This window comes from Antrostomus carolinensis, unplaced genomic scaffold (genome assembly GCF_000700745.2).
Source record: "Antrostomus carolinensis isolate BGI_N321 unplaced genomic scaffold, ASM70074v2 scaffold10219, whole genome shotgun sequence".
Classification (NCBI taxonomy): Eukaryota; Metazoa; Chordata; class Aves; order Caprimulgiformes; family Caprimulgidae; genus Antrostomus; species Antrostomus carolinensis.
In genome coordinates this window covers 9,419-81,507 of record NW_010339233.1, presented here as the reverse complement: position 1 = coordinate 81,507, position 72,089 = coordinate 9,419, and the positions used below count along the sequence as shown (strand labels likewise).

Here is a 72,089-nt window from a genome sequence, read left to right as displayed (position 1 = left end):
ACCCAGAAAGTTAAAACCCTGCTAATGAGAGCTCAGGCTCAAACAGCTGGCTTGTAATCAGGACTGACTGTATTCCACATTTTTTTGCATATATATTCAGATTTTTTTTCTTCTTTTAAACAATCATCTATACATTGCAGCTGGAACATGGTGATTTTTTCAGGTATAGTTCGTAGCTCATATTTAGTGAATAGCATAGTGAAGGGCAGGTTGACAAAGGAGTATTGGATTGGAGATTTTGACTTTATCTTCCATTAGACATAATTCAGAATTTTTGAAGTAATACTTGAATGGAGTAAAATATGAACAAAGTCAAAACAATGTACTTCACCTAGAATGGTCATATATTTCAGTTCATGCTAGAATCACCAGCATACGAAATAACAGGTTTAATCTATCCCTGATAGAACTCAAGTGAATGTGGTAAATATACTTCATGGATGATTTCCTCCTTTTATAATTTCTAGTTGGACAATTATGAAATATTTTTTATATTTATAATTTATATGTAAATCCTTTGCAAACCTGATGTCTCTGAAATCTGGACTATCTGTAGATTTTGTACAAATTGACAAAATGTAATTCATTACAGGCATGCAAATGTGAGTTCACATTCTCATGAGCTATGCAAGAATGTATAAAAAGTGTGAATCTACAGTTGAACAGTAATTTTTTATCTTCTCTAACTTACTTTAATAGCTAAACTCTTAACAGAGTTTATGAACATCCACTACAGGATGACCTGAGCCTGATTTAACAATCTTACTGTCTTTGTTTAAAAAAGATCAAATGGATCTAATTTCTGTTTTCCATAGTCTAAGTTATGGATGGAAAAATTAAACAAAAATTCCATGAGATCATAACCGCTAAGTTATAAGATTATGGTTTTGTTTTCAGGGCTTGTACTGCCAAGTAGAAATTTGAGTCTTGCTGAAGGTGTACCCCATCCTGCATGAGTAAAGAAAGGGAAGATCTACAGGCTGACAGAAATTAAACAAAAAGCCTGCTATAGAACAGTAGAAAATTTTCATTATGATCCCCTAACAAAAGTTTGCCAGGAAGTTGTGATTCAATAAACCCACAAAAACCTACTGCATTTCAAAATAATAGAAACTGGGGAGGTTTTATCTCAAAGGTTTGATTACATAAATATAACAATATAGCAAGAAATATAATCAAGAAAAGGGAAAAGAAGATATGGATCAATATCAAACCCCAGTGAATGTTGAGTGGTAGAGAGGCAAAACTTTAGGACTTTAGGAATCTAAATCCTAGAAGACTTGGTACTTTCGGTATATTTGACAGCCCTTTCCCCATGCTAGAAATTAGCTGCCTTGCCAAAAAAAAAAACCCCAAAACCAAGCAAAAGACCTAATATTTTATAGATTGTTTTCCATTTTACAAACTTAGATCTGATGACACAATATGAACAATATATGAGTAATTGTTGATGTTTAATCATATGTCCATAGATAATGTGATACAGATGATACATGATGATATTTAAATATAAATTGGTTATTACCAAATATAGCACCTTACACATAAAAGCAAATAAAATATAAAAAATGCTTGCCTAAAAATTAATAAGAACTTTCACTTTCTGTGTGCCACTTTCATGTTAGTTTTGACAGAGTGGAAAAAGTTTTCTCCCAGCAACTGATGAGATTAGGCTTTGCACCCATTGTGGCTGTAGTCCTTCCATCAAATGCATCGTTAGCTTTAGCATGAGCTCATGAACAGAATTTCACAACTGGACTAGAATAAATTGTACCTTTTTAGCACTTAGAGTGATGCTTTGAACCTGAAGGATGCACAGGGATCACAGTCCCACAAGGAAGTTTTATAAGCATCATAAGATTTATAGAAGTAATTCCTAACATGTACGTCTAATAAATGTAAGATACAAGTAGTGTTCATATCTTACTAGTTACCATGCTTCCTCTTTCAAAATGTTTAGATCTTTATTTAGATTGTAGCATTGTTAAATTGCTTTTATTTTTAATTTTTTATTTTACTTGTACAATTTATCTGATTGCAGGGAATGAGTTGGCTTACATTAGAACGGATTGTATTAAATATGTGTGACTGAACCTTAAAAATTTACTTTCTTTAAAGATTTTGTTTGTTTATTTGGTTGGGTTTTAGTCAAATTAAAGAGCTGAGTAAGTTTTCTGTTAACCTTTGTCAAAGTTCTTTTAGATTTTTGTGCCCTGAGTTTGAATTGAGGTGTGGAGCCAGTACACTGAGATGTGCTTGGAACAGTATTGCTCAGAGGTAACTGCTGGTGTAGCGGCAGCTCTATGTTGCAACATAGAAGGCAGAGATTTTACTATTAGTGGGTTCTGATACTGAACTGTTAGTAAATCTCATAATTTTACCACAGCTGACACAATGATTGTAGTTTTACTTAAGTGTTACCCCTTGGTCCTACTGAATACTGAAGAAAAATCTCAGTAGAAATATTGAAACAGTAAATTTCTAGACTTCATCATTTCAGTAAAAAAGGAAAAAAATCTCAGCAAGTGTGACTTAAGTGCATTATACACATTCTGAAATCAAATCAGATTTCTTGGATGCAGGCAAAATTTGCAGTGGAAGATATATACTTATTGTTTACTTTTTCTATCTATACATTTAGCCAACGTCATTGCCTTGTGGAAAACTGGATTCAGAATTTTAACTTTAAACAATAAATGTATTTTGATGTTTGTTAGTTTTAGAAGAATATGTTTCCTTCCAATTTTTCTTATCCTTAGAACAAAAAAACCCCAAACCAACAACAATTCAATTTCTAGTCCTAGCAAGCAAAAATGCTTAATACTAAACACCTTTGAACCATAGAGTTTTTCCACACATGCATTCCAATCTAAGGGATTTTTATATAAAAATTATATGTTTTAAATAGATTTTTTTTTTCTGAAATTAAAATCACAATTAGCTGTATTAATTAAACTGATGCAATCAGCTAGTTTCTTGGAAACTAAAAAGTGGCTGTCAGTTGCTATGAGAAAGATTGCACCTGTGTAGGGTTTAATTTGTTGTTGTTATGGTCCCTGGGAAATAAATCTTCAAGTGGAAGGCAGAGACCAAAGTCCCATCTCTTTTTCCATGCATCTTTAAATACATCAGTAGTGTCTGGACATCAGTTTGGTCTCTAAAATTGAAATTGAGTTCAGTAGAGTATGGTAAGGTGAGACTTTCCAAATGGCAATAAAAGCAGCTGTTGGATCTCCAGCATAAAGGTAACAAAGTGACGCCTCTAAATGTGTTAAGGCTGATTGAAGAACAGACCAGAAAGTCACTTAACAGAAAGTTCCCTTCAGGTAAGAAGAGAGTGAATTATTTAAAGATAAATATTGAAATTTTTCTTCCTTCCTGAGGAACACTTGCAAAGTGAATCAGATTTACATTAGTGAGTACTATGTATGCTGTGATCTTTGTCACCAGCCTGATTAAAAGATCCTTCTAAACCCACTATGACTCTTTTCTTATTGAATCATAGAATGGTTTGGGTTGGAAGGGACCTTTAAAGGTCATCTAGTCCAACCTCCTTGCAGTGAGCAGGGACATCTTCAACTAGATCAGGTTGCTCAGAGCCCCATCCAGCCTGATCTTAAATGTTTCTAGGGGTGAGACACCTACAATCTCTCTGGGCAACCTGTTTGCGTTTTACCACTCTCATATTAAAAAATGACTTTCTTACATCTAGTTTAAATCTACCCTCTTTTATTTTAAAACCTCTACTCCTTGTCTTATCACAGCAGACCCTGTTAAAAAATCTGTTCCCATCATTCTTATAGGCCCTCTTTAAGTATTGAAGGGCTGCAATAAGGTCTCCCTGTAGCCTTCTCCAGGCTGAACAACCCCAACTCTCTCAGCCTGTCCTCACAGGAGAGGCGTTCCAGCCATCCGATGATTTTTGTAGCCCTCCTCTGTAATTGCTCCAACAGGTATATGTCTTTTCTGAACTCAGGAGCTGGATGCAGTACTCCAGGTAGGGTGTCACCAGAGCTCTTCTTCCTCATGCAGTTTCCATAAAAAATATGTATGGAAGGTGCTGCTTTGATGTGCAGTGCCTTGATGCACTGCAGAGCACAACTGCTTGGCAGATTCTACTCAGTGCCACTTGGTGCATCAATTCAGGGCACAGCTGAAGTAGTCCAGTGCCATGACTATGAGTCATCTCATCCAGTTGAAACAGTATATATATTAACTTTCAACACTTTGTAGGAAATAATGATTTTTGTCCTTAACTTTGATATTCACTGTGTTATAATGTCTTTTGTATGAACTGAACTGAGAACAAGATTTCAGCTAGTTTGTAGCTAGAGCAAATACACAACACATTGATGATACACTTCATTTTTACTGAAAAAGCATTAATATTTTATTTAAGTGATAAAGGATCATTTAATCTGTATAAATATACATATAATATTAAAAAAATATATTCTTTTGTATGCTTTAGTACTTAGTATAAGGCTGCACAATCCTGAAGAATGCTCTCCATAGGCGTGACTCATAGGGGTGATGCATGTTAGCAAGATAATTTACACTTTTTACTTAATCCTGCTGTCGATGAACAGACATGGTTGATCAGCTAGACACCAATATAGGTTGTTAATATAGTTGTTGTTAATCAGATTATTTGTGCTATTAACAGTTGATGCTGTTATAATTCCTATTTCTAACTCAAATTCCCTCTGAAAGAAATACACCTATTTTAAAATAGCTATTATTTTTAAAATATTGAAATATTTAAATTTATCATGATCTATTTTAAAATTTCTTATCAGTACTTTACTTTAAAAAACCCTGTTCTTTGTCCCTACCATTATGTTGATTCTATCTACTAACTGCTTAACTAAGTCATTTATTACTTTCCTGCAGCTATAAAGAAATTAAGACATTTTGGACTTAGTAAGTAAATAGTTGAAGTGCATACTTTATGGAGTTATAAAATATAAGTTCTTAATATTTTAACCATTAAATCTCCTTGGAATTTTAGTATTAAGGATTTCTTTGTTCTTAAGTTACTTCCCCTAGCCTCTTTTGGAGGCTTTCCTTCATGGCTCTCTCAGCAGTACTGAGGCTACACAGCAAATATATAGCTGATGCTTATTTATAAAGGATTTGACCTATCCTTTCTGCTTGTCCCCTGCAACTTCTCCCTTACAACCTCAACATTTCACTTAGTCAAACCCTGTAAAATTCTGCTTGTTTGTGGGAAGTACTTTTAGTGAGAGAATACAGTATCATTTTCTTTGGTTTTTGGTCATTGTCCTCACAATTACTGTGGTACAGTTGGTTGCACAGATGTGTTTTGAGCTGAAAATTTTTCATGACAGTTGTGTAAGGGTGCCTTAATTGCAACAGGCTTTCTCGGTCATCCCTTGGCTGTGACCTATGACATCTTTACTCCCCTACTTCTAAACCATTTCCTAATAGAACCCAGCAGATCTCATCTATGACCAATTCTATGTTGCAGCTGGAGATTTCATCAGATGTGTAGTGTGTTCTGGGGCTCATTCATTAATCCAAAATTTGCCACAGGCAAATCCCTACATGCACGTTTGAAGTTCAATTGTGCTGAAAACTGGCCCAGTAAAATAGTCAGTTACCTCTACCCATATACCAATGGGTGACTGTACTGCAAAAGGGATATCGTTAGATAATACATAGCAACATATTTATACAGAAGTACACATATGTAATGTTTATGGACTCAAAATCTTAAGTTCAAGCTGCTCAGCTTTCTTGATTTTACATTTGTATAACTTTAACTTCAAAGGAGCTATCCTGTTAAGAGCTTAAAATCACACCTAATCTCATGTGTTGTCATATCCTGCCTTTCTCCCATTATTTTAAGTGATTTTGTACTAATCTTCTGGTCTGGAGAAGCATCAAATCCATCTTGACATGCAAAGTGATAGAGTGAATAGCTGAAGGGCAGAGGAGTGTTCTTATTCTTTTGGCAAGACCTTTACTAGTCAGTTGGGGATGGCTATGAATATAAGGTGGTATTTTTTGACCATGCTCTGACTGCCATAAGCATCACTTGGGGTCATAGCAACTGACCTAATTCCAAACCAGAGTTTCCCATAAGGATGTTGTTGAGGTAGGGCAAAGCCATATCTGGGAAAGTCAGCAGCAGTGTATGAGTACAAGGTTGTGAGTTGTTCTCACAGGCCCCATAACTGTAGCTTGGCCATTCCAGAGACCTGGTGGACACCCAGAGATCAAAACATTAGGTGTCACTCTGAAATAATTTACTTTTATAGATTCAGGATAAATGACTGGGGGAACAGGAGGGCAGAAATTTCAGGGCAGAGCAGCTATATTTCTCAATAATAATCTCATTGATCTTTTCTAGTACGGCCAGAGATTATTCAGTAGATTATTTTTTCTTGTCAAGACTTCCTCCAACATTTTGACATATAACAAAAAGTTATGTTGAAAAACATTTTTTGTAGAATTATGCCAGCAGCAAAATTTTTCTACCCAGAAATAAAAAAATAATGTAGTACATTTCTGAAAGTGACTAGAAAAAATCTTCTGGATCTTTGTGGTTGGTGATCATCTTGATTTATCTGAGAATTTAATGCAAATGCTTGTCATTTGTGGTTCACTCTTTAAGCTGCAAGAAAACCACCCCACTTGTAGATTTCATGGTGTCTGAGGTCATAAACTGTATAATCCTTGGGTCATGAGGTTAGCAATTTATATCTAAGATCCTAACATACATTCATACCTGAAGGTGTGAAATTCTTACAGAGTTTAAGTTCAAAAAAGTTTATTAATGGTCTCTAGAGAGTCCCATTGTTTCACAGGCTTTATTATCTCCTGTTGCTGTAGTCTAGTGCTTCACGAGAAGACTGACACAGCCTGTACCTACACACTACTGAGACATCAGCACCTTGCAGGATTAAGACCTATCCAAAAAGCTGCTTGTGAGTGGGACTTTTTTCCTGAGCTCAATTTACACGCTCTTTTTGTCTACTCTAGTTTGATAAAACGGATTATGATAAGAATACTTTAAACTATCTCAAAATATATATATTACTTCTTAGGTAATATAAGGCACAATGCAGAAATACAGAATTTAATAATGAAAGCACTTTTCTGAGTTTTTATATATATTTTAATATAAAGGTATTAATGGAAAGAATAATATATTTTTATCCTTAAACTGAATTAAAATAAAAGTTTCTAAACAATTCTGATAAAAAGAGACTGTCCAAAAATCTTTAAACAGTTAAAAAATGCCAATGTTCACAGCAAATCCACTCACAGATTTTATTTAAACATATCTCTGTCCCTAGTTAGGCTCATGAAACTGTGAAGTCCAAACCTGATTCAATCTATTTGCTTGATTTCTCTACTGGAAGAGAAGGGAGCTGAATTAAGTGTGACCAGAAAGTTGTGACCATGCTATTTACTTAGTCCTTTTGAGAATTCTCTGACAAATATGCTTGCTATGTACTTCCAATTTTGTGCATGTTCATTTGTTGATCTAAGAGTCAAGGAGAATATTGATACCTTTGCAAACGTGCTAGAAGAGTCATAGAAGAGACTGTGGAGGGTGGCATAGAGACCATTGGGTTTGCTCTTTATTGTTTCCTTTTAAGTGTCCTTCTTTTATTCAGAATGATTATGTATAAGCAATCTGCTCTTCTCTGCTGCAGTAAAACAGTATATTTTGCTGCGTGATAAACTCTTTCAGCTGAATATCTTGCATTAATGCTTATTTTATTGTGCTGAAGTAATGAGGCTGGCATTAACTGATGTAATACATGAGTAAATATAAACATGTATCAATTGGTCAGTTACTTATACAAAAGCTATTGAGACTGTACACAGTGCAAAATAAAAAAAAAGCTTTTTTAAGTCTCTGTGATTCTGGTTGAACAAAACACTTGAACACACAAATAATCACATCTCCATATGTAACAGGTCCCAGACTGACAAGACCCTTGAGATAAAGCTGCTCACCTGACTTTCCTTGAAATGTAGGAATGTTGGAATATAGTGAAGGCTTCCAATCTCTAAAGCGTTGCCTTACCACAACAGTAGATACATTTATAAACCAGAACAAGAAAAGTCTCTAAATATAGATACCCCAAAAAGTTAAAATGTGTCAAGCTGGAAAAAGATGTGAAAAACCATGTATTGCCTTCCCACTGTGCCATTCCAGGGTTGGATGCAATTCCAAGAAATTTATAGTGATATCTTGATTTTAATAATTCCCATACAACGCTTTTTTTTTTTTTTTTTCTGTGCTCCTGGGAGAGTCTCCGTCCTTCCATTGGCTTTGGCTATGCTCACTCGTCATTCCATTGCCAGGCTAGCCCACTACTTTTAAAGAAAATGTACTGTGTACTCTCACTATAAATGATAAAAAAAACCCAGCCAGAAATCCAGCCACATGTCAATGAAAATGCTTGCATGTCTGCAGAATCAAGATCAAGTAAATGTGTGAAGTGTGTTGTTAAAGCTGTTCCTGAAATACAGTCTATACTGGGAGTCATAGTTTTAGTTTAAAACTCTTCCCCTGGCATTCTTATGGAACAATTATGAGGAAATGAAACAGCAATCAATAACTATAAATTTTAGTAGCTGAAGGAAGTACCACGTTCAGTGCCTGCTTTAATAAATATATATGAAGAATAGATATAGATAGTTTATACATTTTTTTAGTTTCCTGTAAGGCTCTTGATAGATGTGAACTGGAATTTAGCAGTTCTTCACATGGCCTCATACTCCTGTGCCTGGAATACTTGAAGAGCTTAATCAAAATTCAGACTGATCCACCAAGATGACCTTTAAAATGTAAATAGACATAAATGCAGAATAATTTCTGAACTTTTATGAGGTCTGTGATAGGCACAGTTTACTCTGTCTTAAATATTGTAATGTATGAGATCAAATTACAATGGAGAGAACTATTCTGGAAAGTAAAGATAGGTGTTGAGCCCATTGCCCTTACATCCAATCATAACCCTGTAAAGTTTGTCACTCCTGGACTGTTAACTGTTTCACTGGATTATTAGGACCTTTGCAGCATCAGAGTTCACCCCACAACTGGTAATAAATTTATTTTGCTAACAGTAGTTTAGATCTGCTGCTATGCAAAAGCCATTGTCACATTAATTTGAATTTTAAAATAAGCTTTATCTGATATGTGAAAGTTGCTTGTATAGTTTTGAAATAAATTAATGCAAGTTTGGAACTTAGAGATGTTAATTTTTTTTTCTTGCACCTGTGAAGCATCTTCCTGAATTTAAATTTATAGTCTCTGAACTGTGACCTATGTAAGATGAAGGAAAGCTTTAGACATGGTTGGTGCAGTTGTAGATTAACGTGTCACGCAATCTGTGTGACTACAGTTTAGTCATGCCCATTAGTTTTGCTTCAAAATTTCATCTTTTAATACAGGAAATATGGTTTAACTTTAGATTTTGTTTGTATCTAGTAGCACTTAATCCTCTAGATTAAATTTTTGTGGTGTTTTTTTTTCCTTTCCCTTTTTATATGGTTTGCTACATAAGTCGTGTTGTAAAAGGCAAAACTTCTGTTACACCTACCAGTTTCTCCTCTGGGTAGGCAGCATTGTAAATTATTAAATACAACTACAGACAGTGTCATGATAACTTTTAATGTGATGGTGAAGTGAGAGCATTGATCTTATGTAATTTGAGTCAGAAAAATCTGAACAGGTAAACTATTTGTAACTTCTTACAGCTGAATAGGAACATAAGTAATATTAGTAACAGAAAAAAGGCCATCTGGTCCAGCTTGTCTGAGTTTGTTTGATTGGTTGATTATAATCTCAACCACCTGCTTTTCCACTGAGCTCTACTTCACCAGTCCTATCCTATTCCAGAAACAAATGTATCTATCTCTTGTACACCTTTATAAATCTTTCCTTATAACTTTGATTATTTGGACCTTGGTCTTATGGCACAGGGGATCCCAAAGTCTCAGAAGAGATTGGAACTGGTAGGCTCTGGATGCTCAACAAATGCACAGAAAAGAATGCTCCTGATCTAAGGACTTGTAATCTAGTTTCACAGAAAACATGGATGATTAGAAGAGTGATGTGATAGAATTAGGTGAACATCTATGTGGTGATATGATTGCCTTGACCAATTACAAAATGCAGATGTTTATTTTACTTTTAGATTTAACAAGAGAACTTTACTATTTGTAATCTGTGCTGACATCCTGCTAAGATATTTATTATTCTTTTCTCAATTTTTATCAAGGCAGTACTATCTTTCTTGTAATTTTGGGGTGTAATAAGGAGAGTATTTAGTGCTCTTAAACTACAGTTCTTTTCACTAGTAGCAGAGGAAAGTAAGCAACAGGTTTGTGAAGTAAGATTTTAATTCTATAAACTAAGGAACAGAGAAACTTAGTGCTCTGCCCATGTCTCTCACTTCCGATTTACTTTATCAGACATGCTGCTTCTCTATGGTAGTGGTTAAATAATTGGGAATGTTATTGAAATGAGAGTAAAATTATTTAAACCATCACTTAAACAATGGTTTGATCTGCTTCTGCAAAATAATGTCAACCTTCATATCCTTCTTCATATCCTTCAGGTTCTTTACAAACACATGTGAATTTACTGTCCTGATGTGTTTCAGCAACTAAATCTAAATGAGGCTCACTTGTACTAATATTTATTTTTATTTATTTATTTATTTTTCCTTTTACCCTTCTTCCCCCTCCCTGGAAGTAAAATAAAGAAGATTCCTGTGCTATAGCCAATGTCCTAGATTTTGTGATACTGGCACCAGGTGCTGTAAATTATGCTGCTTTCCTTATCTGGGTCTTGATTCCCTAGTGTAAGCTCCTAGCAATTCCTCCAGGATTTCAGCAAAGGATATTCATAGCCTGGACTGGCAGAGTTGTGCTGTGCTTCCCTCTGGCCATTGTTCTGGCCAGTGTCTTTCGACTGAGCAGCTGAAAAAAAAAAAAGACCTCATCCATTGCTGGGGCCTTCTACCAAAGAATATAAGTTAGCACTGGGATGAATACAGGGTAGTCACTTAACTTACAAGCTTTGAGAGCTCCCATGCTGGGTACAGAGATAATGGGTACTGGCGTGTGTATAAAATATCCTATGAAATTGTACGTAAATGCTTACTGTTTGGTATGTCCTAACACACTGTAAAACTTTGTACTTACAAGTATGTTTTCCATAAAAAAATCAGCACTTTGCAGATAAAGAGAAAGATTCTCTGCTTCCCTCTCCTCCCCTGCTAACTGTGGGAGGAGATTGGCAGTGGAGTAACAGGATTTTTTTGGTAGACTAGAGTTAAGTTTGGCACAATCTGCTTAAAGAGGCCAAAAGCACGCTCTCATTTTGGGTCAGTTCTTTTGTCTAGCAATGGATTTTAACCGGAGATCTCAAAGTAACAAAAAACTTCTTTTTTTAATATTGAAAATAAAGTACCCTACCCTTGCCAGATAATAATGGCACTTTATAAAATAGAGCAGCCTATTTTTCTTAGGGAGATCTGTTTCCTATATACAATTTTAGTGGTTGAGGTAAGTCTGCAGTCTAGTATCTTACACTTCATAGCTTTAATGCTTATTTTTGTGTGTTTGGAAAGTAAAAAGTACAACAGATGCGTCCTGCACTGAGCTTTCAATCTTAGCTTATTTATAGCTTAGAGCAAACAGATAAAGGATAAAAAATAATTAATTTACAGTGGGATATATTAAAATGTCATAATTAATCAGTTAAGAATAATTATTTTCCTTACTTAGTGTTTTCTATCTCTGAAATCCTTTCCTTTCTGTTAGCTCTGCTACTAATTATCCAGCCACTAGCTGTAGGCCTTTAAAGTCAGAAAATGCAGCATCAGTCAGGAGACATGTGGCTACAAAAACCAGTGAGCATGTAGGAGGATTGCCTTTACAGGTCAAGTGCTATAGCTGTTCTTTGACAAATCAGTGTGAATTAGCATCATAGGAGCCTGCGGTATTCCTGCTCCCCCGCACCTCCGGTTTCATCTGTTAGCTGATGCAGTCGCCAACCCTCATTTTGTACCCCCAGACCTGTAGACTGTTTCGGTGTTTGCTGGCCATCCTGCAGCAGCTTCAACCCCACAAACATCACTGCCAAAACTTATGGCAAACATTGAAATATTCTCTGCACCTGAAACTACTGTGTGTGGCTTCACTAGTCTTCAGCTAGTAACTAATTATTAATATTTTGCGGAAAGAGGAAAGGGAATATAAAGTAACTTCTCTGACTGATGGTCAAACTCCAAGTAGCAATGAACTCCATCAGTGCAATGAACACTTGAGGAACAATGAACACTTGATGCTCCATCAGTAGCAATGAACACTTGAGGAAAAGACTTTCTTAAAGGCTGTTTCATGCCTTTTTGCTACTTGTGTTCAATCATACTCCCAGTACATGTATCCCCATGGATGGCTCCAATGTAAAGACCTAATTGTGTAGACCTAATTTAGGCACATGTATTTGTTCCCTGCTGAAGGGACGGGACAGGGAGTGATGGTACAAAAACCCTGAAGATAGCATTCTGGTGCTAGAGGCATCTACTAGATAGTCCTAGCTGACACACTTAGGGGTGGACGCTGCCACACAGATTCCAATTTGTGGGGTACAGGGGCAAGCTTATATGCCCCCTTCCTTTTTTGCCTTTAAATTGAGGCTGCATGCTTTGACAGTTGCCTGTTTTCTGGTCTCTTTATTTAATCTATCTGTCTACGTGGCTTCCATGTCCTTCTTGTTAAAATGATAAATGGAAAAAGGGCTATTAAAGTTTCACCATGCTTAATAGTGTCCAGAGCCAATCTGTTCTATGATAGGTGCAGTGATAGGTAGTTACTTGATGGACACAGGGGATCTATGGTTAGGTATGTGCTTTTAGAAATGAGAGTATAATAGAAGTACTGACAACACTGGTCCAAATGCAATCTGTGGAAATGCAGCTTTCTTTTTGTGTGCATCACGTGCTCTGAATAAGCAGTTTGACTACCAAATACAATGGATCTATCACTGTTAAATAAACACACAGTATCTGTTACTATATTGGTTGTTTTTATTTCTCAGAGAAATAACTAGACACTTGTAAAACAAATGTGTAAATAAATATTGGTGGCCAATCTCACTAAATACTTGACCTTGACTTCCAAGGGTTAACTATCTTTTGTATTAAATTGTTTAAAATACAATGAACTTCTTTCAAGATCTATCAAAGTTAATAGATATTTTTCAACTGATTTCAGTAAGTTTTGAATCAGATCCATAGGGAGTACAAAACTCATGCATTGCCTAAAGTGTCCGTCTGGCTTTTTCTATGGTTTGCAAATGTATGAAGGAGTGGGACGAAAGTTGGATGTAAATGTTTTCTAAAATATTTTTGAAGTTTATTTAAGGGGGGTGGTTTGCCTTGATGTCCCCCAGGATTTCCTGATATCTCAGAAAATTTCAATAGATTCCTTTGCAAATGTAGTCTACATTTCCACACATCTATCATTCAGGAACTTGGCTTAATAAATCATCTAAAACACCCTGCGAGAGAAAACTGTGTAAAGCTAATTCCTCTTTTACATCAGAATAACTGCATTGATTTATCAGTGTTAATTCTTACTGTATCTGGCTTGGAAAAATGAAGAACCAAATAGATGAATGCAGGAATTCAACTTACAGGGTAAAAGTTATGTGAAGGGGCTATGAATATTTCCTTTGAAAAAGTATTTTTGTGCCTTTGAGTTGGAGGATTTCTAATTCATTCCAGTCGATCCTTTTTTTTGTTTGTTTGTTTGGGGGTTTTTTTGTGCGTGTGTGTATTTTCCCAACATTCTTTGAATGCATTGTTTTGAGGGGCAAAAAGTAAGATTAATGTGACTGAGTTAGGATCAGTTATTGTTTTCTTCCTAATATCCTGCAGCTTTATGTTGCTTTAACGTATGCACATTCAGAGTTTTGAACATTGTGGGAAAAGGTTTCGCTGGCATCCATTCTTGCCATTAAAGTGCTTCCCATCTGAATATTGCCTGCCAAAGTATGTGGTATCCTGCAGAGCAAGAGGATGAGGACATAGATTGCAATGAAGCTGAACAGTTTGCACTTCCTAATGGTGACACCAGACATCAATCTTTTGTAGAGACAGCTCAGAATACAGGAGAATAAGAACTCTCACCCCCACTCCCCCACCAAAAAAAAACAAAAGGAGAATTATCTTCTTTTTTTTTCAGTTTCATTCCAGCAGTTTCCTTCTAAGATCCTCCAAGATGAATATGTTCTCAAATTGCATAAGCTCATTTCAGTGGCTGAGTCACTTTTGGGGGAAGTAAAAAAAGAAATAATAATAATAATAAAAAAAAAAAAAAGTTCTCTGAAGTAACTTTTTTTAAAAAAATAATTTGTTTAATTTAGTCTCAATTCTTTTTATCATCAAGTGAAGGAGTAGTGTGCTAATTTGGTCACAGTTAATGTGTTTCACACATTTATACCACAGTTTGACATCAGTATTTGGTAACACCAAGTTATATTATACAGGTTGGCAAATGCTCAGAACTAAAGATTGTCAGTGCTGTAATCAGCCATATTTTGAGAAGCTTGAGTCAAGGTTGCAGCTTGTTCAAAGATGACACAGATCTATAGAAGTCAGTTTGCACCAGCTGCTGAGTATCTCTTTTACACAGAAATGTGTTGCAGATTTTATTTTAATATATAAATCTAATTTCACCAACAGGGTGATTTATAGTTGTGCAATTAATGAGCCATATGCTCCTCTTTGTGGTAAAAAAGGTGCAGAAAGAGCTAAGTGCTGCAAAAAGTTGCTGCATCAGTGAGCGAGAGAAATTAACATATATTGTGTCACTCAGTCAAGAGGTTGTGAGGATGTAAGGTGGATAAACCTTGCTATAACCAGTAGCAACCCTCACTGAAGAAAGGACAGTTGAAAACTTGAGCCCATTATTGGTAGGAAATGCTTGGCAGGGCTTGAGACTGGGTTCACAAACAGGATTTTATGCTATGATATAGTTATCCTTGAAACTGCCATGGCACCAATTTATTTTTTGGTATGAATCAGGGCTGTTTTCAGACTCTTACACCTAAAGAATCTGTTATGAAAGTCAGAACTGGAAAACAGGGTACCCGAATCAAGCCTTATACACCCACGAGAGACAAGTGATGGTGTAACAGCTGCTGTTCCTCATGACCCAGAGACTCAGCTCTTCGCTATAGAGATCATCCAGAGCCCAGGCAAACAAAACTTAACCACCAGCATTGCTGCTCCAAGAAACTGGAGGAGTTGAACAATTGGCTTCAAGAAGGTGTGAGAAACAGTTTGGTTGGGCAAGTTGGTACAGGAGAATTTGTGTGAGACCTGCTGTGTACTGAAAGACTTGCCAAATATTTAACTATTTTCAGAGGTTACATATATACATGTTACTGAAACTTCATTCCTTCTGTATATTTCTTCATCTTTTGAATTTTTTCTATTTATCTTTGTAGAAGAGTCCAAATCCAACATTTGCATGCTGAAATTCCTTTGAATCATTTATCTTAATGTCTTTCCCCATGAAGGAATACACATTTATTTTCTATTAAAACTATGGCTGAAGTCACAGATTGAATGACTGTGAATTAATTTCTGAATGCTTACCTAATAAACTATATTCCTTTGTGGTTTTCCATGGCATGTGTGGAAATAGACTGTTGAATTCCCAGCAACTGTATGAAAAACTCACAGGCTGTGGGTTAGGACTGTCCTAATGTAATTAACTGAGACTCTTACTCTTGTTTACATTAATATAACTACGTTGCATGAAGTTTGATCCCTGCAGCCTAGCTTCCGAGGGAACTACTGCTACTAGAAGAGACTGAGTCTAGGGGAACACTATGGCTCTTTCTAGCTTTTTCATTGATGTCCTGAGTTTATAAGCATGCCAGGAAATAACATAGGGCACATGTGGGTTGAGAGGACCATTATTTTTGACCTGACCAAGCTTTGCTTACCTAACCACATGATATCTTAAATATTTTACAGATTCAGAAGTGTATTTGGGTATAATTTACAGTCCCCTGGATTCTTGCTAAGAAGGGATATGATCTGGCCCATTGTTTTTTCTGGGTAGCATATGTAATACTTTGGCTTGTCTTGATTCTTCCCACGTTTCCCTAGACCATTCTGCATCTTAAGTTTTGCAGATCTTATTGTGGATTTTTCGTGTGGGAGCAGTTTTGTGTTTTCAACTGGTATGGCAGCAGATCAAGCAGAGGTTTTGGCCTGTGCACAGATTCTGGAGGCAGGTTTTGTAGAAGGTTGCTCCGATTTTTGGCTTGTAAACCATGAGAGCAAATACAGTGTATTACTCGATTATAAGTAAGCCCACTCACTAAATATTTTGCTGACCGCATACAGTAACTTAAGAAGAGGGCTGAAAACCAGAGATAATACTGAATAAAGCACAGAAAAAGCACATCTCATATCATGGAAGGGATCAGAGACTGAATGCCTAGTGAAATTTCCTAATTAAGCTGCTGGATTGCAACTATGTAGGTTACAGAGTGTCTCATGGTAGCATTATTTTCTGTTTGAGACTGGCTGTGTGTTATGCTGCATGGTTGCCTATTCCAGAATTACCTGGATACCGCAATATGTTTCATTGCAAAATGACCAAAGAAGACTAGATGGTGCTGAGGCTGAAGAGGTGCTTCTGAGTTGTTCCACTTCTCCTCCTGACAAACAAACTTCTTCCTTTTATTCTAAGCAGCAGTGGAACTCCTACTTTCTAAATGCTGAGAACTGGTCTGTGTCAGATACATGCACAGATGGGTGTTTCTCAATAAAAATGTACGGAAGAAGATATTAAAGAAAATTGTTTAAATCTGTATAGTGAATCAAGTCCAATTTACCACCTGAACTCAGATCTTCTTACAGCTAGTCTTTTGATTTACATACATGATCATCCTGAGAATACAAACTGCTAACACTCACTGTAGCCAAGGCCACAATGTAAAAAAAAAAAAAAAAAAAAAGTGTCTTATTAAAATTTTAAAAAGTGTACATTTCCCTGTATACATGCTTCTTTGTGTGTGGTATATAATGCAGTCTTCCAGATAAATTCCTTGGATCTAATCCTGTTCTCATTAAACCCATAAAGCACTTACACTCACGTAACTGAGGAAAGAATTTGTTCCTATAAGAATTATATTTCTAATAAGAAGGAAGCAGAGGCTTTTGGCAAATAACCTGTCTTGCAACTTCTATTAAACAACACTAAAACAAAAATACATAGTGCAAAGTTGGATCAGAAGATGATAAAAGTGGGACTACACCACAACAGGCTGAACAGGAGAGTAATGTACGGATCATATCTATTTCTATCGTGGAGATGATGACTAATCTGTGTAGGTAGGTTTCTGTTTTCACGTGAAGTAGAATGGCTTCTAGAGTGACTTCCCAATTTTAATAAAGGCATCCACTCTGGGTGCCAAAATACAATTTTTAATGCACTTTTATTAAAAAAAAAAATCCAGTAATCATGCCTCCCAGTAATAAAACTTAAGTGGTGCTCTGTCTCAGTTGTTGTTCATCCAATGCAAGTGTAGAACTCCAGCAGGGAGTGAGATTTTTTGAAAAAGCCCTGCATGAGAAGAGATTTATTCAACCATTTCAGAAGCATCAACAAAACATATCAATTAGAACAAGGCAGGAAAGTAGTAAGTAATCAAAACAGTTAATTTTGTGAATAAGAAAAGCTGATAGTTTAGTGGAGAAATTTAAATACTATGGATTCTTCTCTTGTTTTCTCCTTGTAGGGAGGGTTGAAATACATAGAAAAGGAATGACTGGAAGATTTGCCTTCCAGGCCATTTTTCTTTCCTCAGTCATCCTGGGGTTTCCACTAGTTCTGACTGGAAAGATGATCCTTTTTCTATTGCTTCTAGGCAGATGCAGCACAGAGTACCTGCCTCTGAAGCGCTGCAGGTTACAGCTGCTCTGGGAAGCAGCTTTTGTCAAATCTTTACCATTTCACTGATTTTGAGGATTGTGTAAAATGGTTGTTTTCATTGACGTCACTCCTTGAAATGATGACAGGTTTTTTTTTTTTTTGGCATACATATTCTATCCTGTTGTTTATCAAAATGTTTTGGGCTGTGGAAATAACTGAAAGCTATAGAAATGAACAACAATGAAGTCTCATTTTGAACTCTCTGCATGTTGTGTTCTTAAAAAGAAATCTTACGTGCACGATGACTAGTTTCCACTACCACACAAGAAATACTTCAGAAGTAGTGAAATATGGCCCAGGCATTGGATCTGTCTTTGGGTTTCATAAAGGGATTTCTTTAGTGCCAAAAAATTAATTTGAAATAGAAAAAAAATAAGGCTAAGTAGAATCATTGGTTGCCATACCAATATGGTTGTGATAGTGTGTGAAACATTACCTTTTATCTATTAATTAGGAGGAGGAGGGAGGGAAGAAGTGGAAATGAAGGATAACATCATTAATCTTTCTTCCTTTTGGAAAACCTAGAAAAGAAGATATAGTGGGACTGTTACAAAAAGCCTGGCTGCAGCTTTTTGATAACCAGTGCTTCATTGGTGCTGCAAGGGTACTATAAAATCCTCCAAAGCCTCCTCTTCTCCAGGCCACTTCCCTTAGCCTCTCATTTTCATTCTTCTCTCAGTAGAATTCGTATATTGAACTAATGCTAAAAAGACAAATCTTCATTTTCCTTTAAAATTACTATTAGGATACAAGTGTTTCAACTGCTTGGAGCCCCCTGATTTTAGCAGCTGCGGATCTGACTCTGAGATAACTTTGCAGAGACTTAAAGATCTAGAGTGAAAACTGAGGGCTAGGTGATAACCTGTCCATCATCCAGCGGTTCCTGTGTAGCACCTACTTTCTTTCCTTCCTCACCTGTCTACATGGCATCATTCATTATTACGTGCCGATTTGTTTACAGTTTATATTGAGCGATGGAATAAAATAGTCATTGATTCTGTACAGTGATGATAATAATAATAAATGAAACAGTAATTAACTCCAGTAGCAAGATGTAGTTGTTCTATTCTTCCCCAGATGTGAATACCTCATCAGGTCTCCACCCATTAACAGGAACCTGGGGAAAGCCATACCAGGAAAGGAGGCCCTTGCTGTGCTAGGTTATCATTTGTGTAACTTTCCTCAAAACTACATGAGAAGAAAATGCCACCTTTATCATTTGTTAGAGATAGTTCTTCATAATAGCAGAAGATGCAGAAGGTTTCCAAGACCCAACTGGGATTTAGTACTCAGGAACTTAAAACCTGGTCCTGCTGTGAGCAGGAGGTTGGCTAGGGACCTCCTGTGGTTCTCTCCAGCCTGAATTATCCTATGATTCTATGATGTTCACTCTCCTGAATCAAAAGTAGGAGTTTAGTGCATATATGTATTGCAGTTATGATTGTTTTTTGTTTGTTTGTTTGTTTTTAAATTGTATTTAGCAATCACATTTGACTTAAGAATCACCAAAGTTCCTTTATAGCTTTGTCTGAGTGGCTTCTCCAGTTCTATCACCTACTTCTTTCCTGTGGCTTCATGGGAGAATTTGACTGGAGAGATCCACAAAATGCAGTAATACTTTCTGTTTTCTACATAGTTTAAAAAAAAAAAAAAATCTGTGTTGGAATTGGCCATATCTTGGTTTTGCTCTCTTTTTTGGTACGTATGTAATAAATACATATGAGAAAGTGCATTTGAGAGAGTCTTTTATAATTTCACTCTCATTCAAATAACTTTTATCATTTTGCTTCAAGTTATCATCATTAGGAATGAAAAAGTGAAACCACAACTCTTCTGTAGACACATACATTTCAGTTTCTGTTGCAGGTAGTTGGGGAGCAGTCAGCTGTATTCCTTGAAGAGTCCTGGGTCTGTTTCTTACATTTGTGAGATGTCTTTTAGGCATTATGATTCTAATATTTTTAATGTACTAATGGGTACATACTGAGTTTTGCAGTGATCTGTTCAACATATATGCATGATGTTATTCTTTTGCTTTAAAGAAAAAGTTATTGATTATTAGTTTCTTCAGAAAAATTTTTAAGACAAAAATTATTTCTGGTCATCAACTCTTGCCTATTTTGCCAAGGAATAAAACACAGTCTGCGTTACTGGTGTCAGCAAGAATAGGATTAAGGAGCAGGGTTTAATTTACTTAGCTGTAACAGAAGAAGTCAGAAATAGCTTTAGCAGTGAAATTACTTGTGGCAGCATTGTTTGTTTATGTCCCTAATATTCCTGTGGTATATTTTTGAATGACAGATCTTTCAAGCTGACTTGCGTATCTGAAATATTAACATTTTGCCAATATTCAGTTACCTTATTCCATATTCTTGTTAGTGTAAGAGGCAGTTTAACTGAAAAATGAATGCTAATAAAATGCCTTTTTAGTAATTCATTTTGAAAACCATTTGACCTTAGCTACAATGAAAGTAGACTGTAAAAATCATCATAGATTCCCTTCCTTGAACTTTTCATAATGCTGAAAAATGACTGAGGGAAAGAAGCAAGATCCAGTTACTGTACCCTGTTTGTACAGCTGTACTTCATTGAGTGGAGGCTTGTGTTACACACAGTTTGTGATAGGAAGTAAATGCTTTTAAAACAACTAAGGAGACAGGTCTTTAACCTCCACCTTTTCAGATGCTTTGTTCACTCATTTAGCTTCTGTCAAGGTCTTGGGAAACATTTCAAAAACAAATTATTATTGAGTACTGAAGCTCACCTGAATAATTCATCTCCTAGTGAGCTCATTAAGTAGGGATACATTAAGATGTTGTTGGGGTTTTTTGAGAGAGAGATCACTAATTCCTGATATAGTGAACACTTGTTCCTTCAGGAACAAATGCTTTTACAGAAGGAAGGATTCTCAGATTGAGTGTTAAGTGGTTTATGATAGTTGAAATTACAGTTTTAATTTAGCAAAGATTTTCAAGGACATAGAAGACAATAAAAAATGATGTTGTCATGGAAATTGCCAAACTGTCTAAATTCATTAGATTTAATTCTCAGTTTCTAGCATACAAGACTGTTACCTCCTGTTAAAAGACTATATAGTCCCTTGAAATGGTGAAGACACCTTGAAATTCATTAAGTGGATTTTTTTGGCTTTACTTTATATTGCAAGTATATGCTAATCAGCAGACCTAAACTATTTAATGTAAGCTTGGCACCAGATAATTGCAGGACTTTAAATACACATTGTAAGGTCATTCTGTGAATGCAGTTCTAGTAAAGGCACTTCTCTAATTGCTCTGGTGAAACAAGTCAAGTGGCACTGGGAGTGTGCAGCTGGTGATCAGACAGTAAACGTCTAATTTCTGTAATCAGCTGTGGATTTGTGTACACTTCATCCCTTGAAATACATGTGACCTTAAATTGCGGTTTATGCTAAATAGGCATTATATGGTCTGCATTAACCACCCACTTGCTCATTTTGCTGTAATTAAGGTCATCCTCATTTCTTGTAGCTATACATCTGATGGCCATGAACATTTCTATCTTAACTTCCCACTTAAGACTGTCCAGATCAATATACACTGCAGAGGGGCCACCCAGATCTTCACTTAATGAGAAAATGCATTGAAATACAGTCAAGATTTTCAAGTATTCTTCTTCACTGCAGTGGATAAAAGGTGTCACACGTTCAGAGAACATGGCTGACACTGGTTTTACCCTTATTCTAGCAACTGTTTTTGAAATGTAACCCAGTAGAGCAACTGCTCTCCTTTGGCTGGGTGCAGAGTTCCCAGGAAGTGACCATTTGGTTTCTGTTTTTCACTAGTGGGCAGGCAATGGCTGTATTTTGTAGCCTGTGGTACAAGTGGGCTTGAAGATATATTTGTTCCAGAAAACTGTAAGCATAACAGCAGACACTGGTTACATTGTTTAAATTTGAAGCATAAGATTTTTTGAACATTTTGTGTCCCCTTCTAGTCTTGAAGTATAACTTCAGTAAACAAATGCAGGCAGGAAGCATCCTCAGTCCTTGTCCCTCTGAGCCCTGTAACAGAGCTTCTACTGACTCATTTTGCCGGGGCTCAGCTCAGGCTTTCTGGCTGTTCATCTCGCACATCCTTCTGCTCTTCCAGCACTGATTTTAGTTCCTGCCACAGCCTTGCCTTCCTCAGCATGAAAGTTTCATTGACTTGTGTCCACTTACTGACATTTAACCTAGCTTACCCAAACTCGGCTCTGAGCATCAGTTTTTGTTACCTGCTATACTATGGTGAAATAGCTCAGTGTTAGTTGGTGGATTAGTTGCTTTTAGCTTTAGAAAAAAGGCTTTGCAAAACAAATGTTGCTTTGTTCTCTAGTACATACCTCATTAGAAATTATGTGTTTTGCAGAGGTTAATATACTGTGGGCAGCACACCAAATACATCATAGTTCGGAAGACTACAATTTATTCACAGCTTTGAGACAATCTGTACTGCAGAGATACACCTCCTGGGTAAGTTGCACAAGATTTGACAAAGAAATTAATATCAACAATATTTAGTAAAAGTGAAAACATAGTGTTTATTTCCCTTCAAAGATGTTTGACACTGAAAGCACAGAAATTGAAACAGAAGTATCTGAGAATCATAAGCTTTAAAAAGATATTATTAAATTTTTTCAGCAAACTGGAAAAGAGATACAGTAGTTAAGTTTAAGAAGGCTAATTATAACTCTGCATTTATATTTTTACGACTTACTGAGTAAAAAAGTCCTTCTGAGGTCTCCAGTAAGGGCAGTATGCCACTACTTTCGCCTAGTGTTATTTCAGATATAATTTATTTTAAATGATGAGCTGTGTACATATCCAATATAAATTGAGGACTCATTTACAGATTTAAAAATGCATATTTCCAAAAACATTTAAAAATATAACATACTATTGGATGTTTAGTTTTGGGCCCAGGATAACTGTTGATTTCCTCAGTTGCACTCTCATGTTCTGTTTTGACTCTACTTCTTAACCCAGATTGTAGTTTGATTGGTTGGTTGTTTTCTAAAAAAAAAAATAACAACTTCAAATTTTGAATTTTCAGAATTAGAGATCAAAAGCAATATTCAATGTATTTTTGTATAAATAAAATATGTAAATGCTCTTCTCGAGTGAGGTATAATCCTGCTGGTGGAGGAAACCCAGAGTCCTCTGGCAATCTCTACAACTAGCCTATGAGCAAATGACTCAAAGCCAAGCGTGTGTGCTCACGCAAATGCAAATCCAGTGTAACTTCATTAACTTCAGTAAAGTCCGTCTGGATTTATGCTTACATAACTGAGCATGGATTTAGCCTGTTGTTTATATAAACAACTGTTTCAAGCCCATTACATTAGATGAGTTAAAAGGCTAGGTTCCAAAAAAATGACTAGTTCTTCTGGAAGTTGTGAAACAGATACTGTTAGTTCTGTTTCTTAAAGTCTTCTCTGTAAATTCTTGTTATTTTTTTTATTCAGAAAATAGTCATCTGATCTAGTAGGAGTGCCTCAAATTTAAATGGCCATAATGAACAATAGCGGAAGGGATGCATTTCTGTCACAACTCTGCTTCCTGTGTAAATACTGCCATGTTAAAGTTTTAACCTTTGCAAATGTACCCATTGGGACCATATGTGCAAATGCTTAACAAAAACAATAATTCAAAAAAGACAAAAAGCCTGTGTGTACATATGGGTGTGTGCATAAGCACTTTGTCTGCCTGTGTGGTTTGGAGGATGATACCTCAGAGAGCATAAAATATTCAGAAAGGCCAAGGTGTCTGGCCTTGTTAGATTCTGAAGAGCATAGTCAGGACCACACTTGCATCACCTGACAAATAATATATGTACATTTCAAATTAATTTGCTTTGAGCAAAGGGAAATAAACCTAGGAATCCATAATACTTTTGTGTACAGTGTTTTTTTCCACCAAATATTTGGTATTAGCCAAGACATTTGGTTCGTGTAAATACTGATTTACTTCCCCTTAGATTTACTTCCGCCAATTTTCTTTCTCTTAAAGCCTTACTATGCATGAGCACAATTCTTGCCAAATATTTGGTATTAGCCAAGACATTTGGTTAGTGTAAATACTGATTTACTTCCCTTTAGAACTTTGGAGAGGTCCGCCAATTTTCTTTCTCTTAAAGCCTTACTATGCATGAGCACAATTCTTGCTAATTCTGATAGCACTGCTTTTTTTTTTTTTTGGACTGCCAGACTTGTCCAGAATCCCATGGATGCATCTGCCCTGAAGCTGAAACTCTGCCCCAAAGTCTTTAGTTAATCTGCGAGAGTGATCTGATGTTGCTGAATGTGTACTGTTGAAAGCAGTTTAACACTCAGTTTTGTGGGGGCTGTGAGAAAGTTGTGGTGGATGATGTGGGATTGTGGGACTGTTCTGCTGCCAGGTCTCTGTGTGTTTTAAGTTAAACGTTATAAGATAAATAAATCAGCATATTAATCTGTGTGGGTTGTACTTGAGCTGATTGAAAATATGTGAAATGAAAAAGAAGAGAAAAACATGCTTGAAGTACAATCAGTGGTGCGAGATGTACTCCTGAACTTGGAACCAAATGTGTGTTGCTCCATATCATCTGCACACACAGTGTTTCTGTTACTCCAGTGCAGGGGCTGTAGAGAAGCAGACCTACTGTTAGATGAGAGGCAGTTTTGTAGCCTATTTTGTGGGAAGAAGATGTGGAAAAAAATATATATTAATTTTTAATACGAAGTCATCAAGCTAATGCTATATAAATTTTTGCTTCTGATGAAACGCTTAGTTAAAGCATAATTGTGAAAGAAGAAAGTAACATACACACCTTGAAAAGCTGCGATTTAATTCTTTTAGTACCAGCTCTCAACTTTCCTCCAAGAGTAAGGATTAATTGCAAATATTAGATCCATAGTGATTTGATAGCTTTAGACTATACATTTAGATAAAGAGTTGAATTATACCATGTTGGTTTAAAAGCAGTGGAAACATCTATGTATAAATCAGGAAAGGGAATAGGTAACACTGTTCTTTTCAGCACAGAGTCACAAAGTTCGCTTCTTATCTGCTGAGGAGTCTGCCAAGTCTGCAATCTTTAAGGGATGATTGTTTGGGGTTTTTTTATCCTTAGCTTTAACTCCTGCAGAATCCTCGCAGAAGTGTAGCTCACATGAACTAGCTGTCAGCAGCTGCCCCACAGCCCCATGGTCCCCCGCAGCCTGTCGGTGGGAGCTGACCACATCAGCAGGTGATCCTGGAGACCTGGCGTGGAAATGGAGCGGCTCAGCGCGGGAAACTCAGCCCTGCTGACCCACCTCAGGAGTTTCCAATTTTTCTCTTTCTGTAGTGGAAACGTGTATAAACTTTTACTTACAAATGAGAAGGACAAGGGTAGAGCATGCTCAGGCCGCAGAGCGTGCAGTGGACTCGCACCCTTCCAAAGGGGCAATGCCCGCAGTATGAAGGCACGCAGCTGTGTGCTGCAGCCCCAGGTATGAATCCCTCTCCACCCCCTTGCTGAGTGCCTTTCCCATCAGGTTATCAGTTATTGTGGCTCTCTCTCAGTCTCTTTTGCTGAATCCACAAGTGGGAAAAGATCTGTGAGTGTGATAAATGTTTTTTTTCTGCAGTTTTGATCAGAAATTCCATCCTGGAGCCAGGAAAGCTTTTCTTCTAGAGATTAGTGAAAGCTGGTACATTCACATGAAATGTTTTGATTTGGCGAATTGGCATTTCCACTGAAAAACTATTTAATGATTTTTTAATCTTTTTTTTTCTGACATTGATCTTGTTGTTTCAGTGGAACCACAAACAGGAGAAACCAAATCTTTTGTATGGAAGAGGTGTTCATTCCTCCCTATGGGTTCTACTTCTGTAAATGATTTTTTAAATCTTTCTGTGCAAAATAAAGCTTACATTGCAAGGAAACGTGAGGCAATTCAGAAAGCATTCTTCTTTGTCAATTTCAGATTTATCTGTAGGTTTATATAAAATATCCCTCATCTCACCACTTAGCAGGGAGATCCTAGTAATCATTGTGGCAAGTAGGTTAGAAAATAAATATGAAGATGATCCTTCCTTCCCCTCTGAGTCATCTGTAAATACCACAAAATTGCCTCTGATACTTTTAGGGAAAAAGCATATATTTTTTAACCCTGCTTTCAGTCCTTCAGATACTTCCATGAATAATCTGAAAACCATCTGTTTTTTTTTTTTTTTAAATCAACTTCCTCTCCATTCATTTTAAAAAATTTCCTGCTCTTATCATGCCATTAGACAGGTACAATCAATAATAAGAGGAAACTGCAGTAGCTTTACTTAAGTGTGGCCGTGTGTCCTACTCCTTTATTGGCTTCTTTACAAGATAGCCTTTGAGAAAAACCATGCCAGCCTTCTGGCTGTTGTGGGACAAATATATCTCAGTCTTTTTTTTTTTTTTTTTTTTTTTTTTTTTGTAGCTCACCTATTTTTAGTAATTAAATATTAAGGGGAACCTGCTTAGAGGAAGGAGGAAAAAGGCACTTGGAAAAAGGACTCCAAGAGGGCATTTCTCATTTCTTCTAAAGTATGGGAGGCTTGCATGACATTTCTGTTTCAGAGCATGGAGAATTGTGGGTTTGAAAGTTGCTCTTCCGTTTAGTAGTCTTCTGCACAAGGCAGTCACATCTGTGTTTTTAATTGTTAAAGAAGTCTCATGTCCACCTCTACTCCAGAATTTCATGCCTAGATGCCACATCTCCCCAATGGCATTTACTAGCTCCCACCTTTGGTAAGAGTTGCTGTGAATTTTCGTGAGTTTACTTAGGCTGAGGGATTCTTAGGGATTGAACGTGCAAATTTCACCTTCCAAATATATTTTTCTTTCTTTTTTGTTTTATAAATGTTATGCAAACACTTCAGCCTTTGAGTATCAGACTGATTAAAACAAAATAGTTGTTTACATTGTTTTCCCCCTAGTTCCAGAAGCTCATCATAATCCTTCTTCCACCTTTGAATTCCTTTACTTCTTGGACAAGAATTCCAAGACATTCATCCAGAAACACCCCATGTGTAGTTTGTGGGGCAGCTGTGATGCATGAAGCCTTTGATGTACTTTTGTAAATCACAGCTGTCCCAGTGCTACCAGGTGATACTGCAGTGACTTAGGGGTTTCTTTCTAGTGCTTCAGTTGTTTGGTGTTGAAGCCAGCAGACCGAGCTGGAGTTGCAGAGCTTTAGTCCTCCATTGGCTTGTGCCAGTGAGATACAGCTGTGGTGACTTTTTCGAGAGCATCAGTCGCGTCATGGAGGTGAAGGTGCAGTTGTTTCACAGCCCCAGTGTAACATCTTACTATTGGGTACGCCCTTTGACAAAAACTGAGGGAATAGCAGCATTAAATGCTACATGCAGACCTACACTGAAATAATTCCTGGCTCAGGAGGCCTGTCATGGCTCTGATATTGCTTTCTCTGATGTTCAAAGATTTTATTTTTGTGAGAAGGACAGTAGGAATTTGAAAACAGATTTTGCTAAGTTTCACAGAGAGCTCTTATCTGCTACCCATATTTTCCCTGAGTGCTAAAGAGATGTAAAGTTTTGAAGATACATCCGCTACGGTTTGGTTTAGAAAAAAATCTCTGTATTTTAGGGAAGGTTTAACTTCTTAATGCAGCTTAACACAGTGTCAGGTAGAACAAACAAACAAACAAAAGATAAGTTTTTAAGCCTTTTTATGAAGAAAGCAGATTGACTTTTTAACACATAAAGATCTTGGAAGTTTTACTCTGTTGCTCAGCCAATTAAGTGATCAGTTGTGAAATTCCTGGGACTTTACTCTGCATGTAAGATACCAGTGTCTTTCTTAAGTAAGCAGTTTTCTGAAACTGTTTTATTGTTAGCATATATTTAGAACTCAGCAATATACTGGGGCTTTCAGGGAGATGCCATGAGGAAGTTAGGGTGAGAATTTATAATTAACTTTGAAAAACAAGTAAGCTGCCTTGCCCTTGTGCTGTTCATGTAGGGAGTTCAGATGGAAAAGCTGTAGTGTCATAAATTCACACCTTGCTTACTCTGTGATAATTCTCTGCTATAGGTGAACCCATCATGTCAAGGAAATGTTGCGGTCTGCTCTGTATATTGTAGAGAATAAGCATCTAGTCTCAGGATTTCTGAATTCTTTTCTTGATTTTTCTACTTGCTCAGTATGACTTTTGGGAAATCACTTTTGCATCCATTTATGTCTCATTTGCAATAGCACATCTAGTAGTAACTTAATAACCAGTAGCTATTCTATGTAATGTCTACATTATGGAAGTATTAGAAGAAGCAATTATCTTGTGGAGTGCTTTGAGCTCCTGAGATAGTACTTCTTTATATCATCACAAGTTTGGAATTATATATCTGACATGTATTTTCTTTCTCATTTTTTCAGATTTTCAACTTGCCCATGGCTCTCTTCATTCCCCCTTCAGTGTTTGCTGTTCATCTACAGTTTAATCTACTTTACCAGTTTTGGATACATACAGAGGTAAAACAGGTTTTTAAGCCATACCTAAACAGTTAGCCTGGAGCAGTGTCCTGGAAATCCACTAGCAGCTGATTTATTGTGTAAGAAAAATCTTTGTCTGACTTCTTTAAGGAGAAACATCTGTTCATTTTTATTCCTTTTTCTGAATATATATTGCTAAATTTATAAGAAGCAATGAGGCCAGTTGGTCCCAATTACATTTAAAAAAAGAAGTAACTGTAAGGAATCAAAACTTTTTGCTATTTTAATACTTTATTTTCCTATCTTGCAGCTTATTAAACATTTCTGGCAGATAATGAAACTGATTTCTTTTCTAAGATAAATATTTTAGGGAAAAATATCCAAAACCCAATGCTTCTTAAAGATCATTTGAAGTTGCAATTGAAGTCAGATATTGCTTCCTTCTTAGTGCAAGTAATTCTCAGATGCAAAATGCTCTTTGATTATCTGATGACTGTTTGTTCATGACTGAACCTATTTAGTTGTGTTTTAAGTATGCATAGACCATATCTAGTTTACATACATATACAATTAATAACCCACTGTAATTAGTAAGTAGCTTCCCACACCTCTCAGGTAGCTGAACAGCCTTCTGCCTTCTCCCTCTCACTACAGTAGAGGTGTTTAAAGATATCCCGTGTTACGTGTCAGTAGAATAGTTCTCAGTAGCCCCAAGTGAGCTGCAGCTAATTATCCCTACACTACGTACTCCTTTGATTATTCTCACTGTACAGATGCCTTTTTCCCTCTGTAGTTTTATTATGCAATCTATAGGACAATTCTTTTTGGAAGGCAATTTTACTTTCTTTATCTGCTATTTTAGGTGATTGTGTTGCTTAAATTACAGTTTTTATTGTCTCTTTTCTGTGTGTTTCCTTAAAAAAAAAAAAAAAGAAAAAGAAAAAAAAAGGGAAAAAAGCTACTTGTAGTGACCCAATAGCAAACTCCTGTTTTTCTGTTGGGCACATTTCTAAAATTATTAATACGTCTGATGCTCTGCAACACCGCAGAATATGAAAGGCTTACAATAAAATGTCACACACATCACCAGAACTGGCATACACTCAAGCCATACACAATTAAGCTTGTCAAAATGTTTTGAACTAATTTGAACACTTTGAAATTGTACCAAATGAATAGTTAGAATCACATGGAAGCAAAGTTTCTTTGACCATGCCTTAGGTTCCCCAAACTGGTTTTACTGTGTTTTGGCACTAAGAAAAATATAATATGCCTCGTCTACATCTTCTCTGCTGTCTGAAGCCATTTCTTACTTGGCTGAGAGGTTTCTAATGTTCTGCTGCATAGCAGTAACTCAGTGAGTCTCAGCACTGGTGCCACAGTGTGCGTCTAAAGTTTCTAAAGTGAATTTCAGAGGCTTATGAGTTGCCTCTAAAGTGCTAAATCCTTCGTAGGGCTTAAAAGGAATTTCCATAGCGTATGTGCAATGTGCCAAGTTTAGACACTAGCCTAAACAAGAATGAATTTCAGTCTCACTTCGAAGATAAGCACTCCTTACTATTAAATTTTTGTGCCAGTAGAAAAACAATGGATCTTTTTTACTGATGCTGTTAATCCAATCATAGATCTTTGTTTACAAAGGAAGTTATTCTTTATGTTGATATTGTTGATTCTGTATTGCAGCTGAAATCAGTTGAAATATGTTGAAGTCATGCTTTACGGTCACAAATTATGTCAGAAAGAGGGTTACACCGTGTATTAGCAGATTTCTTATTCTCAAGGGCAAGGGCATAATAGAAAAGAAAATGGAGAGGAAGGGAAATAGTAGCAGCTATTGCAGCCACACAGGTTTATATTAGCCAGTATTTTTGTTGAAATTAATATGATGCTTCACCGTTACACTAGTTGTTTGTTTGTTTATTCATTTGGGTTTTTTGTCAACAACTGCTACAATTTAACTGTTTAAAGCTGTGGCATCACTAACTTTTTCTAACAGTGCTTTCCTGACTTTTAATGGTTCTAATTATCTTACACAGGTTATAGTAAAATGGAAATCCTTTCTGTAAGTCTCAGTTTCCAGCAGTTTCCCAATATCTGAGGTTTGTTTGGGGCTACAGGCCTGGGGTCATATAGAAAAGAGCATCCTGACTCAGTAACTGTTGCTAGCCCTTGCTCTGAGAGCTGAGATTCAACATCCCTCAGCAGCTCTGATGTCCTGTGGGAGCCCATGGTGGGTGCTGTTACAGGGTGGCAATACATGTCGTTAGGCGTCTAGTGGAGATGTGCTTTATTATTTCTGTTCTGTCAGTGCAAGATGTAATAGTTTGCTTCTAAAATGAAGCAAATGTTAGGTTTGTCCTCAGATTTCTGTTACTTTTAATCAGTATCAATGTTTCCTTAGACAAGATTTGGCCCCATATTGACTAATCAAGTATGTCTGGAAATTGTAACTTCAAAACTTTTGATTACACATCCTTCTCCTTTAGAAAAAGAAAATCTAGTAAGATAAAGGAAAAAAATCTCTTTTCTTTAATGGTCATTTTTTTTTTTTTTTCATAGCATTGAAAAGCTTAATAAAGGATATGCAGAATTTATTGGTTTATAAAAGAAAAATTGACATGATATTTAAGTAAAAGGAAAGAATGGTAGAATATTAATCTTTCTGAAGGAAGATGTTTTGTTTTGGGAGTAATTTAAATTTAATTCATTAATTGTAAAAAAAAATGATCATCCTGTGCTGAAACTTTCTATGCCATGATTCAGCCTAGAGCAAAAGTTTAGAGCCAGAGTATGATCCCTGATAGTTTCCTATACTTCAATTTTGAATGCATCCAGTGTTGTTTCAAACAATGCTACGAGAGGTTTCCCGTGATATAACTTTGACCTTCTTCAAAATTTGTTATGTCAGCTTTTGTTCAGCTTTCCTACTAGCAGATCAGACATGCTCTATTTCATTTTAACTCAAGTGGCCTGTATATTCCTATGAAGACTGCATACCAAATCATAAAGATCAAAAGTACCCACTTACTCAATCTCAGTTAGACTTTGTATGCATTAGCTTTTGGCCTTTTATATAAAATAGTAGAGCATTTTAAACACTATAAATCTTATATAAAGTTTATACTATACCATTCTTTTGGTGCTAGAGATCTTTTATTATTACTGAAATCAGAATGGGCTATTGATACAGGAAAGGCATTTCTGTAATTAATAAAGAAAGGTTGGGTGTGCTAGAGTGAAAACACGACTTTGACTTGTTATGCATTTATAGTTTACTATATTCCCCAATTACAAGAATTTTCGCTGTCTGAAGTGCACTTTTTTCTACTGCTTCTGTGCATTATTGCACTCTGTATGTAGCAAACTGAAATGATACCAGAAATTTTCAAAAGATTTTTAAAAAAACTCTGATTAACACCAAGGTATTGAAATAAACTCATAATACTTTATTTAAATTATATTAAAAAAAAAAAAAAAAGAAGAAAGAAAACAACCCCCCAAACAACTGAAGAAAACACTTTTCTGTAATGGTGCATAAAGACAGGATCTCAATAAATCAAGATAAAACAATTTTTGGTCCTATCTAATACTATTTAGGTCAATGGAATGAGTCAGTAGGTCAGCTCTTGAATGGTCTAGGAGAAGTGTTTGTATGACTAGACCATTCTCATCTAGATCATAACAGAAGTAAAAAAAGTACTTGGTCAAACAGCACTAAAAATCTAATATTTCAAAAGCCACAAAATGTTTCAGGACTGTTACTGACAGACAGAAATACTCCATTTCAGTTTATTTGCACAGGTGATTCGGAAGGTCTATGGCTCATATTAAACTATATCCTTCCGTTATGCGTTTATTACAACCAATAAGTTAGGTGTGTTTATAACCTGATAGACACCTGTGAAAAACAGAAATTAGTTTCTGTTGGTTTAGCTGTAATTTTTATGAGATGTCAAACTGTATTTGGAAAGTATCAACGGAATCAATCCTTGTTGGTAGTAATTGCAGCAGCAGATTATTCCTTGCCTGTTTGATCTTTGACATGCATTAGTTTCTGTTTAATTTTCTAATTTAAGGAAAGACTGTACTCTGCCCTTTACCATGCTCACAGAAGTCAGGTTTCTTAAAACATCTCTTTTTCCGTTGTATAAGTCTTTCAACCTCATCAGAAAAAGGTGAGCCATTGCTATTAACCATGAACAACATGGGTGAAACATGCAAGGAATGGGAAAAATTTTGGCAGCACCTCAAGCAGGCTGGAAAAAGACATGTGAAATTGCTACAGATATAGGCCAAAATACATTTGTTGTTGTTAGAAAGCAGCAATTATGTAAAATTAGTTTCCAGTAAAAAATCCAAGAGAGGCTTCAGTTTCACAATTATACCCAATACATTGGATTATTTTATCTTTTACTGCTGATGCTCTTTATTAAAAAAAACAAAACAAAAAAACCTAACACAACCCCAAAAACTAATTTAGAGTGAGATGGACTGTGAACTGGCTGATGGGAAGAAGCCAGAGAGTGGTGGTCAATGGGACAGAGTCTAGTTGGAGCCCTGTGTCTAGTGGAGTCCCTCAAGGGTCAGTACTAGGACCAGTATTATTCAGTATATTCATCAGTGACCTGGATGAGGGAACAGAGTGCACTGTCAGCAAGTTTGCTGATGATACAAAGCTGGGAGGAGTGGCTGACACGCCAGAAGGCTGTGCTGCCATCCAGTGAGACCTGGACAGGCTGGAGAGCTGGGTGGGGAGAAGTTTAATGAAATACAAGGACAAGTGTAGAGTCTTACGTCTGGGAAAGAACAACCCCACCTACCAGTATAGGTTGGGGACAGACTAGTTGGAAAGCAGTGTAGGGGAAATGGATCTGGGGGTCTTGATGGACAGAAGGATGACCTTGAGCCAGCACTGTGCCCTTGTGGCCAGGAAGGTCAATGGCATCCTGGGGTGCATTAGAAGGGGTGTGGTTAGTAGGTCGAGAGAGGTTCTCCTCCCCCTCTACTCTGTCCTGGTGAGGCTGCATCTGGAATATTGTGTCCAGTTCTGGGCCCCACAGTTCAGGAAGGACAGGGAACTGCTTGAGAGAGTCCAGGGCAGAGCCACCAAGATGATTAAGGGAGTGGAGCATCTCCCTTATGAGGAAAGGCTGAGGGAGCTTACAAGGGATCAAAAATTTACCATTCATGAGACTTTTGCTAATAGTCATCAAAAAGATGAATATAATTAGAGGTGATTACAGCCATTCTCCTAGTCTGATGTTCAAGATTGTGTCTGACAACTCTCAGTGACGCAGATGATTTAAGTGGAATTCCTAGAAACAGGTCACATTGTTGGATAGCCCACTGGCTTTTAGAAGCTGGATTTTCTCACTATTAAAAGATCCCATAAATTATTCTAAAACCAATGGGGAATGAACTAATCACTAATTTGCATAAAGAACAGAATTTTGGTTTACAAAATAAAGTTCTGATCCTGTTCCTTATAGTTGATGCTTTTATCATTCAGAAATTCACTGTTCGCATGCCACAAACTCTCAATTCAAGCATTTACTGTGGAGAAAAGAGATCAAAAAAATCAATAAATACCAGGGAGATAAAAATACTTTCTTTAAGGCAGAGACTGTCTTTGTAGATTCAGATAGGATACCTATACAATATAGACAATAAACCCCAAATGGTTCTAAGAAACAAAGAAATCTCACTGCTTCAATCAAGCCTGTCTACCAAAATGGCTCATTAGATTTTCTGACCAGTCCACAGGATAAAAGTCTTGTCATCATTGCACATACCAGAGTGTGGAGAAGAGCAAAGCTAACAACACTATCACTAGGTGGAAATACTAGGCAATAACTGCAAAATGTGTTCCACTTTTCCATGTTTCCCCCCTCGCACCCCCACAAGGAGAGAAAAATACTATCTTTCTAGATATATGAAGCATATAACTTTGCTTTTTCTTCTAAATAAAAAGAATAACAAAAGAGAGACAAAATAAAACATTCATAAGAGAGCACACTATCCTTATCCTGCTGTCTGTTGGCTGCACTTGAACACAGTTTAATCAGGAAAAATGTGATGGGGTGAGGTTTGGAGTTCCTTCCTTGGCACCTAGGACTTTAGTAGTGATTAGGAGTGTTGACTTTACACCTTAGTAGCCCCAGGACGAGCCTCCTATTTTAAACCTAAATGCTCCTTGACACTTTTAGCTATCTGAGTCTACCCAGAAGTGCCTTGGCATGGTGAGTTAAGTATTTTTTTCTTATATAACTTATTTTTCAACTGAACTACAGCATAGAGAGGGACTTAAAAATATGTCATCTGAGTTCAACATTCAGCACATGAGCCATGATCTTATTCATTCAAAAAGCAACCGCTCCACAATAATAGGCTTATGTTGGAGATTTGTGTTTGATGGGCAACAATCTGGGCAGAGGAACCCTTCCCTCTCCCTGTTGGAGCTGGGTCACTGGTGAGGCCAGGAAAAAAAAAAAAAAAGATTATGGGAAAAAGACATAAGAAGGAACTTGATGTTTCATCCTAATGATTAAGTCCTTGAGTTTGAGTGTTGGTTTCGGGCCCTTGCACCAAAGATTCTTCTTGCAAGAGACATCTGTGAAATGTTTACTTCAGCAGCAGTGCGCCTGACTATTGCTAATCTGCCTGCAGAAACCCTAAAACTAAAAATGGTATTTCAAGATTTTTACTTAGGCCACTTGTGTCTATTATGTCTCTGGAGAATTATCAAGATAAAGTGAAATGAGCTACTTAGAGATGCAGTACATTGTGTCCTGCAAAACAATCTAAAAAACTTACTTACCAAATAAAGTAATATATTCACAAAAGTATGCCACGTGAATATGCATTAATACTGCTCTCTGTCAAAAAAACCCACCTAGTTTTCGATCTTAACATGTTATGTGTAATACTTTTGAGGTTTTCTCATAGCTTGTACTCAGTGAGAATCTATTGAAATTAGTTATGGCTTCAAAGCCAACAGAAAATTTGAAAACCCTTATTTGTTAAAAACACTAAGTGTAGGATGCTGACTATATTTTGATCTATTTAAAGAGGAAGGTGAAGAGCTACACTTGGCTATATTTTAGGTTATTTCAGGACTGGCCTACTGATTTATTACTTTCTGATTTTTTTTTCCCAGCAATTGCCAGCATGTATTTGTCAAGCTGATGAAAAATACTGAAATTGTATAGCAATTTTTCTCCTGAAGTTTGTTTAAAATACTGAACTTGATATATGACAGAAAGAGTGACTTTCTTCATGCTCTGCTATTTATAATGCTGCAATTAAAACAACCATTAGCGTAGGTTTTCTCTCATTTTTAGTGGACAAATTGATTGAAACTTCCTATATGTGCTCATCTTTCCTACAACATGGCTTTAATTCAACCTTTAAAGGAAAAAAAAGTTGCATCCATTTATTGAAAGTGTTAACTAAAATATTAACGGAAGATGCCAGTTTGATTCAAACTTTACCTCCTGGTTGAGGCGTAAACAATGAAAAGTGGCAACAGCCTGCTTTCAAGATAATTTATTATAAACACATTTGTAAAGTCTGTGTGTTTATTATATAAATATGCTCTAAACTGGACTATCCATTAAAACTAGGCTTTCACCTCCCATTCCTACAATCCAGATTTATCAGAAATTCACCCCCTATGAAACTCTTTATGATCCCAACAGGCCTGATCCCTCCCGTTTGTTTTATTTCTAAACTATAAATATTGGGGTTTTTGCTCCTCGATGTGGAAATTTGGCTACATCCGTTTTACATGCTTACTGGAGTAGAAAACTGCCTAATCAGATAGGAAAACAGTTGGTGGTATATAAATCAGGGTTTGCTGAGGATTTCAAAGTGTGAAACTGGCAGACGAGCAGATATCCTAGGAGTTCTGCCTTTCCCTAGCTTCCCTGTAGAGATTTCACATGGCAAATCTGATCACCAGGGCCATCTGTATAAATACATGGGTGTGTTGTCCTAAATTAACACAGCAGCTCTACTGGGGAATGTAATTAAGGTCTTATTTTTAAATTTCCCCACTGGACTGTCTGAAATACAGATTTATATACCAGGAATAAAAATCTTATCTTGATTTTGATGAGGAAATCAATAGTAATATGTATTTTACTATGAACTAGTCTAACAGAAACCCCAAAGTTAAGTTGAGAGTGCTCCTTAGTGATGCGCCAGGGGTGAATTTACCCTCTCCTGTCCTGTAGATAAGTAACACTATGATATTGATAGTAATGCTATGCTACAACTTTTCTTATACTCAAAGAAAAAAAACCTAAACTTTTTATACAGGAATGGTTTTACTGTAACATTGCTTGCCCTACTCAGTCAACATTCCTTCCTAATGTTCGTGTTGAAACAGAGTTAAGTAAAGATTCATGTTGTAGTGGTGACAGGAGGAGTTGTTACACAAGATGTAAAGTTTCCCTTGGATTTCATGTCACGATTTTTTCTCATTATTTAAACAAGAACTACATTGAAGCGGTGCAGGTACCAGGCAATAAAGATTTCCCTTGGTGCTGACAAACTCTGAGACCGCAAACGGAGGTGCTTACATGCCGCAGGAGATATTCCATAATGTTCTTTTCCTTTAGGCTAGGGATTGCTGTCACAGAGGAAACATCTTTATATAAGGACTATTATTCTACACTACAGAAAAAAATGTTTCATTCTCGTTATGTATGAAGATTTCACTGCCAGCATGTTTTGTTCAGTAATGTATGGAAACTGTTTCTAAGCATGCAGATTTTAGCCTGCCTTATTTATTAAACTGCTCTGGGAATTGCTTCAAGTGGTGTCAGTAATTCTGTTTCATTATTTAGTGATACCCAAGTACAATAATGGAGGGAATATGTTGTTTGTTGAAAAAAACAAACAAACAAAAAGAAATAGGAGTACATGTTTTGTGGAGAGATCCAACAGAGCTTTTGTAAGTGATATACATAAGATACCTACATATCTGATTCATAGGCCATTTATTAAGTCCATTTTTAAGGGTTTTGGCAAGTGAAAAATTATTTTTGTGGCTATGGGATGTTAAAAAATAAAGCAAACAAGAAAAGAGTTTTGCTGGAATGCTGCAGTTCATCCATGGGTCACTGGCATGGGAGTTGAGGTGCACATGATGTGTTAATTGAGAGGAAAAATTGGAGGCAAGAATTGATTTAGAACAGTATGTGTCTGTATCAGGGAAAGAAACACAAGCGTAAACCCTCCAGCCATACTGGTCAAAATACAGGTATGGTCATTATTGGACAATAATTGGTGTATGTCAACTTTTAGGAGACTGGTAGCTATTTTTCTGCATTCTCAAAATCACTGCAAGATGATGACATAAAGAACAAGAATATTTTGAGTTCACAAGCAGACTCTTTTTCCTTTCCACAGGATGAAGTAGGGTTTGAAATACAGTTGATAGGGATATTGAATAATGACATTTCCACTATTTTTTTTTTTAATTTTGAAACTACTTTCCAGTAAAAAGGTATGAAATGGAACTTTCTACTGCATACAAAAATTATAGTAGCAGAAAGGTTTCTCTTTTTTTTTTTAAATGAAAATCCTGAAAACAAGCCACAACACCTGAGCTGTTCTGATAGTCTTATCACATTTATTTTGTTATTTTTTTAATTTTTTTTTTTCCCTGAAATGTGAACATTGTGAAAAATCTTATTCTACAAAGCCATTTTGAATACCAGCTGTTTAAAGCTGAAAAGTCTTTACTGTCTTGAATGACGGAGAGCTAGTGATGTATATGCTTTGGTGACTGGTTGCAATTACAGTGTAAGCCTAGTTACTGCTACCATGAACACTTACCAGCTCCTTTGCAATTGCTGTTCTCTAAGGAAAATGTCTGGACACAGTGAAGGCACAGAAACAAGGGTGGACTGACAGTGGAAAGTTAGGTGGGTAGGTGGAGTGCCTGCTGCTGCCCTTCTCTGCTCTGTTGCCTGTTAGGCATTCTTTTGAACATGGGCTGTTGTTACACCACATTAAATTTCTTTACGAGTCAGTTCCTACAAACTTAATTCCTTTCACTGTGTTTTCAGTAAGTCCCTGTCAGCCTGACATGACAGAGTCAGAATCTTGCCCAGCAAAAATTGTCTTACCATCCTGACCTTGACAATTTACTTTGGTGAAAGTTCTGCTCATAGGAGTTTTGCCCCTGGTAAGATGGCAGAATATATAAAAATTCCACAAAATTCGACAAAATAATTATGTTCTTTGCCATGTGGTGCTGTGGGAGCCTTCAAAATTCTGCTTTTAGACATGATATGTTTCTGTTTGTTGGAATTATATATGGATATATTTATAAAGTATGCTTTCATAAAATATTTCTAAAATTTTTGGCACCAGAAGTTTTCCGATGACATTTTTTTTCTGTTTTACAAATGTGCTGAATATATAGAAGTAAACTTACTGATAGCAGAGGAAGTTTCTAGAAATAGCACCCTGCACCATTTTTAATATGTGGTAAAAAAATATTTTTTATGTGTTTAGCCAAAGTCTTGATTTATGGGTTACTAATTTCAGCATGCTAGATTTTTGCTTGGTCAAGTACAGAGTTCTGTACCACCTCGTAGCTTAGAAGTCATGTGGTTATAATTGTTATCTCAGATGATATTTCCATCAGCGTGTGGCTAGTATGTCTTTGCAATGGAGGTAACTTGGGCTGAATAATGAAGTGGGCTCAGGCATCAATCACTAATGATGCTGCAGAGAAGATATTTCAGTAGATTGCAAATGTCATCACCCAAGGAAAGGCTGTTTTAAAGGATGAGAGAAGTTTCATTTTCCAAATAAAATACTTACTTTAGGATTAGTCAGAAGTATTTATTTAAAAATTTACTTATGTTCCTGAGGTCCTTAGAGAGCCCCAGGACACAAAGTTCTACTTTAGCATACCAATATATTATATGGACTTTCAAAAGGATGATTTTTAATTTTAAAATATTAATTTAATCAGCTGGATATTGATGACTTGAAGGTATTAATTCTGAGGACATTTTATTATACTCCACCTGCAGGTTAAAAGTGAAGACTGCTATTCCTTAGTGATTCCCTGCACTCCTAGTACAGATTCAGTTTATTTTCACAAAAAATGTTAAAATACTGAGCTAAAAATATATTTAAAACAAGTGGATCAAAGTTAGGTGTGATCTCATAGATAAATCACTGCTCTCTCAGGTGCTGGGCTGCAGTTCAATCCAAGACATTTGACTTGGATTAAATTAATTTAGTGGTCACATCTCACACAGCTTAAAACAGTGGGATTTTCTGCTTGAATGAGGCAGGAAGTGGAGCTAGCATGAATGATGAATCGTTTCTCACCTTTAGGTGGTCTTTTCAGGCTTGAACATTTTGAGGGAGAACTGAGAAAAACAAATGATCCTACTTATGTTGTCCTTGGCTTCCGAGTTAAACAAAACAAAACAAACTTGTCCCAGTATTCTGCTTTTCCAGACAAGTGTGTGCAGAATTTTGACACAGTTGCTCCAGATTTTACATTTCTCTCTATCTGAAGTGTCTGCTCATTTCTAGACTTCTTTAATTACAGAAATGCTCTACCTAATCTAATAAGTAGAAGTTATTTTAGCTGTTTTTAAAGACGAAAACAAAAGGTATTTATTCTTTTTATTGTGATATTTGCCTGATTCGTAAGATTTAAATTAATCTGAAGAATGTCCTGTGTCTACTTTTTGAGTCCAGATCTACTTTCATTTGTGAATTTAAACAGAAATGGAATTGGCATATTTTAGGTCTTTGTTCTGTAAACCTTAAATGAATAAAAATCCTTGTATGTTTAGTTATTTAGATGAACGGACCTGCTCTCATGAGTAGTGTCTGTCTGCCTTTCTACTTAATGTGTTGTTTGCCAGTATTACCTCTGTTATTATATTACAGATCACCCATTTCTGCAGTATATGTATTAAATTTACTAATTAAGTTCTGTAAAAGACAGCAATAGGTTCTGGGTTTTGTTTCTTAAGGTCTAAGCAATTTTTTTACCTTCTTTTTCTTTTTTTTTCCCCTCTTAATTGCAAGACATTATGGTCATAGTGAGACATGGTGAATAGATACCATTTTAGGATATATTTTGAACAGAAATCCTTTTTGGTAATCTAGTGATTGCATTTATTTGTGATTGATGGTTTTGTGTTTGGATTTAAGCAATGGTTGCTGCGTTTGGGTATCCACATACTTCTGTTGAGCTAACCAAAGCGCAAAATTTGAAGTTAATGCTGGCTTTTCTCTGGCTCCATAATACAGGAGTACCTAATTTAACAGAAACCCTACTGATACAAACATTTTCATCAGCATTTTCTGACAAAGCATGAACCATTTATAGTGAGTTTATGTCAATCAACACTTTCTGCCATTTTTAGTCTGATATTAAAATGATCAAGGCTGGATTTTCTGTACTGTTGAATTGTTACCTTAGATCACAGCTCCACTGTGAATTTACACTGGTCTACTTTCTTTGCATGCCTCAGGCTCATGTCGATGTATTTGTGACCATGTATTGGATCAGACTCGGGAAGTGATCCACCTGAACTAAATTAGAAAAAACAAAACAAAATTAGTTTTCACTTGCATCGGTTCCCTAATCAGGTTTGCTGTGTTGCTGCATTTGTGCCGGGGTAAAAGAAAGGTATTGGTAGAAGGAATGGCAGTCAAAGGTTCTGAAGGAGGAAGGAATACTTGCTCCTGGGTCAGTGCCAGCCATTTGCTCAGGTAAAGTGTTCATATAACTGGGATCTTAGAGGTACACTGAATCCCAAGTAGTGCCAGTGGGTATGGGTAAAAAGTATGAGTGAAATGATCTATATGGAATCAGGAGATGATAATTAAAATAAGATGAAAATGTGCTGCATTTTACTTGCATTTTACTAAATTTCACTTTTTTCATGAAAATTCTTACAACTAATATTGTGAAATGGTTCAGGCAAAAAAATTGCATTCTTGTCTTTTTATGCAATTCTCCTTAAGCTAGACACCTCTTTATGCATTTCCTATCCCTCTTTTCCCTCCTTCTTTTTTATTTTATGCAGTATTTTCAAATTTTACTTTTTTTAAGGTTATCACCAACCTTGGGCCTCTGGAGTGGATTCTTAATACACCTAGTCATCACAGAGTTCATCATGGTAAGCTAAAAGTGTAACCTCTTATTCTTCAGTGTGCTTTTTCTCTTGGTCGCCATTTCTATTATAATAATAAAGTACTAAAATAATACTGTAAAATTAGTTTTACAGAAGGATTTTAATTTTGATCATTGCTTCAAAAATACTCCTTGTTCAGTTAGAAATTTCACAGTATTTTAAAAAACTTCTATATAAGTTATTTTTTAAATTTTTATATTTATCATTAATTATTGAGCAGAAATTAAGCCTTCATAATGTGAAATAATTTGAAGACTATGAGCAAAACAATACAAATAAATATGAAATACAATACAATAAATATGAAAAGTGATAGAAAAATATCTCATCCTTCCCTGACTACTGTAATATCATCAACTTGTCAATCACTAACAGATGCTTTTGCATTCAAATTCAAGCACTGAACTGTTGAATGTTTTAGTGGAATTTGGTTTCAGCTGTCTGAATTGTTGAAAAATCTCACTTCACACAAGTGCATGAGGATTGACTTTTCATTAATATTCAGAGGCATTCAAGACTGTACTGCATATGTAAATTGGATTAATAACTCCATTGCATGCTGAAAAATGTCACGAACATATCTGAGGAATAGAAGTGGATTTCATAGATGCCTTTGGCATTCAGTGTGCACAGATAATGAGTAAAAAAAGTAATAGGGGAATGGAAGAACAAAATAATTTGAAACAGACTCAAATGCAGTTATATGTACAGAGGATGTTATTAATATTTATTATATCCTCTATGTGTAAAGTGTTTATGGTACTGTGTAGACTTTTTAAAAAGACTGTGGTGCTGTAAGTGTCTAATCCGTAAAATTTGCACAAGTACTGGCAATCCTAGAGGGAGACACTCTGCTGTTATTTGCTCTGCTGTAAATCCAAACTAATCCTCTGGTCCTGATTGGAGTTAAGCAATCACTCTGGAGCTGATCAGGTCTTGTACAGTCACTCCAGGCAGTCTCCACAAACTTGGGGATGTGTAATCAATGTTTCTTTGCTCATACTTTTGAGAGGATAGCTTATATACAAATACATTCCCTAGAAAACAGATAGAAGGATCAGTTTTTGTCACACTGAAGTTAATAATAATGAAGGCAGGATCAGATATATGGCATAGAAGATAGAGACACCTGAAAGCCATTAATGAGATGATTGGGCATAAATGTATTAAGCATCTATTTTCTTAGGTATGAACTGGTGAAATTATTTTTGTTTGCTTTTTAATTTGTCATTAGAAATATATTTTGAACTGAGTTTACTATCCAAATGAATTCTTTTATTTCACAGAAATTTTGGGTTTGAGACTTTTGATTTGTATGTTTGAATCTGAGTAGAAAGAGAGCAATAAGCCTAGTAAGAAAATAAAAAATTTATAGACGTATAAGAATTGATGCTAACATTGAAGACTTCCCTTCCTAAGTCAGTTGCATGTATTCTTATATATGCACTTACTGGTCTCATAAATTATTTTTGTTATAGGTAGAAATCCTTACTGCATTGACAAAAATTATGGTGGCACACTGATTATCTGGGACAGGATATTTGGTAAGTAAAAAAAAGGTGTTCTTTCTCATGTTTAGTTAGTGTGGCAAAAATATATATACTTTTGAATTTGATTGTTGGTTGTTCTTTTTTTCTTCTTCTTCCATCAGGAACATTTGAAGCAGAAGACACAAAAGTTGTATATGGCTTAACACATCCAGTAAATTCATTTGATCCCATCATGCTCCAGGTGCTATAGTTTGTGTTACCGACTCTGGTATCTTAAAAAGGCACTCATGTTCGAAAGAAACCCCTCTCTTAGGCACAGTTGAGGCCATCCTTACATTGCTGCACACTCAATTAAATTATCTTCAATTTCTTCAGTATTTTGTTACAAAACAATTATTTCTACTCACTGCATTAAGCACATGCAGAGCTTGTAGTCGTCATGAAAATACAATGCAGTAAAATGACAATGTAATAAAGTAAAATACAATGGCCATATGGCAGCCCTTGGACTGAATGGTGTCCATTTTGCTGTATGCAGAGCAATATGCAGCAAAGCACAGACGATATATTGACATATGTTCTGTCTCTTGTTTGTTGTCTCTAAATATTGCTGTTTCTTAAATAACTACATGGTGCAATATCTCTATATTTTTATCTCTTCTGTATATTTGCTGTTCAAGGTAGTCCAGAATGATTTGTGTTGACAGCATTATACAGCAGCCATCATGGTCTCAACAAAACCTCCAGAACAAGTTGAATGTAGTTTTTAAATAAATAAATAATAATAATAATAAAAGATATAAAAGAAAAGAAAAATGAATAAAAAGTATTTAGTGATGTGCTTCTTAGATTTATTGGTCCAGGCTTCACTTAAGCTGGATAAAAATTCTCTGTAAAAACCTCAGGGACTGAGGGGTATTGGAAGTCTCCATTTGCTTTTCATGACTGTTCAACCAAGGAGACATCTCAAAAAATGAGAAATTCTACTGCAAGGCTACCTGGGCTGGAAGCTGGAAGAATGGCCACAGCCCGTGCAATTATATCCATTCCATTAAGTCCAATCCATTAAACTAATTTAGTTATTGAGAGTATGTCATGTTAAGGTCCCAGTAACCAAATTATGGTTTTAAACTACTATAAATACAGCTATACGATATACTGTTAAATACTCTGGATTGATTACAGGAAAGACAGATTTTCCTCTGGGCACAAGTCTTTGTAATCCTCACTATAAAACAAAGGCTTGATATGGCTCCTGCCCATTGCAGTCAGGTTTTCTGAACTTCTGACTATCTTAATCTATTCCTAATTTATTATCTTTACAGACTTTGAAAATTCATTTACTTGAGAGCTAAAAATTAATAAAACATAATGTTTTATTAAATTTTATTTTACTAACTATAAAAAATTACTTGCTCTTTTTTTCAGCTACGTCCCTTGGCTCATATTTGGAACACATTTTGGGCCACACCTGGATTCTGCAATAAGCTTTCTGTCATATTCAAAGGCCCAGGCTGGGGACCAGGCAAACCTAGACTTGGCCTTCCTGAGGAAATCCCAGTGGTAAATAGAACATGCATAGGCTTTCAGTTTTGTGTAATTTACTTGAACCTTTTACTGCTACTGGATCAATGTTAAAAACTCTACACGTGCTATTTGAAATTAGCAAATTAGCAGTCATAAAGCATAGAGGAAGATGAAGTGGCAACAGAAACTGAAGGAAATGAATGTTTTAGCTGTGTTTTTTTCTTTTTATTTGAAGGAAAAAAAAATATTTTTATTTATCTTTTCATTATTCATTTCCTAAAGAGATTTTTCAATATTGTTCTATAGAGTACAGTAATTTCTGTTTTTCTTTTAGCTGTGAACATACACAGAGTTAACCTCTGTCTCACACTAAGTAGTGCATAAGTTTGACAGTAGATTATCTTTGTGCAATTATCTATGTCCCTTACTCTTTTTTTGTGTTTGTAAATATAAAGAATAGTAAGGAATAACAGGCAGAAGCAGGTCATTGTTGAACTGGCTATTATCTGTTTTGCTTCATACAGATCACTGGCAAAGAAGTTCCCTTCAATCCAAGTGTACCAGCTTATTTTAATTTCTATACAGTTGTACATTTTGCTGTAGTAGTGGACTTGTATACTGAACTTCTTGGTACTGTGACCGTAAGTAATTCCTATCTTTATGAAATAGCATCTTGTGCTAACACACAATAAATTTAAATAATAACACACTGAATAGAGGCTCTACAGGCTGACTCATGTCTTATTTAAACTACCCTAATAATAACTGGATTCCTTAAAAAGAATCAAAATAATTGGCTAAGTATATATAATTATTTAATATTAAACATCTAATGTTTGATATTGTTTTTTAAACAATATTTAATAACCATATAAATTATTTACAGATGAATATGCTTAAGTTAAGCAATTAAATTAAGAAATAATAAAAGTTCCATAGAAGAAGTATGTGTCTGCTTCAGTTTTTAGGACCTCATGAATGCAAAAATGTATCTATCTCAGACTTGAAACTTTGTAGGTTTTAAGATGTCAAGGTTGATCATCTTGTTAGATGCCAATAATGCCCAAGCTTTAGAAGGAAGATTGCAAAGGTCTTGCGGTGCTTGCAGATGGGAAGCTTGGTGTCATCATGAGTTGAGAGCTGGAAGAGCACAGACTCAGGACAAATCCTTCTTCCAGTCTCAAACATACAACAGCATTGATAGAAATACAGAAAGGAGAGACACATATTTACCACCTCACGTTTGGGCTGATGAGATCTCCCTGATAACACAATGTGTTTCCTCCATGGATACCTGGCAGTCTCTGAAGGTAAACTACAAGGCCATCTCCACCTACAAGAAGCAAGACACTAACTGCTTCCATGGCTTCACACCCTTCCAACCTCCTTTTCATTCTTCCTTCATTGACAACTCTTTCTACTTTACTGAAGCTAAAACCTTTTAGTTATGAAACATAATTTTAGTGCATCTAATGTTCCCACAAAGCAGTCAAAGGCCTACCAAAACACCAGAAAAGTCTGTCATTTTGATAAAACGCCCTTTGGCTTTCTTCTTAAACCCTTTCTTAAGACCTTCTTGGTTAAAGAGCAGTCTTCTTGTGTTTGTGTCACTCACATTGCCACAGGCCTGCTGTCAGGGTGCCAAGGGTTCCCTGGGTTCTTCAGCCTCTCCTTGCCTGTGGACCTGCCTTGTCCCAGCAGGCTCGCCCAACAATCTGTGGCCCTTGGCCAACAGTGGTTGCTGTCCCCTACCCACTTTGATGGGCCCTGCCAGGACAGCATGCTTCCTGTCCTGCTAGGGCCATGGCCCTGTCTACTGGCTGCCACCGGCCCCATGTCCCTTCCCCAGTAGGCAGCCCTTCTTGCTGCACCCTGACGCCTTTGCCCATAACCAATGTGTCTGAACCTAGCCAAGAGGCAGATTTCTAGAAATAAGGCTCTTTTGCATATCTGACTGTGCTAATCCATGAAGGATTCTAGAGGTTTGCAAAACAATTTCAAAGCTGTCAGAAATCTTGTCCAAATGTTGACATTTTGGTCTTCTGACTCTGAGATTCTTCTTTCATCCCAGGGCAAGAAGGGCATGAGAGGGACCCTGCCTGCAATAATTTCTTGGGATACATGGCAGCAGACTTATAGCAGCTCTGGCAGCTCTGCATATATGAGCTGCTACAGCCCTTTCGGTTTTTTATGGTTTTAGTTAGAGGTGTTCTGAGTAGCACATCAGACCAGTGAAATTATGCAATTTTTGAGAAAAGTCTGAAGAGTAAGTATTTATGTAGCAGGATGACCATGAGCCAGCACTGTGCCCTTGTGGCCAGAAAGGCCAATGGCATCCTGTGGTGTATTAGAAGGGGTGTGGTTAGTAGGTCGAGAGAGGTTCTCCTCCCCCTCTACTCTGTCCTGGTGAGGCCGCATCTGGAATATTGTGTCCAGTTCTGGGCCCCACAGTTCAAGAAGGACAGGGAACTGCTTGAGAGAGTCCAGCACAGAGCCACCAAGATGATTAAGGGAGTGGAGCATCTCCCTGATGAGGAAAGGCTGAGGGAGCTGGGGCTCTTTAGCTTGGAGAAGAGGAGACTGAGGAGTGACCTCATTAATGTTTATAAATATGTAAAGGGCAAATGTCATGAGGATGGAGCCAGGCTCTTCTCAGTGATGTCCAATGGTAGGACAAGGGGCAATGGGTGGAAGCTGGAACACAGGAGGGTTCAGTTAAACTTGAGAAGAAACTTCTTTACGGTGAGGGTGACAGAGCACTGGAACAGGCTGCCCAGGGAGGTTGTGGAGTCTCCTTCTCTGGAGACATTCAAGACCCGCCTGGACACCTTCCTGTGTGATCTCATTTAGGTTCCTACTCGGGCAGGGGGGTTGGACTAGATGTTCTTTCAAGGTCCCTTCCAATCCCTAACATTCTGTGATTCTGTGATTCCCGATATAATATAAAAGCTACCTCAGGCATACTTTTCTGATTAATATTAAATTATTCTATACATCGTGTTCACCTCTAAAAAGGGTCACATTGCAACTGCAGGGAATTCAGAGATTACTAAGACATCCAAGGCTTAGTCTATTCTAAGAAATTTCTGAGGACAGAAAATTAAGCCAAAGGTAAGGATAAATGCTTCCAACGTATACAAGATATATGTGATTACCAGTGTTCTTATATTGATAAAAGCCTCTGCAAAATTTTCTGGATGTGCTTCTAGATTCCTAACATACCAGCAGCAAGTCATATCTGTGTAGGGATCAAACTGTGGGGTTTTTTGTTTGGCTGATTTTTTGGTTTTTACTTTGTTGCTGTTGATTTTAGCACCAAGAAGTAAGGAGTCTGCTCATTAGTTTTTTCCTATTTTATTCTTATATCTTTTATCATTTTTCTAGTCCTGGAAGGAAAAATGGATGGTCTAAATTATTTTCTCTGCTGATAACTGCAGCTGTTTAAAAATAAGTAATAAGGGAAGTTGAAAAATACACCCAAGCCCCAGATGGTCATTAAATTTTTGCAGTCATGGAGGAAACATCCTGAAGATCCACTATTTATGAAGTTATTGTAGAAAAAACAACTAGAAAATTCTGTGCACAAAACTACAGGGTAATAAGGTAGTAAGGATAAGAAGGAGAGCACGTGGGACTAGAAGCACCTCATCTCAGGACATAAACCTTCAGCGTAGGCGTAGAAAGTGCTAGTCCCAAGGCAGGGTTCCAGCATCACTCTGCAGTACAGTGGGGAAGCTGTCATGAGAAGGAAGCTTGTATATGAATAACTTTATTTGGCAAAAATCTTTCTCAATATCAGTTTTCCACTACCCTGAGTTATGAAATGTCTATGGATACAACTGGAACTTTCTGTCTGGCTATGAATTATGTCATAACTGTGGCATAGCTCCATAAATGGAGAAAGCTAACTGTTTTCCTCATTTTTAGGTATAAGTTCCATTTCATAATAGCCATAAGACACAGCACACAGCTATTACATTTCTCAAGTGATTACAGTTGCTCAGTGTTTGGTCTCACGCCCTGTAGAAGTGTTAAATTTCTCTATCCATAAAGAGCAACCATATACCTTCAGTCTGAATGACCTACATTTAACTTATGAAAAGAGCAAAACAAGAAAGAACAAATATATATTTTCCACAGGAGAGAGCATACAGTGTTTATTTTCTCTACAGTGATCTGCACTACATCCAGAGAATAAAAATTACTTCTGAGCTCTGCACATCTAGATCTGATCCAAAGCTCATTGAAGAAATGGGATTTGGATCGTTCCCAGAGAGAGTGCTAGGAGTGTAAAACTGCAGTGCATTCAAAGCAAAAGTCTCATAGCTCCAGAACTGCATGTATCGCATAAATCAAAGTGAAGTGTACCTTAAACACATTTTAAAGTGTCTTTTTGATTGTTGATAGATACTGTAATATTTACTGTGGTTACAATGCTATGAATATGTGAGCAGTTTCAGATATAAAGTAGTAAGAGATAAGATAGATCTCTTGAAACCTGAGAACACAATTAATATATCCATTCAGTAAAACATCACCAAGTACTGTATATGGAATATTGCTAAGAATTAACTTTTTTTTTAAGCAGTTTTAAATTGAAATAAATTCATACAAAGACATCTAATAACACAAATTTCATAGGATTGTATTAGCGTTCTCCACTTGAATGTCAAAGGTGTCTGGTATATAACCGCAGGGCATCTGTTAACTGATGAAATGTCCTGACATCATTCCTAGCAGTTTTTTTGAAACACTAAAGACATCAGGATGAGAAAATGTATCCATGTTATTCTTCAAATGGAATAAAACAATCTGAGTTCTTTGAAATATAAAAGTCAATTTGGAGTATTTCAGTGTTCATCTAAATACACATTTGAAATGGTGTATTTCCTTTGTTTAAATTAATTATTTTTTCATTACTAAAAAACCATAAAATAATAATGCTGTGGCTTTCTGTTGATTATAAAGCCATGTAAACTTCTTCCCAGATTCTATACCCCGCCTTTTTTTTTAGAGCTCCACGGTATTTTTAAAGCTTTCAATGAAACCAAAATCCAACAGAAATATTTTTTTCTGTTTGATTGCAGCCAATAATCACATTGCAAAGTTGTGGTTGACTTGTAGTTGGGGAACCTGCTGTGGTCCCAAAAGTTTCTCTGTTTATACAAATACTGGAGTATATAAATACTCATTTATTTTATGTATACATCCATGCATATTATGTTTAAGTGGAATGAGGATGCTAGCCCTAACAAGGGTGAAAAAGGCATGTTCTTTTCACACTGCAACTTGCAGTGTGTAGATTTAATATGTGATGTTTAGTTTAGTGAAATACCCTAGTGACTGTTTTGTTGATTTTGGTAGAGTAAAGCCTAGAAAATGGATGCCTCGGCTGCCAGCATCCACTTCATAGAGCGATATATGTTTGAAAGTAAATAAAAGAATCAAGGCAGCATGTAACTATACCACTGGAGCTATAAAGAGAAAGTTATGGAAGCAAACTAATAATTCTAAAATTTATGCTACATGGCTGGTTTTCTAAAAGCTGTTATTCCCAAATGGCATCATAGTATATTTCACTGTAAATTTCTTGGTAGTCTTTGACTAGGAGCACAAATGAGGGAACACATTTTTTTGCTGTATATGAATGTGGTGTGTGTATCTACATTAAAGGGTAACTTAAACCTTCTTCCTGCATGGTTCCCAGTGAGGCTTTATACCTCACCCTTCATCATGCCAGAAAGCTGAAGACTTCAGAAGTGGAAGGCTGCAACACTGTACTCGGGCATTACAATACCAGGCATTTGTGTGAATCTGATGATAGTGCCAGTTTGCAATTAACTGTGATCTGCAAGTTGTACTTTATAGTCCTCCAGTCCTTCACGTTCTAGGCCAGAGATGATATTGGACCATAAAATGTTTTACAAGCAGTTAAAATGTTATGGTTCAGGTAGGAGAGCATCTGAAGAGAAATGGAAATTGGCCTGAAAAAAAAACAACCTGTAAAATATGATCATACCTGGCTCAGGTGGTTATTATGCCAAAGAGCCTCATATAGCATTTGAACTATTTAAAGATAAAGGCTTGTTTATATTTGAGTTGTATTTTCCTAAATTGTAAGTTTGCTTCAATTCTTCTGATTTACTAACATACATTAAAATTTATTTCTATTATCTTCTTTTTTTTCTTGGAAATTGATGTTTAAAACTGAACTGCAGTTTTTTATTTTCCTTTCAGGTTCTTAATATATGCTTTTTTTTTCTGTGGTTGGATAAATGTGGAGAGTCAAGTGATAACGCCAGGCTTCAATTTCGCACATCTTAGACAAAATGTTTAAGAGAAGTTTGCAGGGTCACACTCCAAATTCTTTTATTCAATACTTTCTTTCTTTGTAGAGAGAAAGCTGCAGTCTGAAATAGAATATTACAGTGTCTCAAGCTTATAATTATTTCAGGGTCCATCAACAACAATATAATAGAACAACAATAATAAAAATTCTTATTTTTTCCTGAAAACATGTTAATTTTAGAAAAGTAATTTTTATTTTTTTTCCTACTCTTTTAGAAATGTCAATTAAAATATATCTTTAAGCAAAGAAAAAAAAAAAAAAAGTTATGAGAGAAAACACTGAAAATATGAACCAAAAGTAGCTGCTTTGGATAAGTGTTTTCATCATCCACTGAAATCCAGCTCTTAGTGTAGGGACCAAATTTCACCTCTAGACTTGCTGTCTAGCTAATGGCAAGAAATAGGATCATTAAGAAAGTGCTCCCTCTCTCAGTTACAGAGAAATCTTAGGTTAATAGCAGATTTTTAGGGACTTCAGTAAAGGTACTTAAAGGAAGGTAGAATGAATCAGCACCTCAGTTTGCTGAAACTGGAATCACAAGGAAACCCATATGCCTAGGACTTGGTGAGTGGTTGTCTCATGCTAGCCAGCTTGGAAACACTAGGAGGGCAGAGAAGTGTGAAATCATGTGGCTCTTTTAAAATGGAAATTGGGGACACTCTTATTCATTCATAGCAAGTACTGCTGGATCCTTCCTGAAGACAAATATTAACATTTGTTCTCTCAAAACTATTGCAGGTTCATTTGTTTTCCATAAAGTGTGATTTTAGCCATATATTGTAATGTAGCAATTACATGAGTTGCTTGAAATTTGGATTTGATGTTCAGTTCTCTTTCCTACCTAAGGTGGATACAAAGCCTTATATTCTTTTTCTCGGAATAATGCCCTATCACTGTGGGAACATTTTTAAGGCAGTCTGTAGAAGCTAGTGTATTGCACTGGAAACACAAAGCAAAATCAGACCCACTGGTCCAAAAGGACAAGGTTTTAGAAAAGTTTTAATTCTCCAACACAAAAGTGAGGACAGTCCCTAAGGAGGAAAGCCTTGAATGCCAGGCCTAGTTCCCTGGCAAACTCCCTTATCTGACAAGTAACAGTTATTGAAAAACGTATCAAAGCATCTCTAAGAAATTTATGTGTGAGTTCCCTTATGCCTGTGCCAAATCATGTATTCCTTTGCTCACTTCTTGAGTTTTTGTATGACCCAGTTTCTACAGAAAGCTGAATTGGAAGTTGAACTTACTGTGGCTAGATGAGCAGTTTAAGAACTACTCATTTTATTAAATTTAAATAGAGTCTTTGCCTGATTTTTGTAAAAAAGCTCTGTCCAAAGATTTAGTCGCTTCAAAAACAATTGTTTCATGTTAACACTGGAAAGTCTTTTAAAATTAGGATAGCTGTGGGATTTTCAGATTCTAGAAACTAGTTTTCCAAAAAAGCACACTCAATTTAATCCTTTATTGTAAAATTTTAAAACTTGGTATCAGGAATTTGCTAATGTATTCCAAGTGATGCAAACCTTGCTAAAGGATTATAAGCTCATCAGAGCATTTTTTTTCTTTCTTGACTGAAGTGAGAGTCTCAATACATAACTGTTATACTGAGTTCCTAGGGTTCAATATCTAGCTCAATATCCTGTCCCTTGTGGTGGCCAATAGTAGATGCCCAGGGTAAGAGCATAAGAAGAGTGTAAAGAATATCCTTTCTCAAGGTCTATGTATAAGTAGCTTGTGATGGTAATCATCAGTCTGAGTTTTTGTAAGTTTATCATAAGAAGGGATGGATGAAATTGGAAATGTAGCAGTGCAGTAATGAGTTTGATCTATCCTGGTGTAAATCTGTGCACCAGTGTAGCTTGGCAGGTGTCATTTGTGAGAAGTGTGTTCTGGCTTGTAAACTGGTAAGGCTGCTGTTTAGCTCACTCATTGCTGGGATTGTGTTTTCTTTGTTCAATAACGGTTTGTTAAGGGTATCTAAGTAGGTGCTTGTGATTCTTTAGTAAAACAACAGAAACCTGCCCAGTCTGAGTGTGTGGTTTGATGTGTTTTGCAAACATGGGCACTGTAAGTTCACACAGCTGTAAAACTTGAGAATATCCTCCTGTGGCCTCCCACACTCACAGATACTTGCCTTAGATCTCTTTGAGGGATAGGGGCCACCACTGAGGGAAGTCACCGAGTGGGATTTGAGGGATAGGGGCCACCACTGAGGGAAGTCAACCCAATATTGAAATCAAGGCAGACATTCATAGTTTTTTTTTTTATTATTATTATTTTGCCTGCAATCTTGGAGTGCAAGTTGCTGTTAATAAACTGGTATTGAAGCCAGACAGGGTTCTTATAACTCAGCAAGATTCACTACTTTTGTTTTGGATTTTTGTTGTTTTTTAAATGAAAAAACAAAGGCTTTTCAAAACTAATATTTGAAATGAAGTCAGGGAGGGAACAAGAAAACTGATTCAATATTTGATTTTTCAAAGGCAGCTGTGAAGAATACAAAAAATATTTAAAAAATTCAAAGATAAAATTCAAACTTCACAATGAAAATAATTCCTGTTTTCCTGAGTTTTGTTTATATCATTTTGATGTAAATTTTAAGGACATAAATCCTCATGCTGCGATTCATCCAGGTACTAACACACACGTTGATGTTTCAAAAAGTTTTGAGTCTGATTGAAGTTAATGATATGAGTTGAAGAGTTTTGCTGAATTGGGAACCAGGTGTCGAGTTGTCATGACAGGACAGTGTTAATTTTTTTTCTTCCTAAATATGGTTATATTGTCATGTCATGTGAATTCTTCTCACCAGTGTATAGTTTTTGGTATCCACTGGGATTCATAGATGACTCTTGTAAAGACCTGGTAACATAAGATGGAGAAAAAGAACAGGGCTGCTGGGATTTTTATCTAGAAATACGTTTGTTCCTTTTCGGGTAAAAGCACAAGGGAATCAAGCAACTTTGGAAAAACACCTAGTGCAGAAGGAAATATCTTAAACATTATTTTGGAAATGCAGCACTCAGGAAACAAATATAAATATGATTATTCCAGATAAGAGTGCTAGCAGAGCAGATATCAGGTGCCCACTGAAGCTGCTCTGTCACTCCTCCTCCTCAACTGCACAGAAGAGACAAAATATATCAAAAGTCTTGTGGGTTGAGATAAGGACAAGGAAACATCATTCAGCAATTACTATCATGGGCAAAACAGACTCGACTTGGGAAAATTAGTTTATTTTATTACCAATCAAATCAGAGTAGGGTAATGAGAAATAAGACCAAATCTTAAAACACCTTCCCCACACCCCTTCCTTCTTCCTGGACAAAATTTCCAGTTTCTCTACCTCCTCCCTGCCAGTAGCACAGAAGGACAGGGAATGGAGTTGTGGTCAGTTCATCACGCAGTGTTGCTGCTGCTCCTTCCTCCTCAGGGGGAGGTCTCTTCTCACTCTTCCCCTGCTCCAGCGTGGGGTCCCTCTAATGGGAGACAGTCCTCCATTAACTTCTCCAACATGAGTCCTTCCTTTCTTTATGAGCAGTTCTTTATGAACTGCTCCAGCATGGGTGCTTTCCATGGGGTGCAGTCCTTCAGGAACAGACTGCTCCAGTGCGGGTCCCCCACGGGGTCAGAATGGGCTTCCCTCAGGGTCACAGTGTCCTTTGGGCATCTATCTGCTCCAGCGTGGGGTCCTCCATGGGCTGCAGGTGGATGTCTGCTCCACTGTTAAGCTCCATGGGCTGCAGAGGGACAACCTGCCTCACCATGGCCTCCAGCATGGGCAGGGAATCTGCTCTGGTGCCTGGGGCATCTCCTCCTCCTTCTTCACTGACCTTGGTATCTGCAGAGTTGTTTCTCTCACATATTCTCGCATTTTTCTCTGGCTGCAATGCCATTGTGCAGGTTTTTTTCCCCATCTTAAATATGTTATCACTGCGCTGATGAGCTTGGCCTTGGCCAGTAGCAGGTCTGTGTTGGTGCCAGCTGGCATTGGCTCTGGTGGACTTGGGGAAAGCTTCTGGCAGCTTCTCACAGAAGTCACCTCTGTAGCTGCCCCAATACCAAACCCTTGCCATGCAAACCCAATAGAAGCAGATATTCACATCACTGAGTGAGGATGTTGAAGCTACTGTTCTGTTAAAACTCAATTTATCTTCAGAAAATTACTCAAAATTAATTAATTAATTAATTGTCTACTTTTTAACAGATGTTATCACAGGGAGTTATTCTCCTGAGAATTGGCTTTATCATTCTGTCCCTGACCTCTTTCGGACTACTTATGGAGAACAGGCAAGATAAAAAACACACTTTTGTTTTCTTCTCTCTTTATGCATTATTTATCATTATATGGAAATGTCTACATGTTCCCCTCCAGGCTTGCATTTGTTGGATCCATGTCTCTGGTTTTGGGACGCTGGCAGGCCAGGGAGACCTGCAGGCTGTCCCATGGTAGTTCAAGGTCAGACTGTGATCATATTTTGTCAGTCCTGTGTAGCATGCCATAAGTGTCAAACACCGTGACGGTGTATGAAAAACACACACTGTAGCTCAGAGTAGACTTCATAGAATCATAGAATGGTTTGGGTTGGACTTAAAATCATGTGGAGTACGCTGTGGACCTGAGACTAGATTTAGTCAGTATGGATGCAAATCAAATTGGATCTTGACTACACCAGCCCAGTGAGATGTACATTATGGAAGTAGTTCAGATGAGCACCGTGACCCTACAAAAAAGTAAACAGCAGAACAGAAATGTTGAATAGAAGCTTCCTTTGAGATTGAGGTACCAGTTCTGCTTTGCACCTGCTGTTCATTATGTTTTCAGAAAGGAATACCTTTCACTTGTGTGGACTGAATAGTTTATTTCAGTGTAGGTAAAAATCTATCAATCTGACACAGATGTGTGTAACTTAGAGTTAATAATGTGAATTAATAAAAATTTACAGAAACAGACCAATTAAAAGATTCTGAACTACTCATGTAGAAGTTTTCAGAATTTTGTTGTGATTTTTGCGATCAAAATACAATAGCTATATATACATCTACTTTTGTGTGAGCTCATATATAGTTTGTGAGCATGTGTATTCTCACCCCTAGCAAGATCAGTGTTATAAGTCCATAGAAGGTAGATACTATAAAAACTTAACTATAAGGTTAAGAAAGATGACTTGGAGTAAGTGCAGGACATCACAGACTATTTCTACATTCTCTTTTTCACTAAAGTTAACAAAAATAAAAGATTGGACATTAATCTGAATTACTTCCCATTTCTAGGCACAAAGCAGGAATTTTGGAAATCATCCGCTGCTTAATCTTCGTAGGTGTGTACAAACTTGGCCACTTAAGGAGTCAGTTTTCTTCCTTGAGCTGTGCATATGAGGTAAGACATTTACTTTGAAATGTCTATGCTGATGATCCTAGTTTTTTTAATATATTCAGAAAAAACCAAAACACTAACATTTATATTTTGCTTCCTTATTTTTTATTATACTATTTGAGTAGAATATTTTTTTTCTTACATCTTTATTTTACTTTTTATTATTAACTTGTAAGGAAGTTACTGCGTTTTGCTACAGAGATGCCAATTTACATTCGAAACACATCAGGAAACTGATATAGTTTCTTCCAAAAATAATATATTAGGGGCCATATGCTTTGAAAGAAATAGGAGAAATGTGTTGCTGAACCTGAATTGATTAACTCACCTTTCATGGGGTAAATCTGAAAATGCTTGGAGGCTGGAGGAGTCTTAAATATAAAATATTTTTTCTGTACTCCCACTGTACCTCAGAAACAGACTTTTAGCCATTGACAAAGATAGGATACTGGACTAAATAGACCTTTGGTCTGATTAAGTATGGTTGCTTTTGTGTTCTTAGGACTTATTTTTACACTGTTTGTGACTTTTGCTTTTTAATCTATTTTTTTTCAGCACAGTTGATATTTCATAGTAACTCTTTTAATATAATAACACTGAATCATTAATATGATTCTGATATAAATAACATTCCCAAACTACCTAGTGCTGGTTATCAACAATGTTATGAACAATTTGGTAGACTATAGAACTGTTATCAGAAAATTACCTTTTGGCTTAAAACAAGAAAAAATGAAATAAAACAGTAGGGACTGAGACTCAAACTAAGTTCAAAATGGTTCCTTTGACTTGAAACATCTGCAAAACTTATAGCAACTTTCCTAATTGGAGGTTTCTAATGGTGGTGTATATTCTGCTTTTCCAAGAGATCAGGCAATAGGGGAATAAAAAAAATATCTTATGCTACTGTGGGTCTTTTTTTGTTTCTTTTTTCTTTTTACCTGGGATAGGAAACAATAACTATTGGACAATATTTAAAGCTAGATAAATGCCACTAATCAAGAATTGCTTTGATTTTTTTCCCCATACTGTTACATTGTAAAAGTTTTTGTGTATAAAACCAAAGGTTCTTGAATTCCTTTGAAAAGAGTCTGCCAGAACTCAGCAGATATTTTAAGGATTTTACTTGCTTAAATATAATTTGGAAAATGTTTTTATTATTTACTGAGTGACCTATTACAGTACATAGGCTTGAAGTGAAGAATTCAAAAATTTGGTGATTAATTCTATAGCCTTTTAGATGCAGCTCTCAGACTTGAATTATCCTAACTGAATTTGGGGAGCATCATATGCCAAAATATACACTCTAAATTAAAAAAAAAAAAAAAAATCACGTACTTGCCTTACTGAGGGGTGTGTGTGCATATGTAAAAGTGTCTCTTACTAAGAAACGAATACAAGTAAAATTACCAGGTTGTTATTTCTGTTGTTTGTAGGGAACTATACAGGGTGCTATTCTGCCACAAAGAAGAAATTAAAATGAAATGGTTCTTAGTCTGTTCTTTACATGGATCTATCATTAAAATTTTAACTTCTTTGGCATCTGAGTTCTTACCTACTGTACTTTCCTATCCTTTCTTCTATCTAGTGTTTTTCCTTTTATGCTTTATGTTATACGTCTCTGTTACTCTTTTTTTAGTCCCTTGTTTGGCTGTTTTTAACAAGAAACAGGACTTCCTTGCTCACATGTTTTCCTTTGAAAATATTGAAAGAATAGGTGTCTTCCAAATCTATTGCTCTCGGTGAGACCAGAATAGATAATGCTTTTGAGTAATGCCAAATATGTCAACACTACACTTACATTTTATCATAAATCAACAAGTTTGTGATATTAATAGCTTTTATGATGTTGTGATGAACTTCAAAGGGTCCCTGATTTTGATATAAATTATCTAATTGTGCTCTCAATGCATTATACACTTTCTGGATTCATGATAGGAATATTCTTAGGTTGTTAATATTTGTGTAATGGGATTTACAACTGAAAAATTCTGAGCAAAGGGAAACTCCTGAGATTTGTCAATTCATGTTGAAAAGTCTTCAGATATTAATGTTTTAGCTCAATATTGATCTGATCATTTTGAACCAGCAGATGCCAGACAGCATAATAAATAAATAAGCAGATTTCTCAGAAATTAGGTCTAATATTTGTCCTAAAAATTGTTTCTGTTCTGTTCAACATTCAAACAAGTTATCTATCCTTCACAGTGTGATAGTGTAGATAACTTTAAGCATTTTGTGAGGCCCAAAAACATAGATCTATCTCATAAGCAATATTTTTAATATCTTCTACATGTGTCCTAGTAGTTTTTATGTGCTTGCTTTCTGACTTCCTTTGCTCTGTTTCACTTTAAAATTAACTTACAATTTTTAGGGAGGTGTAAATTAAACCATTTATTTAATCTTTTTGTTTGCCTCACATACAGATTTCATCTTTAGCATACACCTAGATTTTTCTGACTTTGATCTTTTTAATATTATATTTTCAGTACTCATAATCTGTACTATACTTAAATAATGTCCTCCTTACATCATCATTCTTAATATGTTACTAAATAAACAATTATTTAGCAATCCAGTATTCATGAGCAATAGGAATGAATGTACAACATCAAGTAAAAGAATTTCTGTTGACTTATTTTTTTGAGTGTATAAATTATGCCTTTCAGGGCATTTACTTAGGGATGAAGAAAAATAAACTGCAAGAGGCATGATGGCACTACACAGTGTGTCTAGAATTTAACAAATAATTCTACCACATCATTCTTAAATTAATAGTGCATATTGCAGCAGATAAGCACAAGACTGATTTTGCTATTCGGCATGTTGAATCATTAGTGGAAAAGTATGTGACTTCTGTCTGTACATGTTGTTTTTTTTCTGTGACTGTGTCATACATTCATATTTCTCATAAATATTCTAGAACCAGTAGATAAGATTCCAGAAATAAATATCCTTACAGTACTATTTGCAGAGTACTTTAACTAGTGAAAATGGATGATTTAAATTTCAAAGATTGCATTTGACTCATGAAGAGGTCTGACAATTATCAGAACTGCCGCATGGGAGAAAGACCTTCTGGGTGAAAACTAGAAGGAAAATACGGAAGAAATTAGAGAAATCTAGGAGAGCAGTGAGAGAGGAGAGAACAGAGGAAACAAGGAGTGAGCCTTTCCCAGTCTGCCATTAAATTATCTCAGGTGGGTGTGAGAAAAGCAGCTAATGATTGCAATTCCAGGAGCAGGGGCAGTCCTGTCCTCTGGCTCCAGCCTCTTACCACCCTTGCCCAGCTAATTGGGTTGGCCAGCTGGTCTGACTAATGTAGCCAGAGATATTTCTTCAGATAAGTGAGTTTATGCAACTTGCTGTGGAGCAAGAAAGATTCTTAATGCTGAAGTCCAGGGAAGGCAGAAGTAAAATGTAGCTGGAGGTGTGTAAGAAAGAAGGATTTCTGCTTTTGCTAAAGCTGTAATCTTAATATGATTGTTAACTGTGTCTATGCTTTAGTAAGTGCTACATTGCATTTATTGATATTTTGAAGTTGTGTGTTACTAGGCTTGGTTCTATGTGAAACCTCTGTTATTTTTCTGGTCATTTAAAGGTATCATTCTCCCTGCTATTGTATTTTAAGTTTTTCCAAGACATACTACTGGGGTTTCTCTCCTGGTGTCCTTGCCTTCTCCAAACAAGACAATAAGTTGATGTTATCTGAGTTAGAAAAGTGACCTTTTTTTCCTTATGGAAGGTGCAACAATACTTGTTTCTCAGCATGCATGTTCTGTTCCTTGTGCTATGTATTTTTTATGGTTGGTTAGGTGAAAGAAGCAGGGGTTTTTTATGGCTTTTTTTAAGTTAAAAAAAGTGGTGATGTTGGAGGACTTAAGAAAATAGTTTCTTGGGTGTGTGTCACTGAAAATCTTTTTGATAGGAGCAAAGATATTATATTTGCCTGGTTACAGACGGTAAACTGAGGAGGTAATGTGTTTCTGCTTGAGAATCTGTGCAGCCATGTCCTGTACTAGTTAGTTTTCTTTAGGCTGATTACTTCATGCCTGTGTAATGTGATGATCATGTGTATTACTAAAGCCAAATCACTTTCTGTCAGACTGGGCCTAGAGTCTCCTAACCACCTGGAGGTAGCAGAAAACATTGGTTGTGCATTCAGTTCAGCAGGCATGATATGTAAAAATAAATCTGTGATGATGGTGCACCTCTTCAAAGTGTTTCCATCCAACTGCTCTGGTTTGGCAAGAGCCAGCATATTCCATGAGCTGATTTTGGTCAAGCACTGGCTGTTATTTGACAGTAGTACTAATGAGGAGCAAGTAGAAATGAAAGCCCTTGACATGTTGTTGGAACTCTTGCCTTAAATATTTTCACTGACTCTCATAGTGGCTGCAACTCAGTACTGAGAAGGACTCAAACTAAGGGGCTAGGAGTGAGGAAGCTGAGGGAGGAAATACAGATGTCTGTCTTGATGTGCTTGTTTAGTTTTTACCTTTGTTTCACCTAAGGCATTGTATCTTCACCCAGACTCCTCCTGCAATGCAACTTCCTAGGGTGCTTGGCTATGAAAGCATTGGAAAACATGTATTAATTCACAGGTAGGAAGGATAAAAATCTAGGACAACTTTCATTGGGGAAAAGAAAGAAAAAGAGAGCTTGTGTACATGTGTGATATTTTAAATTAAAAACTTGTTTTCTTTTCTGTTCTACATGGGCATGTGGTGCATTAGAAATATAACTGCTTTGGAAGGTATAGAAAGTCTTGTTCTGCAGCATATAATTCAGCCCTTAACTAATGAAGGCAGAAATGAACTTCACTGTAGTAAAATTGTTTACTGACTCTTCCAGGGTATCTAAACTTGGTAGATGCAGCTGTTCCCAACACTTATGGAGACAGTATTCTATAGCAACTGGACTGCTTCTCTGAGCTTTGATGCAATTCTGGTATTTCTTAGGAGTGTGTCAGCTAATTTGTCTGGATAAAATATATAATAACTTTTTATTAAAGAACTGATTTGCACTATATTCTGCATTCCACAGCAGTCCCTCTTAATGTGATATATTACCACACTACTGATTTCTCCTTTCATCGTACAAAGACTTGCTGTTACCTCACTTGTTTCTTAGTGTAATTTACTGTCATTGGAATACTGGCTTATGAGTACTGATTTAAAACAAACATTTACTCATAAGAACTTATTTCCACATCCACAATAGTTTTCTGCTCTGTAGCATTTTTCCTTGCTCCCTCGTTATGATCATCTGTGCCACATTTCAAAGCGCAGCATATCCCATATTTGGTTTCCATTAAGGTGAAAGCTCCATGCCCTCTGCTATGATTTACAATCTCAGCATTTATGCAGTCTCTGTGCCCTAAGTACTTTGGCTGGTGTATTTGAAATCTATTTTAGAAATGAAGCTAGGGATGGAAGGAAATTCTACTGCCTTATGATAAAAAGCCTTGTCAACACACATGGAATTAACAAACATGAGTTGTAATCTGTATTTTCTATGTTAGCTTCATTCAGAAAAGTCTGCTATACCATGCAGTGTAGCCCAGGGACTGGACTTTTAATATTCTTGACAACTGCCCTAAGGGGAATAATGTCCCTTAGAAAAAGTCACAGTAAAATCTGGCAGTAGATTAAGTTAGTTTCCACTTAGGTGTGACAGCAGAGTCATTACTGATTTTAGACTTAGCCAGTTTGAGAGTCGGCTTCACCACCATCAACTAAAGACTATGATGTATAGTTCCAGATGCTCTGGCCAATTGACCGTAAAATTGCTCTGCATTTCTGGCAGAGCAGCCAAGCTGGAGCTTTTAAAATCTCCACTCCCCGAGCTCAACACCCTCCCCCCTCTGCTTAAAAGCTGCTCATTATTCTTCTTCTGCCCGCTGATCTTAGCAAAAGAAAAACTTCTGGAATCAATTAGATGTGTCTGCACTTGATGAGATTTGCACGTGAGTTCGGAATTGCGAGGCTTTGATAGTGTCAGCCAACAGCTGCAGTTTCAGGTGGTAAAATGGGGGAAGGAATTTTCTAGGGTTTATTTACAATCATAAAATAAAACAAAAATCAGGACAAGTTGGAAACCATCTAATGTGTTGTTAAAATGAAGCCTGAATTGGGTTATGTATTTATTTTTTCTGAAAAAAAAAGTAAACTGGTGGTTTATTATCAGGATCTTTTCAATTACCTTGCAATTATTAGGCTGTATAGAGTGGTTGTAATAAAACGCAAGCTATGGTCTGCTTACTATAGTTTTAACTATGAAAGAGGCATCTGCTATTACTTTTGTCACTTTAATTGCTTGACAAGACAAGGAGGTAGTCATACTTAATAGAAATCAGAAGCACGCAGTCAAAGACGAAGCAAAGGTGGTACTCTGAAGATAGAAAATACATATTCACATATGCTGTCTGAAATTTTGTGATTTTTTTTCTGTCAACACTGGCATTGGTAGTTGTAAAGTTTATTTTCTGACCCTTTTTAGCCCAAAGCAGTTAGTGATTGGTTTGTATCTGTGTGCAATGTTTGCATTTTAAAGATAACGGCTATGCCAAATTAAATTATTAGTGTACAGCTATATGTCTGATTGTGTCTTTGTAGAAATTAAACTGTGCCATTTCACACACATTGTTACTAATTTGCATTGCAGACTGGTTTGGTTCATAAATCAAAGCATAATTTTTCTAAAAGCCAGTAATGCTACAAACCCCTTCAAACTGCATTCCTTTCTACATCACAATAACACATGGATAATAATAGACATCTCCATGCCAGTGAATTGCTTCACCGATATTAATCCCTGGTGACAGCTGAGATACTCCACATGGGTGGACATTTCTGTCTGTGTAATTGCAGTTCCAGTATTAGAGTATTAACTGACTATTTATTTTTTTTATTAATGCACAAATGCTTAGAATTGTTTCATACCTGGATTTCTTCTGCAGAGGTGGTACTGTTAGGAAAATTCATCTGTGCAGTAATTTTTAATTTTTTTTTTTTTTTTTCGCTTTTAAAGAGCTTGAAAGTACTTCCAGTGAAGGAGCGCTCCGAGAACACCTTGTTTGCAGTATTAGTCACGGGAGTGAGCACAGAGGCACCTCTGCATCACAACACAAGCAGTGCTGGCATACACTGCCAGGAGAGGCAGGCGTACAGATAGACCCGGCGCCGTTTGGATACTGTAGAGGACATGCAAAGAGCAGACTCATGTTTCCTATGCTTGATGGAGCCAGCGCTTACTGATCAGTTTACTCGCTTGTTCGTACTACATTCAAAGTTGATTTAAGGGTATAGCATAAAGCACATTTCAATCTCTTAAGGGTCAAAGGCAAGTGCAAGATGGGTGATTGCTGTGTCCTGACTGAAAGACACTGGCTTACTTGCTGAGATTTCCCATACACACATGATGTGAGGAGAAGCAGAAGATACCTTCTGCATCCGTCAGACTGTCTCTCTAGCCACACTGAGCACCCTGGAGCAGGGAGCCTTCTGGCCAGTGCTGTGTGTGCTCTGTGGCCCAGCCATCTTTAGCCTGTCAAACTCACCTGCCTGTATGTGTTTATTAGGACAACCTGATACGCAAAATTAGTAGACTTCTTTCCAAAATCAGATACTCTGCCACCAAAACTATTGCAGCTGGCAGGTGGGAATTGTCCTAATCTTAGAGGTGAGAGTTGTACCTGTGTTCCCAAGACCATGGACGGCAGATGGCTTAGTTTGAATTTTATCCTCAACATGACAGGCAGAAGGATTGAATTAACTTTTAGGAGATGACAGCTTTAATTAAACTCGCTATTTCTGATGTGGAATAAATCTAGGTTTGGCAGATACAACGTGACCACAAAGAACCACCCTAGTATTTAAAGCATTTTGGATATTTTTGTTTCACAAGATTTAAGGAGAGAAAACCCAAATGTAAAGAAGACATGCAATCTGGAGTTACCCAATTTATGTGTCTTGCAGGGGAGATGGATGTACAAGATTCTTTTTCCCCATAAATGTCCCTTCCCACTTCTGTAACAGCAAGCACAACACAGCAGCTGTGAAAACACCATTTCTGGAGTAGAATGACTGTGTAGTACCCACAGAATTGGGCTGTAACATAGGCCATTGGAAAGCCAAATCAATACCTGTATTTAGGAAAGTAGAAATATTCAAAATTCAAAATATTCTATAATATCTTTTATTATAATTTCTGATTTAAAAAAAAAAAAAAGTCTGTTGTGCAGTCTGTTCTTTCAGAAGCTGTTTATGAACAACAAAGAAGGAAAAGCACAGTAAAAGTCAAGCCTCTGTTTTTTATACTAGCAGCACCTGAAATAACCACAGAGGCTGAGAACTAGTTCATGATATCTGGGCAACTGCATGGTGAATTCTAACCAGCCACTACCTCTTGTCCAAAGTAGGCAATAGATCAGTAAGATAAAATCAAACCATAATCTATGCTGTGATTTTTTTTATTTTTTTTTTTTTATTACTGCCTTATTATATCACTCCTTTGTATGAGTTCTGTTTTCTATGATGTTTAGAGGCAGGGAATATAGAGAAAGCAACAATGCTGTATTTATTTTTATATTTGGGTATTATGCAAAGCAAAGAGAATGTTTTAAAATTTCTTTCTGCCAATGCCAAATAAAAATAGCCTGATGAAAGAAGATTAGCAAATGCTATGTTTAACAACTGATTCCCAAATGCAGAACACTCAAAACACTTTGTATATTTCAAAGTTGGAAATAGGTGTTATGGAAAAAAAGTACATATAAAGCTCTAGTTATCACTTGAAACTAAGGCAAAATAATGCAGCAACCCCCTGTGGAGTCTGGGAGTGATCACATCTGTCCTGACAAAATCAGTTTGGTTTATCTTCATGTGGAGACCATGAAATGCCTGGTGTAGATTGTTTATTTTGCTGATTGGAAGCTAATATGCAGTTGAAAATGCCTGGGTTTAGTTTGAACGTTTTAGATTTTATGGAGAAAGGGGTGCTATATTTTTTCCTTAGCTGTTACCTGAATTCATTGCACATCTGCGTATGACTATAAATCTCTAGATATATTTATTTCTCTTCTTGTTGGCTTCATGTAAGTTGACTACAAAGAACAGTCAGATATTAGGAAATAGTTAAAAGTGACTGTTAAGCATGATGTTAGGAAATAGAACTTGGCCATTAACTGCATTGGTTTATATCTACATGTCTCCATACCTACCTCCATTTTCCTTTGTCTGCGAACAGTTTAGTTAGATTAAAACATCTCAGGGCAGATACGTGCCTTTGTGGATACATAAAGGCCCTACCTCACTTTTGTGCCCTGTGTAAGCAGTGAATAGAGCTTCCATTATCTTACTAGAATTTCTAGTCATTTCTTGTTCCTAACTTCTGTGTGAAGCCTGTTAAACAGTTGCCTTGTTTAGAAAACTGTGGGGTTTAAGTATATACATTTTTAAGTATTCTGTTGTCTTCAACAGAGTATGTTCTAGCACAGTACAAGATGTGTTCAGGAGTCTAATTCTAGTATCTTGTTGGGCTATCTTTGCTTTTGATAAAAGTATTGGCCTAAAACGAGTCCATTCCAATTGTATCCTCTATATGACATGTATGGATGGTAATTAGCTTCTGGGGTTATCTGGGACATATTAAAATGCATCCCCAGACAATAAAATGTTCAAAAAGCAGGAATTTAACTGTCAGACTTGTAAATTGGACCAAAAATGTGTTACCAAGGTATCAACAACTGGGAAGAGCTTCATACATTTTAAAAAGTAGAGTACAACTGGCTAGAATTTGCAATGCCCTCTGGATAGAAGTCTAAACTGCAGTTGGCTGACAAAAAATGGCATATGCTTTTATATCTTTTATTTAAAAAAAAACTGAAAAAATATTTGAGACTTTTCTAAATAAAAGATTTTTATTTAGAGCTTTTTCTATTTTAAACTATTTTTATTTTTAACTCTTCCTTTCTCCCTCTCCTTTTCCTTTCTCCCTATACTCCCTTTTATTATTTTTGCTTTTTCTAGTGAAAAAGGAAATGATAATAAAAGGAAATAAAGAGGATTAATATGAGTATTTACACAGAGGAATTAAATTAAAAACTTAAAAAATAAAAAGCAAAAAAAGAAATTACTCACGGAGAATTTCCAAAAATAACAATTTTAACCAGTTTTAACAATTGTGTATTTGCATCCTAGGCCAAGATTTCAGATCAAATCTCTCATGCTCCAGACAGGCTTGTTCATACCATTTTATGACACTCTGTTGGTAACTACACAGTAGTGAATGTATTTTGTCCTATCAATGTGCTGAATATTTGATTTGGTCAGTAAAGACTCACAGCTCTGCTGGAGTGCTCAAACTGGCATTGCTCAATGTGCTCTGTCCAATTCACTCATGTAATAGAGAGAGCTGTAGGAAAACTTTATTTTCTGTTTCACTAACCAAATCAAAATAAAATAAAACCTACAAAAAAACCAAACCAAAACAAAACCAAAAACTTGTTTTTTCCCCCACCGTTACAAAATAAGATTAGTCAAATGCCAGAAAGAAGTATTTCCTTAAACAAAAACATTCTATTCAAACTTCTCCATTTAAAATAAAGTCTGAACTTGCTGTAAATTCATTAAACTTGAAATGGCACATTTAAAGAAATAAATTATGTGATAAAATTGTCCAATCTCTACTTCCAAGTGTAGAGAGAGATTAGTGAGTGTTTCTTCAGACTGACTATATGAGGACCTTGCTGTTGGAAGTAAGAAGCTGTTCATTAGCAGAAGGAAACTGGATAGTAAAAAAAGCAAACACTGTCACACTGTTGATTTTTAACATAATCCTTGGTATTGATAGAATATTAGGTCCTAAGATTCAGATCAGCTTTTCCACACCCTGATTTTTTTTCTGTCATTATACAGTACTCAAATGTAGCTCACTTGAAACAGATCATTTTAGAGTAATAAATTCTCAGTAGAGGCTTCATGATGATCTTGGAAAATCCTTTTATAGCTTGAAGGAGCACTGGGTTCATCTTTGTGGGGAAAAGAAGAAGTTGTACATGTATATGTGGTGCATAGCTATCAATTAATTATATCAAAGAAACAAATTTAAATAATAGCGTGGTATATTCTTATATAACTATTTCCCACTGCAATGTCAGTTTACCCAGTGTTACTCTGATTAAGAACAGTGATAGATCAAATATAATTTTATAGCCTTAATTTTTATATAAATTGATGCCATCTTAACTTGATGTTTTGAGTGTCTTATTGGACTATTTATGACCTTCTAAGTATTTACTAATTTCTGCCAAGTTCTTATAAAAAGTCTCTGTCCACTAGATGAATAAAATCTGTTTCTTCCACTGATGTTAAACTGACAGCTCCACTCCTGGCTAGTGGAAAGTTAAGAAAGAGGAAAACAGGATCTTTAGTGGATCCAGGTTTATTTTTTTGGCTTTGTAAATTCTGTGGCTTTCAGAACTTGTTAGCATCAAATAAAAACCAAAAGCATCAGATTGCAAAACTAACAAAAATAATAGCTGTGAAAGCAGCATGCAACCAAAGTGGTCCATTTTTCATGGACAGTCCACATAAAATCTGACCAACCAACTACTTTACATCCTCTGCTGTTTTATTTTGATCTTTGTATAGATCAAATTATGTGGTCTTCATGATTTTTTTTTTTTTTTTTTTTTGCTTTGTAATGTGTGGTAATCTGTACTATTAAACTTTACACAAAAGCATATTGCAACTGTAGAATCTGCATGTGTTCAACTGTGCATATTTCGGTATATATGCCAGTAGTTTCAGGCAACCCATAATACATTTGGCAGCAGAGATTCTAATTTTCAGAACTGTTTGTGTGTGGACAGATGTTTGACTCTTGCCATAGACAGAGTCTTTAGAATCTTTGGAAAACTGTGATTGAAAGGGAGCCATGTTGTCAGCTTAATTGTTAAGAAACTGAAGCTATGCTTAATACCTTTCCAAACAAATAAAGGTAGGTCTTCTGCTCAATGTCTAGCTGTTTGAAGGAAAGCTCAGCTAAGACAGATCACACTTTTGCCTTCAGTTCAAGGTGCATTATTCTTTGGGAGAAAGACTTGGAAATTGGTGACTGTAAAGTGTATTATCAAATGTGACATCATTCTTGCTGAATAGAGTATGCACATTGAAATATTGGCGAGGTTAAAAGTGGAATGGAAGAAAATGGCATGGGGTGGGGAAGGCAGACATGACAGACCCTCTCCAGTCCATGCAGGGCACAGCTGGTGCAAAGGGTAGCCGTAATGATCTGGGAGAGAGTTAGGATACGGATGGAAAGTAGAGAGGATCTGTACGTTCTTCCAAACTGTTTTTATTACTTCCTTTGTAAAGGATTTGAATGATAAGAAGATGTTTCTGTGATCCCACCCCTGCAATACTGTAAAATTCAAACTTTACGGGGAGAGTGGGAAATGAGAGAAGAGCCTTGGGTTTATACAGCATTATCTGCAGAGCTTATGTTGCATCCTTTCAGCCCAGCTGCCCTGATTTCTGGAGTATTTAGTCATGTCCTTGCAGACAGATTATCTCTTTGTAGTCTGGGGACAAGGTTGAGGAACCATGGTTGGATATACTATAGGCACATGCTAATCTTATTTCCCCAGTGCTCATGAGTTCCTGAAGCAATGAGTTAAGCCTAAATGTGATGCTGGATTGCTGTTTTGTCCCAAAATGCAGAGGAGACATTACTATTGTTCATATTCATTAGCAGAAGTTTTCTCCCTTAAAATTTGTATGAAGTCATCAAAACTGCAGGTTCAGCTAATGTACTAATCCCAGACAAGAATGGTGTATGACTTTTCTCCACCATCATTTCCCTATTATGGTTAATGCAGTCCATCTTACTGAAACCAAAAAGCTATTGCCAGTACACCTCTTAAATTATTCTCAAGCTGCCAGCTGTGCCATTTGACTTTGATCCTTTCTTTCATGGTAACTGTCATGTTGAAATATAAAACTAAAATATATTCTGCACGAAGTGCCACCTTTTCATACTTTCAAAGGATATTCATCTTCATGAGATTTCTGTGGATTTTATGTGCTATTAATAGTCTTCTCTATGTGCTATTGCTGCCATCAAGTGTAATTATATAATTATGCATGTGTAACTATTCATATACAGTAACTTTTAAGGAATGTTAGTTCTCTGGAGCTCATTCTTATCCAGCATTTTCATACTGCTTAACTTAAAAATAAGACTTAGCATTACATGAAATGCACAAAACGCCTCATTTTTTTATTTTAATGGGAGCTAAAAAATTGAAAAATTCTAGTTGAATATGCACTTTGAAGTATGTTACTAAACAGAATAATAGGTTGCCTTGTTATTAGATGAAATTTGGTAGTTTAGTGACATGCTTTCCTGTTTTGTTTTGCTCTCACTGTTAAGATAGTTGAGAAAAAACTGTGGACTCATCGATGTAAATTAATCCCTCCATTAATGCCAACAATTATATTCGTCTCGACAGCAAGCATGGTGCAATTTTGAAAAAGTAAATAGCATTCTGAAGTGAGATAATCTGAGTTGGTGGGCTCAGATGTATAAGCAATGAAGATGTATAGGCAAACATTTATGGTGAAACTGTTACATCTTTCTAAATTGTTTTTATTTTTTAACAACTGTAACCCAGTGCGTGATTTGGGACTGTTCTGGAGGATCTACCATGCCTTAGGAAATGACTCTAAAGTTTCAGTATGAGAAATCTAGAGATGGTATTATTTTTTTTACATTAATTTAATATATGCATACATTTTCAGAAGTAGAAGACATTATACACTGACTTACATTTAAATAGATTATAGAACCCAGCTGAAATTATTAGTTTCTTGAAAAACAGTGCAACATTGCAGGAAGAGACTTAGAAGATTATAACATCTACTGTGAAGTTTTGCATGTGATATTATTATTTAAAATAGCCGCAGTATGTACTTTGTGTCTTAGCGAATAACATAACTTGGAAATGTTTGCATCTGAGTGATCTATTTTAAGTAAAAGAAGAATATTGTTTAGGTGCTAGTGAAAAGTGTGAATATTGTGATTGGCTACTGCACAGAAACCTGCAGACAGGTAATATGTGGAGAGCAAATGAATTGCTACTGTGTAAGCTTAAAATTGTAGATGCAAAAGCTAAAATAATATTTATCTATACATGGTATAATGAATCTTTATTGGCAGCTGGTATTCACAGGCTATTTGAAAGGTGGTATTGGCCAGACACAAGTTATTTGGCAGAGATCTTGCCTAGTATATATTTGCAGAGCCTGTCTGCATAAGGATGCTGGCAGGTTTACCCTGATTTCTATTCCAGGTGACAAATTTCTATCCAAGCCTATGAGTGATCAAATATTTTCCACTGGAATCTGGGCACTGTAAAATTTCTGAAGCTGAGTAGAAAAATTGCAGGATTTGCTTAAACTATAATAGACTCTGCATACCAGGGTGACGGCAAAGTATTTCCACTTGGACAACATCAGAATGAACTGTGCTGAATTGAACTAAACATTTTTCTGGAAGACTGGTAGTATTTTGTTGCCACTTGTCAGTGGCATCTTCTCTTAACCTAGGAGTTGTGATCACCGTAGTCTTCAGTTAATTTCTGCGTGAAAATTACACAACAACAATAGAAAGTCCTGGTGCACTAACTTTATCTACCAAAGCGAAGAACTCCGTCCAAACCAGATGAAAGCTATACCATAACCACACTAGCTTATTTTTTTCCAGTGCAAAGCCAATTAAAAAATAGAACAGTTTCCATTAGTTTATTTGTCTTTCCTGGAGCAATTACAATTGCTAAACTTTCCTAAACTATACAAATGTGGAGTCTCCCCTTGTGACAGGTTGTTTAAATTTATAACTAAAGCTAGCATTTCCATCTCCAAAAAAAGCCAAACAGACATTTAATTATGGTGCGTGACATTTCTGACTAAAATAGAGCCAACAGAGCCTGTCAGACAGCTCTCATTGTTCATGAATTTTGACCAAATTGGGGATCTGTGAATTTATAGCCAGGTTTTTCTCTACTATTGTTTAAAATAGCACACATGGAAAACACGCCATGGGTGTGTTGTAATTCAGCTTTAATGATGTAACACTTGGTTTCAGTCAATTGTTGGAGGATTGCAGTAACGCTGGTTTAGTGCTTCAGACATTGCATGTTCCTTAGCAATTATAGCCCAGCTTTCAATAATGGCTGTTGGCGGGTTATCCACAAGTGAAGTCATAGCAATTTTGAAAAAGAGCTCATAAAAATACACCTGCCTTGTAGTGGAAAACGAGCCTTTAATATCTTTGCTTTGAAGTTGAGTGAAGCCCACAGCATTAACTAACAGATACCAGTATTATGATGCAGTAATCCACACCCCCAGGGGAAGCCAGGGGATTGAAGTATGAAAAGCTACTATTTTCTAGTCACATATTTTTTAGTCACCATAACATCATGAAGGAAGAATGGGAATAATGAGGTGATAATAAAAACTGGAAGGGGTGTTAGCTGTAAAGTTAGGAATATGCAAAGACATGACAAACCATAATTCAGGGATGCTACAAATTAAGTGATATATAATGAGTCAGTTGTTAGTTTTAAAATAAATTAATATTTAAATATATCCAAATCCACTTTTTTTAGAACAA

The 72,089-nt window shown here is 36.3% G+C and overlaps 1 protein-coding gene across 1 annotated transcript; it reads left to right on the top strand.

Annotated features, from left to right (window-relative positions):
* Positions 1-22,390: 22,390 nt before the first annotated feature.
* On the top strand, positions 22,391-56,414 carry AGMO (alkylglycerol monooxygenase; the record flags this gene model as incomplete). Its single annotated transcript, XM_010175768.1, has 9 exons — positions 22,391-22,507; positions 28,428-28,523; positions 41,590-41,656; positions 43,150-43,215; positions 43,323-43,402; positions 44,590-44,724; positions 45,213-45,329; positions 55,242-55,324; positions 56,309-56,414. Coding segments are annotated over exons 1-9 (867 nt in total), but the record flags the coding sequence as incomplete, so codon positions are not given.
* Positions 56,415-72,089: the final 15,675 nt, after the last annotated feature.